We start from the raw sequence: 72,089 nt of genomic DNA on the forward strand, positions 1-72,089 counted from the left end.
TTGATTCAATTCCAATTAATTAAAATGATCAACAGTTGCAAAAGTTACAAAGTCATACCTGGCAATAGACACTCTGGCTACAGAGTACTTCCATCATGAATATAATATACCCAAAATGGTTTAGAAAGATTCTTGTTAAAGAATACTTCCATAATGTCTGAATACACACACCCAAAGTGTGGGGAAGATTCTTGCTAAAGAATACTTCCCAGAGTCTCTTGCCAAGCCACCTTATATACCCAGAACGAGACAAAGAATAGTAACATCTCAAATCAGGATTTGGGTGGTCGGTTCTCGTGACCTGAAGAGGAGCACCAAATGGGACTGTTAACCATTTGTAATCTAGATCTCCTCATGAGTTGACACCCATCACAGGAGTACAGATTATGTCTTAAGTTTTAAACTTTGATATACTTTCTCTTAACATTATAGAAATTAGACCTTTTTAACCATCGCACCATGACCTTTAAAACAACACCAAACATGAAGATGAAACCTTTGTAGCATCACAACATATGATATACCCAATGTTACATGTGTTTAGTATATTTCCAGTAACCAAACCCTTAAAGGAGAAGAGAGAGGGGGTGAAATACAGATCAGTTCCTGGGTATCTGTGACCTCTGTGGAGAGAGACAACAGTTCTCTCAAAAATAGACACAGAATGTGTTTTTTATTGTTTTATGGTCCAGCTCCAAAAACAAAACTTGTCCACCTGTCCTACATCCTCATATTAACGTTATCTGTTTTAAACTGAATTTCTAAACCATTAGAATACGTTACATTCTAACGTTTCTAAAATTATTTTAAAAAGCCATGTTTTAGACATATTTCATAAAACGTTTAATCCAACAAAATATTTAAATCATTTAAAAGCAAGCATAAACATAGTTCAGATTTACTGGGCATTACAGACTAGCCAACGGAAGCTAATAAAACTTCATCATTTTGCATACTTTTGCATTCAGAAATAGTTTAAATGATTAAAAACAATGATACAAGCCTTTTCCTTAAAATAAATCAAAGATAAGTCGACGAAAAACCGTTCATGAATCTTGAGGTAATAAACTCCCGCGTCAGGTAACGTTACAGTGAGAAGCAGTTCAGCTCAAGTACCCCAGAGTGCACCCTGAACGATGGGGGGGGTCAACACGCGACACGTGTCGCCCCGCCCAGCTCGACGGTTATTGGTTTATGATTAAGATGAGCTTATTGGTGTAGAGATGTGCGACGCTTTTACAGCTAATTGGTGTAGAGAATTATGACGCTTTGAGCAGGCTTGGAATGCGGAAGTAGCCATTCAGACGAATCATGAGACGAATACACTTTTAATATGTATTAAAAAGCGAATATAAATTGTGTTTTTGCGTTTATCGTTTCAATTCCACAACATTTCATGAAAACAGATATACAAAGAATTAAGGATTACGACGAACAGAATAGAAATAAATGGTTTAATTTACTCCCTCAACAGCTGACACCCTCAGACACTAAGGTTACCTCGACATTCCTTGCTGGTTTTTGTAAGTGACACGACAATATAATGCGAAGCATGGTTATGTAGATGTACCTTGATTAATATATTCAAACACACACATTATATGTATAAAATGTGTTTGTGTGACACATGGTAATCCATATGCCAACAAAGACTTTTACAACTATAAAACCTTACTTTTTAAAATGGTCAATCTTACCAATAAAAATTACTTTTCGCAAGAAAGTAACTAGGTCGTATTTGATTTCTGAACTGCATTACTGAAAACCTTATTAATCCTAAATGTAGTCTCCCATTTCTATGTAAAAAACTTAAAAAAAAAAATACATTTAATAATCCCCTTGAAACACATTATTTCTAAAATCATCATTGGTAATTGAAATATTACACAGAATTGTCACAGCTAAATTAAGAATGTATTAATTAGATGGACTTCATGCCTGCTTAATACATAGCAAATTATGTTTACATGGAATATGAGAAACCCTAAAGAACAATAGACTGATGTAAATGACTGAAACTTTGTTTTCATGCACGTGTTTGCCATAGCTTTTTTATTAGAACACTATACACTGCAAAGTTTAACTTTAAATTGTGAATGAATACATCAATTAATACATCAAAACCAGTTGATCTCAGTTCATTCTCGCTTAACACACCAATGAATTTCCTGCCGCAAAAAAAAAACAGTCCTGGAAGCAAAATCCTGTGCAAACATTTCGGTAAAAGCCCAGAAGTTCACCACGTCGGCCTCTTCCCCTAAACCCTGGTGGGTATGACTTGAAAAGGGGTCTGCACTGCAAGCATTCCCTGACGCTGTACACAATCTAAACTCTGTCCAGTAGACAGGACTGAAATTCTTCCAGATGGCCACACCTTAAAGTCTAAAGACAAAATACAGGAAAGATAAATAAAAAGTTTAACTGCCTCATACTACAAAATTCAATTCAAGAATGTTCATTGAACAGGGGGGTGAATCTTACCGTCTGGCCATGCAAAGTGTTGCACTGCTTTCTGAAAAACTTCTTGAGTGACCACATCCATAAACCATCTGCATCCCAGAGAAAGTGTCAAATACGCAGAGTCACCTGTTGAAACAAAAACAAACATATGTTTATTTAGACTATAAAAGTCATTAAACATTATATGAACACAGACTACAGACAACCTTAGTTTAGACAAACCTGAAAGATTGTTGTCACAACTTCATACTAAATAAAGATTAATATTATTTTATAATACTACAAATAAAATATGAATATATACATTACTGTGCAGAAGTCTTAGGCATGTTTTTTTACACAGAAATATAAATGTGTTAAGCCAGTTATTTTTATCTTTGCTGTAGTGTGTCAGTAGGAAATTTCAGTTTACATTTCCAAACATTCATTTTGCGTTTAATTGTAATAATCCAGCTTGGTATTTACAAGGAGTCTGATGACCGGCAGTATGATCCACATAGGGATCTTTTGTATTGAATATAAATATTTGTCTTATATGGTGAACAGAACCCACATTGGATAGCAAACAGAAATTGAGTTAAGCTGAAATGTTATTAAATGTGTTAACTGATATTATTACACGGCGCTCTGGAATGCTTGATTCTGATTGGTCAGTTGAGACATTTGCAGGTTCGTTCTTTTCAAATAATAACCGCTCCAAAATAATAACGCATAGCCGGCACTACTTGCACGAGTAAAATCGCTCCGCGCCAATAAAGATCAATAAAGATTACTGTCTGTTTGGCGCCATCTTGTGACAAACACTCGACAACCACGACAAGACACAGACAGCTTACTGAGACTGAACTTGACAAAATAGAGCATGACAGCTACGAAGCCATCACACAAAAAAAATACAGAATGGGCATTAAAACTTCTCAAAGACTGGCTAAAAGAGAAAAAATGGAGACAGACAAGTATGAAGCAGCGGATCTTAATAAGGTATTACGATCATTTTATGCATCTGTGCAAAGTTTCGCGAAAGGATAAAAATGTTAATTTAAAACGAATATGCCAATAAAATGTTTCAAATTCATATTCATGTCCAGTTTTTTTTCTTATGTGGCAAGTAGCCGTGTAATAAGCGGGATAATGTAGAGGCAGCCGGTAGTTATTGGGAAATAACCCCCTTCAGTGTGATACAAGACCCTCCGCTTCGCGTCGGGTCCTGATCACACTGTCGGGGCTTATTTCCCAATAACTACCGGCTGCCTCTACATTATCCCTTACATATTAAATGATCTGCAGTGCTGACCGATATAGTACTTGTACTTAATCCCTTCAATTTTATATCTGAACAACTATATAGTTGTAACAACTAAGAAAAAAATACCTCTGCATGCACACACATATGTTATTATTAGTTCTTAATGAATGTATGTGCACAAATAACCTGATTCACTGGACTCTGCCTGAAGACATTGCCTTTTGAATAGTGAAGACCTCAGTGGTTGAGTGCTAAAAGAACAAATGACAAGAGGTAGGTATATTGGTAGATATGGTACAAATAATGTTTAATGTAGGAACATTCTAATAGTTGCATACATTGTCCAGGAGAACAGAACACCACCACCTACTAATCAGAGGCATCATTCTGAAAAAACAACAACAACAACAACAACAATAATATTATTATATACATACACACACAATCATCATGTATGTCTGTTTAAATAACTTAAGAAATGTAATGACATGACCTCTGTAAAATCAAATTCCAGACCCAAAGCTATGTACAGAGTGTAAAATCCACAAAGAACGAGAAAATTAGCAGGTTATATAACTTACAATTTTTAACAATAACTCTTCAAATTTTACCTACCATTAGTATGATAATCCCAAAGTGGTTCCCACCCATCTCCTTTGGGATTCCCTGTGAGGTTTGGATGAAAACAAGCACATCGTTTTACCTATACAGATTACCATCACAACAATTATTGTAAATGTTATAATTTATGTAATGAAACAGACTTTTGTTAGCATGTATATAAAATGTTTCACTTCAAATGTATTGGCAGTTTTCTCTGTCCACTTTCTGCTGTCGATGAGTTTTGCAATGTTTCTGTAAAGAAAAATTACACCCAATATTTTAGGGATGTAGTCCTTAATGTCATTTAACACATTTATATTTCATTTTCAAGTGTCATATATGTGGTTTGTTGATACATAACTGGTCATGCACTGAAATTTTTCATACAGAACCACTGTAATCTCTGAACACATTCTGATAACATTTCTATAACCTGAATGTGTCAATATACGGTCCAAATCCTGCTTGTTGCATATGGGTTAAGAAAATACATTTCTCGTGTCTTTGGTTTGTCTGTATCTGTATAACGCACATGCTCTACACAAACATCTCTGTAATGGTTTATGTAATTAATAGCATTGTGCAACTTAACAAAATTCAACAGCACATTGTTTAGTATTGGATATTGCTAAACTGACATTAGGCTAAAATATGTAGAACCAAATCAGAGCCTAGGAAATATGTTGTTTATATTCAGTGATAGTACAATCATTCATAAGATACAACATTCCAGAACTTACCAAAAAAGACAACCCAGAAAAACAAGAATGTAGTGAAAGCCAGGTCACTATCACGTAGGAATTAGCAACATACAGTACACATTGACATCCTGTAACAAACAAACAAATATCAGATACATAGGCTAATCTATATCTCGTTATCAATAAAACAATTTAGACTGTTACTTTACCATGCAGAAAGCGATGTGCTTTATGATTCTTAGGCAACAGTTCAAATCTATCATTTTAAATAAAACAAATAAAATTCGTTCATTTGACTTTTTTCATCTTATTTTACTAATAAAAAATGTATTTTACCGTTGCTTCCACTTTTTCTGAACACTGTCTTCTACCAAAGAACTCTTTGCTTTCAGCTCAGGCAATCAACTTGGTTATTATTACTCTGCTGCCGCAGTCGCCACCGTTTCAACGCTAACTGCCCCCTGCGGGGTCGGAGGAAAATGCCAGAGGCGGGGGGAACAAATTTGGGCGGGACGACACGTGTCGCTCCGCCAAGAAGTGTCACCCCGCCCCATCGTCCAGGGTGCACCCTGGGGTTACTCGTTCAGCTGACCGTCTGTGTGGGGGAAGGGAGAATTTCTCTCTGGGGAAGAACAACACTGACACCCGGTGGCCGGTAACGGTGGCCGGTAACATTCCGACTTTGACTAATTCAACTTTAAAATTGGCGTTCACTTTACAAACCGACTGCAAATTTGAACATTATACATATATATTCTCGCCTGAACTTATGTTTAAAATACATTTTGTGGACTAGACAAAGTAATATTGAGAAACAGCTATATGTATCTATTAAGTTGGCTCTGCTTCAAAATTACCCAACATATAACCCAACAAGTTGGGTTACACAAAAACTACCCAACACTGATAAAACAACCCAACAAAATAACCCAACTGGCTCAACCCAGCAGTTGGGTTGAAAAAACAACCCAACATTTTTTAGAGTGTAGTTGCAAAGTTATTTATAGTAAGTAGAATGTCTAAAGTGGACTATCAAAATAAAGTGTAAGCAATTTCTTTCTGCCCCTGAGCTCATGTTTAAGTAAAACTCCTATCTGAACTGGTTTGGAAAAAAATCAAGCTACTCAAACATGTTCTGAGGGCAGAAAGAAATATGATTGGTTCACAAAATGCTCATTTCTGGTTTAAGCCCTCAGTGGAGCCTTCAAGGCACCTTCTGCAGTGAAGCATTTCGAGCTCACTGTTGGTCAGGTGAGTAGCGCAGATATGGTAAGATAGGAATGAGACTGTTTTTGAATTCAGCTCGAAGTGCTTTGAGCACTTTAGTGACATGTTTGCGTGTTTCCACGTGTCCATGGCACGACTTTCTTTTTCGTGCCAGGTTCACATATAGATTATTCCATTTTTTTTTCATTTTTCAAACCTTTGTTGCTTGGGAGTTAATATTGTGTGTCAAGCATGTTAACAGTGAAGTTTTCTGTTCATCGGCCTAAGAGGAAATTAAAAACCTAATTTTTTCTCTTTCCAATTCAAATGCATACTCATACACATAAGCATACACAGATCTAGTGCACTGACCCATTCTCCTGAAATGAAATGGTTTGATTTGTTTTGTCTTTGCTGTACTGCATACCAAACTGTAACAATGCAAATATATGCTTTTCAACAAACTTCAAAATAGGTTTATCCAAAGTATTTTATTTTTACTTTTTCTCTGCATGACAGACAGTGTGTTTCACTGTCAGCTGTTCAACATGTTTTAAGGTGGAAGACGTGAGATTTTGGTAGGGTTTGTATCATGATGTAAAGGCAGTTGCACATATGATAGTGTTTAGTAAGTACAAAAGTAATACTCAAACACTCACAATAATCCAAGACAATGTTAGGATTGGGCAACATGCAAAGCTTCAAAGACTTTAGATGTCACAGGAAGTGAACATGTTACAAAATAAAAGGCATAACAAAAAATCCAGAACACACAGATGCATGACAGCAACATAATCTTCAAATAATTTAATGATTAATCATCAAAATAAAACAAATACATTGTTACACATAAAAAGATAATAAAATTAACATGCAAGAGAAAATTATTTCAGAAATGTGTAACAATGGCTGAAACATTTATTTAATCTACCATTGTACATCAATGCCACCACAGAATTTTAAATGTCCTAAAACTGTGTTGTACCTCACACTAAATATTTAAGTAGGATAATAGAAACAATTTAAAAAGAAACATAAAAGTTCATGACAACACCTCCACCCAGAAAAAAATATTAATAAAACTACTGACAGCTGTAAAATATCACTTACATAACATTTTATTAAAAATAGAATATGTGATGTTTTATTGAAAGATGCCACCCAACATCGTTTTGATTAAAGGGGACATATTATGAAAATCAGATTTTTTCCATGTTTAAGTGCTATAATTGTGTCCCCAGTGCTTCTATCAACATGGAAAATGTGAAAAAGATCAACTCAGTAACTTAGTTTGGTAAATCATTCTCTGCAAGCATGTAAAAAAATAGGTCATTGTAATTTTTACAAATAACACCGCCCCCTTTATCTGCACAATCCAACCACAGCACAGCCATTTAGTGCAGAGAGAAAGAGAGAGAAAATAATTCACAGCACAATTGAGTTTCAACAAACCACAATCATTGTGATCAGTGTTTGCACTTCATCCGCTCATTTGCATTTTAAAGGACACACCCAAAAACAGCACACTTTTGCTCAGGCCTACAAAGTGGCAATTTTAACATGCTGTAATTAATTATCTGTGGAGTATTTTGAGCTAGAACTTCAATTACGCACTCTGGGGACACCAATGATTTAGTTTACATCTTAAAAAAATCTCATAATATGTCCCCTTTAAAATTATACAAAAATCAGTTATTGAGTAAGTATATAAACTTCAAGACAGTGTTTATATCAGTCTCACAACTTCAGTCTAATAAATGTTTTAATCAGAGATGATGATGGAAAGGCAAACGCTACATGTTGCAGCTTCAAATGTATAAAGTAATTTATTCAGTCTAGTTCCCAGTGTTTTTTGGGGGCACTTTTGATGGTTTTGGGTTTAAGTCAAGGGAGGAGAGCTCTCATCCACTTCACATACTGCTGTCTGACCTGAACAAGAGATAAGATGAGAAGAAGGAGATTACAAAACTGCACAAAAAGTTACAAATACAGGAAAGAATACAGGATTTTTTTTTCTGTCTCTGTCTGGTGTCATGCAGAAATCTAAAGTGTTGACTTCCCTGCTTCTCTCTAATGTGTTTAGGGTTACATGAGGGTGTGGTTTTATCTCAGGTAGCATTAAAATAATTGTGTATCTAATTTGTGATGGAGTAAATGATGATTCACCTCATCACTGAGAACACAGTAGACCAGAAAGATGAAGGTTCCTTGCTGTGAGTTCAGGATCAGGAAGAGTATCTCCATCATCTGATTGTTCTCAGTGAAGAAACCCAGAATCCAAGGACAACCAAGAATCACAAACTGAGCCAGAGTTTTAAAAACCATAATCCTGCACAGAGAGAAAGAAAATGATCCATGTGTTTCTTGACTGTCCATATGTGTTTCTCTCTCAAAAATGATATTTACTTGGTCTGTTTCATCTGTGAAACTTCAGCTTTGAGGTTTTTGAGAGTTGAGTTTAGTTTGATGATGATATTGATGAAGAGAATTGTGTTTATCTGCAAAAACAAACACTGTAAAGAAACAATCTCTTTTTTTTCCAGTGGTTAAAAGAGTTTTAAAAAATCATCTAAACTAAACGTACCGCAAGAATAAAACAAACAGGTCCTAGAAAACTCCAGATGAAGCCTTTCTCCTGTTTAATCCAGCATCTGTTTACAGGAAGTGCCATAAAACATTGAAAAATACTTTTCAGCAGTCCAGTGACAGACATAGTTTAATCTTGTCTGTAATTTGTAAACATGTCTCTGCTTATATAACAGATATATAATATAAATCTTTAAACTTACTGTTCACTGCCATAGCCTTCAGGAACCAGTCCAACAGACACGCCCACTATAACAAAAGCAATCACATATCCAATCACAATCAAGAATCCACTGTTAAGCACCGCCCTCTGTTTGGAGCTGATCTGTGATAGGTTCTTCACACAGATGAAGAGCAGCACAGCTTCAATGAACATCCACACAAAGCAGGAGAGAAAGAAGAAGTGAAGAGCTCCTGATATCACAGCACACCACTCCTGATGAGATTGAAATATTATTAAATAATAAATCATTCTTACACAGAGAGACTGCAGTCAGATACAGGTCACATTTACAGATGCTGTATGTCATGAATAATTCTGACCTTGTGAGGTTTTATGAGATTGATGAATTGTTGTGTGAGTAAGAACAGAAGATGAGCGAACAGCAGACTGATGCAGAGGTTGATTCGAGCTACATTGTTCACTCCAGGTTTCCATCGACAAAAACCAAAAGTCAACAGAGCCAAACTAGTAAACACCAGACCCACGATCACAAACACCACATTCATCGACTCCATAAGAGGAACATCATCCTGAGAAAATAACAAGAGACATACAAAATGAAATATATATATTTTTAATTGCATAGACTGCAGTTTTTTTGTCTCTTTTTCAAAGTGTGTGACTGCTTTATTTGCTTTTCTGGACAGACAGACTGACACACATCAGAGTTGAAAAGCAGCTTATGCAGGATCATAATATTAGTTAGACCTTAAATCAGGGGCCCGTTCTTTGTATGTCATTTACTACCCACGGGATTAAATGAGATATTCAAGATATTCACGTTTCACTAATTTGGTTCTTTGAACACTCATGCTGTTGATGATTAGTATGTCTGGATTAAATTATCTGAGATCATTGTGCGTTCGGGCACCGCATGAAAAGGCAATACATATCAAGAAACATCCCACTAAACACAGGACGTCGGATAGACGTGCAGATCATGTCTATATTGGGTCCGTCGGTCCATGACCAATTCTGGACATCTATTAGACGTCCAAACTAGGTCCACTATTTGGACGTCCCACCATGACCCTATTTGGACGTCATATTGACGGGCCACATTTGACGTTTAAACTGGGTAATTTTTTGGACGTCATTTGGACGTCATATTTACGGGCAACATTTGACGTTTAAACTGGGTAATTTTTGGACGTCATTTGGACGTCTATGACAGGCCTATGTCTATATTACATGATTAGGCCTATAAAAATGTGTTTATTTACAAATATCAGCATTATTGTACCAACATGATTAATACATACGAATAGTCTATATTATTATTACAGTACTGTTTTTTCTGCTTTCTTGAATTACATACAAAATTCATCTAAATGTACCATTAAAAATATGTAATTAAATGTGTAGTTCGTTATATTAAAAGTATATGACTATACTAACAATTTAACATGAAAATATTCTCATATACTTTGAGTTCATGATACGAATGCAATAAGAATGCCTTATATACAATCCAAAAGTATGGCCATATGGCCGAGTGGTTAGAGAGACTTGCTTGTGATCGGGAGTTCGAATCCCACAGCCGGCAGGAAATGTCTGAAAGGGTTCGGTGCGGTGGATGGGTGCAGAGGCAATCATGCCTTTTCGCTTTTTTCATGTCTCTTTTCCTTACACGGCGGTCCTACGGTTGTCAATATTTTTAGACGTGCAGAACACGTCAAAAAAAAGACGTCGCCTGGTGTTACAAAACAACCCCTTTTATGGACCGGATTCGGACGTCCAAAAAATACATGAAAAAGACGTCATTCCGACGTCACTTTGCGCAGTGGGATTGATCAGCAACGCTGTAATTGGCCTGTTGTTACAATTACAAAGTTGTTTTTTAACCTCTGCAGTGCGCGAGCTAGTGATGGAAAGTTATTGTAAACTTTTTACGTCACCATATATAAAATATTCAGAGAAAATATTATCTTGATATCTTTACTATTCATGTCAAAGATTTATGATTGTAATCAAACTGATGCTCCTAAAGTACTTACAAAAAAAAAAACAATACAACACTTTAATTTCTGATCAATGAACTTGAAATTAATTTTCTTTTTGTTTGTAGTTTATTATAAAATTGTGTTTTCCCCTCTTTGTGCAGTTGTATATAATATACCAACACTTTTAGCAGTTCCCAAGAATTTGATAAATGAAGTATGAATATCCTACATCAAAAACGGTTTCTGATAGCAATGCACAGGACAGTAAAGAAATCCTCTCGCCTCGGATGACATTTGGAGAGACTACCTGCAAGTTCCTGTGAGGGTTTGCTGGACAGATGAACCCAAATGCAGACGATGTCGGGGGAAAACAGAAAACACTTTATTGACAAAACAAAAGCCCACGAGGGGGTACAAAACATGAAACCCAAACTCTGACATATAACACTAAACTACAACTGGATAACTAGACTTCACTGGAACACGAACACGGGAAACAGAACACAATGAACCTGCACAGAACGAAAGAAACAATGACATTAAATAGAAGAAAGCAAACAAGATAACGAGCGGGAACAGGTGATGGGAGAAAACCAATGATTACTAATAAGCAGGGGAACGAGGGGGTGGGGTCACAGGACAAGACACCGGAGGCACATGCCACACACAAAAACCTGGCATGAACCTCCACACAAGGCCTGGGACTGCCAGAACTCTGCCACCATGACAAAATACAAATATAACAAGACTTCAAGGCAGAGTCCTGACAGTTCCTAAATAGGTTTACTTCTATTGAATTATTCTTAACTGATTTCTGACTACAACAATATTAGCAGGAGTCCACATTAAAGGCGGACTGCACAATTTCTGAAAAACACTTTGGAAAAGGGAGTCGGGCTGACTACCAAAACACACTTGTAGCCAATCAGCGTTAAGGGGCGTGTCTTCTAACTGATATCCTTGCCTTGGTTGCGTATGTGTGGGGCGGACCATATCAACACTGCCTTTCAAACATTGTGCACTCTGCCTTTAACTGAAAGTCCTGCATCTGCTGAGTCTGCACAGAAAAATGTAGTAAAGAAAATAAAGATGTGAAATTATGTGAAATAAGTTTATTTGGTTATTGCTATTTTTTGTCACACAGGCCTACTGTGAATTTATTGAAAAAAGGGGGACAGGGTAACATCTTTGTAGACAGAGTTTTAAATATAGAATAAATACAAATTATTATGCAAACCTTACATGCATGACACCATACTTCACCATCTAGAGACAAAACTAAAATTGGAGATAAGTTGATTCAAAGGGAACTTTTTTCAAGGTAATATTTTTACTGTACATACTTTACTGCTGGTTAAAGATGACCAATTGCTGTCTTTTACAGTATAGGAAGATTTAAATGAACTTAAAATACATGTGGTCAAAAGCATGTTTGTCTTGTCATAAGTGTAAAAAACAGGTTGCACAAGTACAGACAATTTTCATTTTTTGTATTACATTTTTTTTAAAGCACATCACTAAAAGATTAAATCTATCGTTTTTTATTAAGTGTTTAATTTGAAAAGCTTATTAGCAGCAAATCTTACACTAGTAAGACTGGAGAAGATATTGCTGCAAAAGACTTTCCATATCAACTCTGTTTAAAAACATGCAATCTAATTTTGTTTACATTAAATAAGCTCCCGACCAGGGGCCTATACCATGAAGCCGGTTTAAGTGGGTAGCCAGGTAAGTTTAAGATTAGTTTGCTCCAACCCTGGGTTTTAGGTACCATGAAAGTAGTGCGGCTTTAATCAGTGTTCGTCGTCATGGTATCTTACGCTGCACGCCTAACCTGCCCCGGGGCAGGTTATGTTCTGGATTCAAGATCTGAGACTGCAGTTTGACAAATCAGCTGCGAGCAAAGAAATATATAGCTGACATAATTACTACACAGTGTCTCCGTGCAAAATTTTATTTATTTGTATTTTTTTTATTTAACATATTCAAATACAAACATTAAGGCATATTTAACAATCACTATTTTCTGTGTTGATACCGCATTTAAATAAAAAAAGAGGAAAAAAACTAAGAAAAAAGAGGGTGAGGGTCTTAATCTTAAACATCCAAAGCAGAAAGAAGTAGGGGTCTCCGCGCAAATTGTTAGAAGAGCACTTTGTAGAGAGAGTTTTTAGTTTCCCTCGCCCAGTTATTTGTATGAAATATCTAGATTTTCCACAGAAGGAATCTCTTATCTTTGCAAACTTCTAGCCTCACATAAGAAATGTATCACGTTGAATCCGTGCCTTACTGTACGGTAAATGATGTGTATTGTGTTGCGCTTTTTTGCAAGTGGTACATACTTTTATGCGGTCGGTGAGGAAAACACGGTTTGTCGAACCATGCGCAAGGTGGTCCTCGCACTGTAGGGCTACATTAAAAGCTTCATAGTGTTCCCCGGACATTTCCCGACCATGTCTTTAAAAGAGGGCTTTTATAAAATTCCCTGTAAGATTATTAACAAATTTAACAGAGTACATTAACTTAATAAAAGCATATTTCACTTTGGGGAGCCTACCTAAATATATTATACAATGAAGTATGTTAATGTACATGTTTTATATATATATATATATATATATATATATATATATATATATATATATATATATATATATATATATATATATATATATTAAAAAGAGCAGAGGCGGGGAGATCACGTGATGCAGGTGGAGGGGAAAGACGTGCTCTAGTGAGCTCCTCTGACTAGCTATATTATTAATCAAGAATCCTACATTAATCCTACATTAATCTCCCTAGTTCCTATTTTTGGATGCACTAAGGAACTAGCCCGGTAATATTGTTCATGGCAGAACACAATTTGCGTCGAAAAGGACGAAAAGCACGACTAATTAGCAACACTCTCGAAGCTAACGATCCTGAACCACTCACGCTAATCTTACCCAGCATGGCCGAAGATGTGGAAGGTGAAATATCGTTACAGACTCTTTGGAAAGAGATTAAAACCAGCAAAGAGGAAATTAGCAAACAAATGGACAAGATGACCAATGATATTCAGGCAAAACTGACCCGTATTGAAACTTCTATGTCAACTCTATCAGAACAGTTGATCGAGGTTGAAACTAGAGTGAGTGCCACAGAGGACGACCTGAGAGATACTCGTTCGACAGTTACACGCTTGGAGAAGGACGTCTCCTATCTTAAAGATAAAGTGCAAGACTTGGAGAACAGAACCAGGAGGTCTAATATCCGGATTGTAAACCTGCCAGAAAAATCCGAGGGTAGCAATGTGGTCTCATTTCTGGAATGTGTCATCCCGGAGATCCTCGGCGTTAAGAACTTCACATCTCCTCTGATAATTGAGAGGGCTTACAGAATGGGAAAAATTGTGTCGGATAGGACGGCCCCAAGGATAATCTTGGCGAAACTCCTGAATTTCAGAGATAAGCAGAAAATCCTCCAACTTGCGCGAGAGAGAAAAGAGGTTTTCCTCGACAAACGCCGCATTCACTTTTTTCCTGATTTCAGCGCAGAGCTCCAGAACGCTCGCAATGCCTATACCGAGGTGAAACGAATGTTGAGAGATCGGGAAATTGAATACTCTTTTGTATACCCTTCTAAGCTTCGGATCATGTACATGGGCAAAACAAAGTTTTTTTCAACTCCACTTGAGGTTAAGAACTTTATTGACTCTTATAGCAAAGATGCAGAGGCTGCTACTACGGAATGAGATCTGATATGAGATGCTAGGACTCTAGTGGCTTTCATACAAAGGATATTCTGTGAGTTAAAGTTATTACTTTTTTTTTTTTTAAATTCTTTATATATCCTTGACCAAAGGTAACAACAAATATTATTTTTTTATTGTAGTCAGATCACAAGTGAATTTAGCAATTGCCTGCTTATACTATGAAGTGCATTATTAGTTTGCAATATAGTTAAATACTTGAATTATTAACTTCACCTTTAGTTCAATGATTGCACTTAATTATTGTATTAATAGAAGCTATGAATATTTGGTCAATTACAATTTAATTTTGTCTTTACTTACTTAGTTCTGAATATAGAGTTTTACCATGATATGTGGGATATTAGTTATTTAAATATGGCTAAGTCAGCGTCAGCTACAGTTTAGTAGCAAAGATGTCACTAAGGCTAAACTTGCCTTTTTTTTCTTTCTTTTATTTTTTCTTTTTTCTCAATTTTGAAAGTTAAAAGTTTGGGTGCTTTTTGTTTTTCTTTTTTCTTTTTTTCTCGCAACGAGACATATGTTATGCAATGGTGTTATGCAGGGCCGGAGTGGGGCCACTTTTCAGCTCGGGAGTTTCAGGCCCAAGACCGGCCCACTTTTTCCATAGTGTTATTCCAAATTAGCACTTTTTTCAAATTGGATAAATAAAGCATCAGTTCAGCTCTTACTATAGTTTTTATTAATATCATGGTTTAACAAATAAGGTAAAAGTTAAATAATATTTCACTTAAGATATTCACAAAAATATTCCTCTACACTCTAAAAAAGGCTGGGTTGTTTTTTACCCATGATGGGTGGATGTTGGACGGAACAAATGCTGGGTTGAAAAAAAAACAATGTTGGGTTGTTGTTATGCAACCATGGATTATAATAACCCAACAGTTGGGTTAAAGCAACCCAGCATTGGGTCAGTTTTGGCCCAGCAGCTTGTTCTGTCCAATGTTTACCCATTGTGGGTCAAAAATAACCCAGCCCTGTTTAGAATCTATTCCACAAGGAAAGGTTGATAAATTATTAGCATTGCTAATGCTATAACCCAGCTAACAGAAAAAAGTTCTAAGAACGTTCCCTGAAAGTTTTTAGCGTTCCCAAAAACGTTCTGCCAACGTTGGGGGTGTCCAGTTTTCTTGGCGTTCTGGGAACGTTTTTGTGTTGTCTCAGCGTTGGAGGAATGTTGCATTTGACCATTTTTGGACGTTGTGACAATGTCATATTTTAATGTTCACACAATGTTTAAAAAACAACTGTGTTTATTATATTGACTTCTTTGATTGTTATGTAAATGATAGAGAAACATTGCATTTTATTATATTTATTTTTTATATTTATATTAGGGCTGTCAATAGATTAAAAAAATTAATCTAGATTAATCGCATGATTTCATGAGTTAACTGTGATTAATCGCAAATTAATCGCACATTTTTATCCATTCTAAATTTACCCTAATTTAACACTTTTCAGGTTTTTAATATTCTAATCATATATACATATATAGATGCTTTATGCAAATGTATGTTAACAACAGCCTGTTTACATTTTAACAGAATCACCAGCCATTGTTTTGTATATGAATTTTCCTTTCAGAAGATTTTTCTTTCTCCATTTTTGTTTGCTGCTGCATCATTTGTGACCTGTGCTGGCAAGTTGAGTGGGAATTAGCAAATTTTTAAAAAATAGTTGTTCATATTTTGACATTCTCTATTAAAACATAGAACAATGCATGATTTGTTGAAATATAACAAAATATGACAGAACTACACGTGTTTGAAGTTGAAAGAGTCAAATTACCCCAAACATTTCCACATCCATACATTATATTACCACATCAATACCTTAAAATCACTGGTAAAACTAATAGATTTAGCACACACAAAGCAAAAACATCATCAATGTATGTTCAACTTTTTTTCCTTTTATTTGATTGACATTGAGACAGACTGCTTAAAATCTAAGTGATCTAATAGAATGTTACAGATCAGATAGTTTTACCCAACTGTTAACCAAACATTTACTTAAAACATAACAGATTATAGAGCCTACCTGCGTGTATTCTTATCAAAACAGATATTTGTAAAACTGTAATTTTGTGTAGATGTCTATATATCCGGGTCGCGCACTCGCGCGTCTGTGTGCACGCGCTTCAGATATCAGTCAGTCAGCGTGAGGGGATCGCTTTTGAGTCTTGTCGCTCTTAATAACTCTTTAACATTAATCAGGTACCGAACTTTATCTCTCTTAATGACTCTTTTAACATCAAGCAAGTCCTGCAGTCTATTTTCTAAGTCATGCATAAAAGCGAAACCAAAATGAATTGAGACGCATCTTTGCAATAGATTAAGCATTAGGAGGACGGTAACGTTACACCTCTCAGACGTATAAATAAAGATCATATCAGATGTCCAACGAGCATTTAGAGCATTGGATTTGGTAGACAATTTGCTTAATGTTCTTATTTCTATGAAAACCTTTTACTCATTTAGAGAGAGTCACATTTGTCTGCGTCTCTGTTCATTCAACTATGGGCTGGACCAAGGGTCAAACAGAAATTGCGCGTTGCGTTAATCTCCGTTAATAAGATTAGTGGCGTTAAAATGAATTTGCGTTAACGCGTTATTAACACGTTAATTTTGACAGCCCTAATTTATATTATTTTATTATATTTATTATATATTATATATTTATTATTTATTTATTTATTATTTATTAAGTTTAGATGTTGATGTTTCGTTTCATTTTAAGTCACCATTATTGTGATTAGTGTTCGTTTTAGTTGGGCTCTTGAGCCTTGTCTTTTGCTTGTTAGTTTTTTCCCTGGTTGTGTTAACTTTTTGTTAATACACCACATTTGTTATGAACATGTTAAGTTAGTAGTGTAATTCTGTGGTGTGGTGGTTGGTACATAATGGTAAAAAATCATTCCTAATTAATTTACTAATCAAAAGTGTATTTTCTGTAAATAATGTAAATGAGATCCAGCACTTTCAGAGCAGTTTGTCATTAAGGAGTTTAAGAAACTTTGGACAAAAAAATCTGCTGTATAATTGGGATGCACAAACATCAAGAATCAGACTATGAATCTCAACCATGGTGACAAAGAAAATTGGAAAAAAATTCTTTATTTATCCATGCTGCAGTGCATGCTGGGAGTCCTGAATGAGATTTGTAATTTGTTAATACCCAGCATGCATTGCAGCATGAAGTTTTTCATTTAATTGTCACCATGGTTGAGATTCATAGTCTCATTCTTGATGTTTGGGCATCCCAATTATACAGCGGATATTTTTTGTCCAAAGTTTCTAAAACTCTTTAATGACAAACTGCTGTGAAAGTGCTGGATCTCATTTACATTATTGACAGAAAATACACTTTTGATTAGTAAATTAATTAGGAATGATTTTTTACCATTATGTACCAACCACCACACCACATAATTACACTACTAACTTAACATGTTCATAACAAATGTGGTGTATTAACAAAAAGTTAACCCAACCAGGGAAAAACTAGCAAGCAAAGGACAAGGCTCAAGAGCCCAACTAAAATGAACACTAATCACAATAATGGTGACTTAAAATGAAACAAAACATCAACATCTAAACTTACATATAATAGATATATAATAAAAATATAATATATAATAAATATAATAAAATAATATAAATATAAAAAATAAATATAATAAAATGCAATGTTTCTCTATAATTTACATAACAATCAAAGAAGTCAATATAATAAACAGTTGTTGTTTTAAACATTGTGTGACTGTGAACATTGAGACATGACATTGTCATGGCGTTTGGGGATGGTGAAGTGTGGCATTCCTCTGGCGTTGAGACAGCACGGGGACGTTCTTGGAGCGTCGAGAAAACTGGACACTTTTGGCGTTGGCAGAACGTTTTTGGGAACGTTAAAAACTTTCAGGGAACGTTCTTCGAACTTTTTTCTGTTAGCTGGGTAAGGCCTATGATTAATCAGATGCAAATAGAAATATAAAACCCAGTCCTAATTAAAAAAGAAAACAGTTTGACAAAAAATATAAAATCCAATATTGGGTAAATATATAGCATAAAAAGTGACATAAGCTTTTTTTAGGCTGCTCATTTTTGACTGGGAACACAAAAGGTGTTATAGGGTTCTGAACACAACCTGAGGGTTAATTAACTTTAATTCATATTGTTTACTCATTGCCTCCTCGTTTTCAGCGGGGAACTGGCTAATCTACTGCTCAGAAGCTGCTTGCATAATATTTGCAAAGTCTATGAATCGCATGTATACACAAAAGGCTAATATTTTAACAAAAAAAAATGTTGGCTTGTAAATAGCTCGAAAACGGTATTAGCCGAATAATTACGTTGCTAATGCTAACCATTACTAGGCTTATTTCTCTTTAAGTTACCTGTTGTCACTTTTGTTTGTCCTCTTGAAAATAAATCTGTAAGTTTGTCACATTTGGCAGCATCATCCTAATGGATTTTTTCTTCAACCTGTTTTTTACGCTCTCCTCCTCTCAGACGCGTATTGTTACGGTAAAAGTTTTCTGGGACGTGCTATGGACCGAACCAACTCTATGGGAGGGGAGGGGAAAACTCCTTCACATGGTACAACCCATGCAGAGGCTGCGCGCTGCAGTGTCAATGGGAAACGTGTGAAGTGTCATTTAAGAGAAGATAGACTCACTAACGTGACAAATGTAAAAAAAAAAAAAACTCGACCGGCCCAAAAGTGAAGCGGCCCACCGGGAATTCTCCCGGTTCTCCCGATTACCCACTCCAGGCCTGGTGTTATGTAAAAATATTATTATTTGTGTATTGGAGATTGTTCTGTTATTTTTAAGACAATGATAAATGGATAAGTTCATTTGTGTATCATGGAATGTTAGGGGACTAAACAATCCGGTAAAACGAAAGAAAGTATTGTCATATCTGAAAAGATTTAATACGGATATAGCTTTTATTCAGGAGACCCATCTAACGGATCAGGAACATAGAAAACTCAAGAGGGAATGGATTGGTCAGGTCCAGGGGCGGACTGGCCATCGGGAGTTCCGGGAGCAATCCCGAACGGCCGGTCCATTTCAGGCCGAACCGGCCGGAGGTCAAAAAGTTGTTTTTTTTTTATGCCTGACCAGGCGCTCAGCTGCAGCGGAACGCTGTGTCTGTTTCAGACCGGGCCAAACCAATTCTTCAAATCTTGAGGGGAGATAAGAGCGGCCCCTCCCAACTTGGACTGATCCTCGGTTTTCCTCACATCCGATTGGCTCAAAGGCGCCGATCAAAAGAGTTTACTTTTGGTCAGGTTTGGATTCGTGTGAATGCAACATAGACAAGACGGTAAAAATTGCGAAAAGAAGAGAAAGAAATGGGTGGGGCCTAAAACATAAAAATGTTGGCACAAGAGGCAGCTAAATGCGCCAAATTAACAGACCTTTTTCGCACTCAAAAGGACGCTGTGGCAGGAGGTGCAGATGAGGAAGGACCAGCAGCATGGACAGGACAGGTGCACAATTAGTGATGCATCTATTATACACTGAAATCATTTATATTTGCATTTAAATATAGGCATATATAAGGGATAATGTAGAGCGAGGCGGTTGTTATAGCGAATACAACCCCGACAGGCTTATCAGGACCCCACGCAAAGCGGAGCTTGGTTGTATTCGCTATAAGAACCGCCTCGCTCTACATTATCCCGCTTATGAAATTGATGAAATAGCCTGCGTGCGTATTTTGGCAACAGAAGTGGTGTTGTTCCCCAGTGGTTTTAACGTGTTAGCAACTCAGTAAGTTTATCAAAACAGTTTCCCAGCATCAAAATGTCTGGTAATTGCGTTTGGTTGCACTAATAATATACTAATACGTATATATGGTCACTTTATATTTGGCCATCTGCTAACGTCTTCTATTCACTCCACTATAGTACACGGATCTGGTAGCTGTGTTGAAAAACTTGATAAAGTCAACTTTTAAATATATATTTCTCTGTCTGTGTTGCTTCACTACTGATTCTTGTCTGTATATTAGCTGTTAAGGTCACTGATGGAGAGAGACAGGTTGATGATGACTCTTGCAGTCATATTGATGAGGAGGAGGAAGGAAAGCAGAACAAGAGGAGGAGGAGAATGGAACCAGTACAAAAACAGTGATGGGTCAGTGTGCAGGGCTGGGTAGGCAATCATATTACCCTGCTGGAAAAACCAGCATACCAGCAAGACCAGCATATGTTGTGTTTTGGTGCTGGTATGCTGGTGACCACCAGCTAAACCAGCATCAAACCAGCATAGACCAGCATAATTCCCATGGTTTGATGCTGTTTTTTTTCAGCAGGGTAGGCATATCAATCAATCAAGGCTTTATTAAGGACACACAAATAGAAAAATACAGCACAATATTACATATTTACATATAGGATAAAATGCAATAGTTCCACTTACTAGATTATATAACCTGACTAAAGCACAGATTGAATTAAAAAAAGGAATTATTCTTAGTCATATTTATTACTGATGTTCTTCTCATGCATATGTAGCTGTACAATCAGTAAGCAGAGGCAGGGTCCAGCACAGGGGGAGTGGAGCCAGGGAGAGTTGAAAGTGAGTACGTACACACACAATCTCTATTTTATGGGACTGTATTGTAGTTTTTGATTATCTGAGTGGGTATGTGTGAGTAATTGTAACAATTTTATCACTCCAACTGACTGTACACATGACATGCTGGTAGTTAGCAGTATACTGTGACTTATGTGTTCGAGATTAGGTTTTGCTGACCTGGTTGTGTTTAGTGCAGTGGTGACTTGCTTATACAACCTGAGGAGGCAGGTGTATCCTAAAGTTTCTTTTAGGTCTTCAGCATAATCTGATTCTTTTCAAGTTAATACCATAAAAACACTACTAGAATTAAAATAACTGCAAAAAATCCTGCTCGTGCACCAAGGGCACTCGCGTAAAAGGCCTCTCCATCTTAAAGTCCCGGGCTGAATTTCAGTCTCAGTACGTCCCTGGTCAGGTCTATTATTCATCATTCTCTTCCAGCAGTCGAGGGGTAGCAATATTAATTCATAAAAAATTACAATTTAACTTGAATAGTATATACTCTGATACCGCTGGTAGATATGTAATTGCTGAATGTGAATTGAATGGGGAACATATTACTTTGGTAAATGTCTATGGCCCAAACCATGATGATCCTATCTTTTTTAGCAAACTTATATTACGATTAGCTACTGTTAAAGGCAGTTGTATTGTAGGTGGTGACTTTAACCTAGTGTTAGACCCTCTTAAGGATAGATCATCAAAAAAAAAAAAAAAATATTAAATTAAAAGCAGCAACCATTCTGAGCCAAGGGATGATTGATTTGGGGCTGTATGATGTATGGCGCAATCTACATCCAGACCAAACCGACTATTCATGTTACTCAAATGTACATAATGTCTACTCAAGAATAGATTTTTTCCTAGCATCGCAATCATTGGCTTATCAAGTAAAAGACTGTATATACCTTCCTGCATCAATTTCTGATCATAACCCTGTTAAGTTAATATGGGCACCAATATCGACTATATCTTATTCTAAAAAATGGAGATTTAAAACCTATATGCTGAAAGATCTAGACTTTATCCAATTTATGAATGGCCATATTCAGATATTTCTTGAATCCAATGCAAATTCAGCCTCACATTCAATTATATGGGAGGCACTTAAAGCTTTTATGAGAGGACATATTCTTTCATATGGGGCTTACAAACAAAAAGAAAAGAGAGCTGTCATAATAGATTTAGAAAAAGAAATACGATCTTTGGAAATAGAGCATTCTTTGACCAACAATGATAGATGTTTAGCACAACTTAAGCAAAAACGGGTCCTGTATAATAATTTGTGCACCCAGAAGGTGGAATCTACTATGGCAAGAACTAAATATCATTATTATGAATTTGGAGATAAGACTAGTAGATTATTAGCTTGGCAAATAAAAAAAGAAGAATCAGAGCGTTATATTCATTCAATATTATTAGATGATGGCAGATCTATAAAAGATCCTATAGAAATTAATATTTTATTTAAGGATTATTATGAAACATTATATAAAACTGATCATAGTCAAGGAAATGCTGATGCTAAATTTTTTTTTAGATAAAATACAGCTACCAAAAATTGACGATGAAGATAACGAAGTATTGAATTCTGACATAACTGAGAATGAAGTACTAAAAGCTATTAATGCTTTAGGAAACAACAAGGCCCCTGGACCAGACGGCTTTCCAATTGAATATTATAAATCTTTTTCAAATATGTTATTAACTCCTCTAACAAACATGATTAAAGAATCACTTGAGAGAGGCTCACTCCCACACTCATTGGAATTGGCCACAATAACCTTATTTCCTAAGCCAGGGAAAGATAGGCAAAAATATGGGTCATATAGGCCACTAAGCCTACTTGATGCGGACAATAAAGTTATAACTAAGTTGCTTGCCTTAAGGCTAGAAACTGTTATACCCAAATTAATACATCCTGATCAGACAGGTTTCGTTAAGAATAGGCAAGGCTCTGATAACATTAGAAGATTATTACATATTATCAATATTGCACAAAAACAAAAAATATCAATGTTTATTTTGTCTATGGATGCCGAAAAGGCTTTCGATAGAATTGAGCTTACTTTTCTTTTTGCTACGCTAGAAGCTATGAGTTTTGGGTCTAGATTTATTGGTCATGTAAAAACTATATTTAACTCTCCTAAAGCACAGATTAGTACCAATGGTATTATATCAAACATCTTTAATTTGTCTAGAGGCTGTAGACAAGGATGCCCTATATCACCATTATTATTTGCCCTGGCTGTTGAACCTCTCGCTACTGCCATAAGATCTAATACTGAAATAAAGGGAATTAAAATTGGGACTATTGAACACAAACTATCTCTATATGCTGATGATTTGTTAGTATATCTTACTAAACCACAATTTTCTATTCCCCCTTTACTACACATACTTAAAGGGGTCATATGATGAAAATGTTAGCATTGCCACTTTTGAGCAAAAATGTGTCGTTTTGGGTGTGTTTTTTAAAATGCAAATGAGCGGATGAAGTGCAAACACTGATCACAATGATGGTGGTTTGTTGTAATTCAAACTCAATTGTGCTGTCAAGTCCTTCTTTTCTCTCTCTTTCTCTCTGCAGTAAACGGCAGTGCTGTGGTTGGATAGTGCAGATTAAGGGGGCGGTATTATTCTAATAAGATATCCTTATGACATCATAATGAAAGCCAAATTTCAATGACCTATTTTTGCTCACACCCACAAAGTGGCAATGCCAACATCTTCATCACACGACCCCCTTAAGGAATATAGTGATACATCTGGCTATAAATTAAACTATGATAAGAGTGAAGCTCTCCCTATTAATATATCAGAAGAGTTAAAATATATAGTAAAACCACTGACACTGTGTGCTAATGGGTTTAAATATTTAGGTATTCATATTAACTTAACTCATGATAATATGTTTAAAAAAAAATATTTAACACTAATGGAGAGAGTAAAAAATGACTTGCATAAATGGAAGGGATTACCCTTATCATTAATCGGTAGAGTCAATGTTGTAAAAATGAACATTTTGCCTAAATATCTATATAAATTTCAATGCCTTCCTCTGAAGATTCCAAAATCTTACTTTAATGAACTAAATAAAGTGATTTATATTTTTCTGTGGAAAGGCAAAATTCCTAGACTAAAATTTATGAAACTTCAGGCACCGTATAAGAAAGGTGGGCTGAATTTGCCCAATTTTAGACATTATTATTTAACTTCACAATTTCGAACTATATGGATTTGATTACATCCTGATAAAGTTGATACTAGCTGGATGGCAATAGAACAGTGGGAGATGAATTCTATCCCCTTAAAGATTATTCCTTTTTTGGTGTCTAGAAGTGATTTAGTTATATTTACTAAAAATGCATTAATACTACATACTTTTTCTGCATGGTTAGAATCTCATAAGTTATGCTGTCCTAGCATTGTTCCTATTAGATACTTACCACTTTGGGAAAACCCTATTATACCTCATGGCATTGTTGATAATTCCTTAAAAGCATGGGTAAATAATGGTATAAAGATATTAAAAGACCTGTATCACAATGATTTTTTTTATGAGCTTTGAATTACTATCTAAGACATATAAATTATCAAAACATAGTTTTTTCAAATATCTGCAAGTTAGACACTGGGTAAAAGAGATCACTTCCCAGACTTTTCCTAAGACTCCTATATCATCACCATTGGAAAATATTATGATTAATAAAAATGTCTCCACTCCAAGAGGCATCGTTTCTACAGGATATAGCACAATAACAACTAATTTTATGCCATTCGATAATGCAGGTTTGAAGCAGAGATGGGAAACAGACCTTAATTGTAAATATGACCTGGAAGAATGGGAGAATGTCATGGAAAATATGCAGACTTTTTTAATATGTTCTAAACATAGACAAATACAATTCAATATTTTGCATCGAACATATTTTACTCCTCATAAACTTAATTTGTTAAACAATAGTAAATCTTCTAAATGTCAAAGGTGTAAAACATCTGAAGGCACCTTGCTTCACATGCTTTGGAACTGTCCTGTACTGAATGATTTTTGGGATTACATAATTGGTAATACTTCAAAGATTATAGGTATCCAAATTAGTAAAGATCCTAGAATTTGGATATTAGGAGATATTGATTTAATAGGTTGTTCTCATCATAAAAAGTACTTTTCACTCTTAGCAGGAACTGCCGGAAAAAAATGTATATTAGTGAACTGGAAGTCGATTCAACCCCCATCTAGACAGCAATGGACGAATTAACTTCTTTCATATTGCACCCCCGGAAAATTCTTTTTAATGTTAGGAAATCTCCAAAGACCTTTGAATAAATCTGGAACTCGTTTCTGGAACATTTACCTTCACTTAAAGCAAATGAAAATTAATGTTATTAATGTTTTTTTTTTTTGTATAAGAAAAAAAAAATGAAGATTATGATGTTATGTCTGTATGTTCTTTTCATGCAATCTAAAAGAAAATAAAGCCATAAAAAAAAGAGCAGAGGCAGTATTATTTCGCTCTTGAATTTTTTTTTATCTTCATATTTTTGTATAATTAACTCAAGCTCCTCCGCTAAAAAAAATACACTGCTCGTCGTGCTCTCTCTCTTTTCTATTCCAATTGGTTGTTCGTGCCGACGTCACTCTTTAATGTGCACGCGCGGATGGAGTAATCATAGCCTAAAGATCAAAGCCTGAGTTGACAGAGAAAGTTGATAAGCCGCTTCATGGGACCAATAAAGCTTGATCACATCGGTTTGGTTTTGTCAACTCAAAACCAATCCTGTAACCTCGAGTTTGTTCAGCTACCTTCATGGTATAGGCCCCTGGTAAGTTAAATCTTTTACACTAAATAAGTAAACATTAACAATCAGCTACATTCGCTGGGATCGCCCACGATCTTTGTCCTATAACTGGTTTTAAAGGGACCATGGCATGAAAATTAGACTTTTCCATGTTTTAGTGCTATAATTGGGTCCCCAGTGCTTCTATTGGCCTAGAAAATGTAAAAAACATCAACCCATTAACTTAGTTTTGGTATATCTTTTTCTACAAGCACAAACAAAAATAGGTTGTTAAAATTTGGCTCTCTTTATGATGTCATAAGGAGCTCTTATTATAATAATACCACCCCCTTAATCTGCACTATCCAATCACAGCACTGCCATTTAGTGCAGAGAAAAAGAGGGAGAAAAAATACTTGACAGCACAATTGAGTTTCAATTGCAACAAACCACCATCATTGTGATCAGTGTTTGAACTTCATCAGCTCATTTGCATTTTAAATGACACACCCAAAACGGCACATTTTTGCACACACCAACAAAGTGTCAATTTTAACATGTTATAATAAATTATCGATATGGTATTTTAAGCTAAAACTTCACGTATGTGCTCTGGGGACACCAAAGATTTATTTGACATCTTAAAAAAATCTTGTGCCGTGGCTCCTTTAACCACAGCACTGCCATTTAGTGCAGAGAGAAAGAGAGACAATAATTGACAGCACAATTGAGTTTCAATTGCAACAAACCACCATCATTGTGATCAGTGTATGTATTTCCTCAGCTCATTTGCATTTTTAAGGACACACCCAAAATGGCAAATTTATCATGCTATAATAAATTATCTGTGAGGTAATTTGAACTAAAACTTCACATACTGTATGCATTCTGGGGACACCAAAGACTTATTTTACATCTTTTAAAAAATATCATAATATGACCCCTTTAAAACCATATGTCACAGTCACACAACTTCAGTGCCAGCTAAAGTCGGACAACATTTCTAACCGGCGTGCACTGCTTCAAGTCAGCTACTGACCGGTTTGCACAGCGCTTGCATGAAGTCAATCACACCTAAAATCTACAGGATGGTAGCTCATGAGGAGCACGGTTTAGACCCCTGCCTTAAATATAAATCTCACCTGTGTTAAGTTGTCCTCCGGTGGGCTTCTGCTGGTTTGCATGATGAGAGCAAATGTTGACAGATGAAAACATGAACACACGGTGTGGCTGCTGTTGGTCTTTACAACAGAGCACCCATCTACAATCCACTCAGTGATGTTCCAGTACACACAGGAAAGATTTCCTCCAGATACAAACTCCTTCACATGAAGAAAGAATATTCAATCATCATTTGAAAGAAATGTATCACTGTTCTTAAAGTTATTAATCAGTGCTTATATTGAAAAAAAAAACTTTAGAAATTAAGATGACAGAGTCAATGGCCCTCATTTATCATTCTTGCATAGAAACGGCTGTATATGTTGGCGTAAGATTATGCTTACACTCCTCTCACCGCCTGATTTATGAAGCCGTGCGTACCTTTGAAATTCAGGTGTACGCAACACCTGCCCTTCATAAATGCCGCGGCTGAAAACGATCGTTATTAGAATAACGCGCCCATATAAATTCAAGTCTCCGCCTCCCCCACGTCCTCATTTTACGCCATGAACACACGGAAGATGGCAAAGAAGAGAAGCCAGGGAAGTGGAAATAAACAAAATTGGTTTATTTGGGAGTTTAAAGAGTGGGATTAAAGACACATTAATAATTGCATTACAATTTGTAATATTATTATTATTATTATTATTATTATTATTATTATTATTATTAATGACGCTTATTGATATTTAGAAGAATAATTATTTATTATTATTATTATTATTATTATCATTATTTACTGTTGCCTACATTTAAATTCTATGTCTGCTTAATGGTTCGGTTAAGTTTTTTTTAAATAATATTTTAAAATGGTGTGGTAAACTTCTGTAGTGTGTTGTTCTGTATTAACATACAGTTGTTTGTTAGCTTTATCTTAAGCCCGGGATACACTGCACGATAATTGGCTGTCCCAGACGAAAGATTGCCATCGTGAAACTATCGTCGCGATTTCTGTGATCGTGGCTCTCCATCGGTGGTCCTATGTCGTACAGTGAGAGAGGTTCAAAGACGGCCGTTTTCCCGGTCTTGCGTCCAAAGATAGCCTACGATAGTTTTCTGGCAGTGTCAGAAATTCGGCATGATCACCGCACAGTGTGTTTGCTGCTACGACCTGCGCGCCGGTATTTGTTTACCACGAGCGCATGCTGGTGACGTTGCGCAACGTGTGACGCAGCCGCCGAAGCTTCCGTGTCATCATCGTACAGTCTACATGCCTCTCGTACACGAGTTTAAACGATACATGTCGCACAGTGTGATAAGGTAATAATCTTATAAGAGGACAAAAATCGTGCAGTGTATTCCGGGCTTTAGATCCAGTTTGATACGGAGCTCTGGATATAATCAAAATTAACAATTTGCTTCCACGACATCCACATGTTTTACTAGGCTAATTCATAATTTGAAATAATAATAATTGTAATAGTATTTACGAAATATTATAATTATTCATTCCAAGGAACAAACTGTTGAACATTGGGAACAAATTCTAAATTTATGGCCATACTTTAGACTAAATAAGAAAACGAATTGTTAAAGTTTCCATAATGTAGCATAAAAGACCATTCATGGCCAAGATTTTTTTCTGCATGACATATCATATCTTTTAGTTTGTCAGTGCGTTTTGTGGTGTTAGGAATAGTTTTTCTCCGCATTTCCAAAACGTGTGTACACCACCTCCTGAGTTGGCGTAGGATTTGAGCGTGCCGTATGCCAACGTCCATATTGATAAATCTCAAAGTCACCGTGGTTTTGGGTGTACGCCAGAAATTTGGTGTACGCACTTTTGATAAATGAGGGCCATTGAGAGTAACTCACTCTGGTGTGTTTGAGGGTGAAGTTAACTGGTTTGGTGAGGGTTGTGTTGGTGGTTTTAGGAAGAGTAGCTGAGATGACAGTGGACATCATGGTGTTAACTGTGTCATTTGATGTGTTGAAGAAGTCTGGTTTCAGTAGGTCCTCCATTGTGTTGTAGCTTATGAAAGCCACAGCAGCTGATCCTGCAACAGATACAGAGAAGGACAATCCTATTTATTTGACAAATTTAATGCAACGTGAGTCTAAACATTGCAGGTGTATTGTACACATACAGGATAGACAGACACCCCCTCCCCACTACATACATGAAAGTATCCACACATATACAGGAGGTGCTGAATAATGTTTCTGCTGATGGTTGCTTATCACCAGGGGTGTTGGACTGGGGGTAAAACCATAACTGATTACCAGGGCCTCAAGGGAAAAGTCTGGAATATATTTTATTTTACTTGGATATTTTCATTTCCTAATTAAATTTCATAATGAATGTCAGATGAAATGTAAAGTTAGCATATTAGCTGAATAACTGTTGGACTGACTACATTTTGTATAAGTAAAAACTATCTAAAGTCTCATGCTCCCACCCCTTGGTAATGTGCCAAATGGTTTAGTCCATCTGCAAGTGCATTTTTTTTTACGTTTTTGAGCATCTGATGGAGCCCAAATTTCTGCGTTGCGGTTGAATTGTCTGTCTCAAAGAAAGCTAAATCAGGAAAGACAGGAGAAGGAAACGAGGGAAAATGACTTGTGACTGACTTCTTTTCAAAAAAAGGTGAGCACAAACTAGAACACGAAATCTATAGTACTAAACTGATTGAATATCCCTGCGATTAATAATGCTAAAAATGAACTGAGACAACCTATTGAAAAAGCAGAACATACACTTTCACATGATAATTTGGTTATAGACCACATGCAATCTGAGTAAAAATGCTAAATAAATAAACTGTATAGGCTACTAACAATGCTGTTTGCATACAAAACTCTGTTATAATAGCCTAATTTGAAACATGTTTTTATAATATCTAAAATTACCAATAATAGGCAGTGCTTTAAGTGGGCCGGAACGCCCCGGTACTCAGTACCGCCACTTCTAAAAATAGCTCTTGAGCGTACCACCACCTCTCCGTGCGCCCAGAACGTGCTTTTAGCGTACCGGAACGCTCATTTGCACATCTGTTTAAAATCAGAGGTTTAATTTAATCCTTTGGCTGCGCTGCTGCTTTTCAGAGCGCCCTTAATGTACGCTTCCTAATTCGTCCCACCGAGAGCAGAGACTACATTACCCATACACCCTTGCCTTTACAAGTTAAAAGCGCATGCGTCCTTCAGTCAGTGTCAACGTGCTCTGGAGAGGTGTGTGTTTGTGTGTGAAACGCGCAACCATAGCTGCTCGGTTAAAATGAAAATACAATGAACACGTAATATGCCCTCCTTGTTTTAGACTCTGAGTAGTAAAAGAACACCTTCAGAATCAGAGGACTCGCTGACATTACACCAAGCCAGAATGATAGCTGCAGGTCAGACGCAAGCCTTGTAGGTACGTGATAATCTTCGCTGTCGCGGCTTTCAGTTTGGTTCCCCTCGACGCAACTTCGGATTTCCTCAGGCGATGTGCAGAAAACATTCTTGAAATTTTAATATACATTTAGTTTAATTGCTAAACTACAAGTAAACGAAATTTCAATGAATTTGAACGACGTGCACAGTAGTTTTACCATCCGCAAAATGTAAAACAATGGGACAAAATAAATTACTTTCGAGTTTCAAATGGCCAGTATTTTGTTATTATTGACCCCATAGACATGGTTTTGGTGTCATTTTAAAGTTTTTTTCAAGCTCTTTCTATCTGAACAACTAGTTTTAGCATTTAACCATGCTGAAAATTTTACTCACATATCTACCTTTTGCACATTTTATTTATGTTCAAAAGCTCTTTCTACAGTAGCTCTTTCTAATGGTATTTTTTAAAAATCCTTTTGCACATTTTATTTATGTTCAGTAGCTATTTCTAGCTCAAGCAAATACACAAAATTAAAAAAGGATTTATTATTTTTTACATGGTCGTCTGTTGACTGCTGAATATAAAACCCCTTCAATATAGGAGTCGAGTCAGCAAAAAAACAAAAAAAAATAGAGTACCGGCACCTCTTTTGGGCCACTTAAAGCACTGATAATAGGGTAATCTTTATAATAGCCTACATATCATGTCAACTTTATATTATAAACGCCAGTGGGCATTTACTGGGGAATAAACTTCGGTATAAGCTATACTTTTGAGGAAGCTATAGCATGTAATAGCATTTGTTTTGAATTGCTTTTTTTCTCTAGATAAAGATGACTTGTGACAGTGAAGTTTTGTCTGTCTTTTATTATAAATCAAGCTTTTTGTTAATGTACAAAACTAAAATGGCATATTTAAAATTTAATTTATGCCTTAAAGTAATAAAGCATAATAAAAATAAATGTTTTAAGCAGAGGTGGGTAATCCATGTGCCATGAGTAAAAGTCCTCTCCAGTATTTTGTTCCAATCATCTGGATTTGCTAATTAGCACAGTTTTTCAGCAGGAGGTGAGCTCCTGGCTCGTTGGTGTTTTAAGCCCTCAACGAAGCCTTCAAGGCAGCGCTGCCTGGAAGGCAATCCCCATGCCCCGAGCATTTCAGTCAATCATGAAGAGGTTTGTTTTAATCCGAATATGTGTATCAAATACTTCACCATTATGTTTTTATGTTTTTCTACAGTGTACCATTGTGTGTGTAGAAAAATTACCAGCATGCATTGCAGTTTGTTCTAAAAGTACATGTTGAAGGTCTACATGTTGAGGGTAGGGACAAAAGACCTACAGATCCAGGAATGAGACCACCATGTGTTTCTATATGATATAAACCATATGTTTCTTCCAGTGGCGGCTGGTGACTTCTTTTTCTGAGGGCGCACGATGCGAAGTTCGTCACAACATGTATGTAGCCCGTCATGTGTGTGGTACGTAATTTCAAAATATGTGTTCTGCGCTTTGAGAGATCGTGTGTGCATCACGTGTCATGCCAAAATAAGACGCGTCAAAGGGTTTATGATAAATGAGACGATCATGTTTGCCAGATACTCGCATAATCTCATGCCTAATCAGAGTTTAATGTTAAGGGAGTGCCTTTTGGAACATGAGTGTCTCTTTTATCATAAACGGTTTTGACGGTAGTGCAGCAGGCACTTATTTTGACAAAACACGTGATGAACACATGATCTCTCCACACCCATGACACATATTTTGGAAAAGGGAACCACACACATGATACTCCGAACACTTATTTTGAATTCGCGCCCCTCGGATGAGAAGTCACGAGCCGCCACTGGTTTCTTCATGTTACAAACCCTTGGGAATAGAAGCATATGCTAAGATCAATGTAAAGGTCATGGGTTGCGTGCGAAGACAGGCTTAAATACTGTGGTACAGGGGAAAGTTTTTCAGTGAGTCTTGGAGTTTTTGCAGGACTGCTCAGCTTTTATTTGTCTGGTTAATAAAAGTCTATCTTTTGAAAATGAAACCTACGGCTTGAGTATTTTATTCTTAAAGAACCAAAAAAGGAAAACCACAACAATTGGCGCCCAACGTGGGGCTGGAAAAAAGCACAACAATTGGCAACCCAGATGGGACATGAAAAAGAGCACAGAACCAGAGACCACAGCTGGCTTCTCGATGGGCAATACAATCAGGTGGCCACCTAAAAAAAGAGGTAAGCACTTTTGCTTATTCAAAGATTGTATTGTTCACCTGAGATGGCTCGTGGTGGTAAGATTAATCACAACTGCTCTTCCAAATTTAAGAATAAATAGAACAAATGAAAGGCTATTAGACTAAATTATAAGAATAAAGGGTTTCATTTTCAAAGGAAATATGTGCATGCACTCATCTGTTTTGTTACTAACAGTACTTGGTAGATGGTATTAGAACAGATGATTATTTTTAAGTTTAAGTGAAAGGGAACACGTAAGAGTTTGTATGCAGGGTTGCATATGTCTATGTCTGTTGGGGAAGTGAATGACATAGAGGTCTATTGTCTGTTGGGGAAGTGAATGACTTAGACGTCAATATCATATCGATATTGAAGGTATATTAATTTAATTCAGATCCATGTTGAGGAAGTGCAATGGTTCTGTTGTTTTAGTCGTATAACCACGTTGAGGAAGTGTAGTGGTTATTTTGTTTAAATTAGCAAGGTACTTTAGGTAAAGTACAGTTTTGTGTTATTAATTGTATTTGTTTCTGTGTTAGAGTGTATGTGTCTGTACTAGCATGAGTATGTGAGTGCACATCTGAGATGAGGAAAAATGGGGGCTGAGTGAGTAGTGGGTGTGTCTTTCTTCTGTGGCTCTGCAGAGGGCACAGAGACGTGTTGTGTTACACTAGTGGAGTGAATGAATGTTTAAAACTGTGGAAAGGGAATACAGTTTGAAAGTATGTGAATATGAGTGAGAATATAAGTATGAATATGAATACGATAAGAATAAGAGACAGTTGTAAATGCTGGGTATTAAAGATGATATTTGAAGGTATTGTGGAGTTATTGTAGCTAAAACTATTAATTATTATAGTGAAGTACACAGCTATTTCTAGAATCTGAATATTTAATTTAAAGGATTGATTAAAATAAATAAGTGTGCTCAATTAGAAAAGTTTAGCTTGTTCAAAAAGGGACATAACCCAGCCAGCAGTGCTTGGTGGGGCCAATGTAGGCCCCATATGGGCTTGCAATATGGGCCCCAAGTTGGTCTTGCACCCGGGTTCCAAGCTGGTTACTTTTTTAACACTCTGTAGTGTGGATCTATATAAACACTGAGCAGTGTTAATGTTAATTTAACACTGGGGATTTTGTTGTCTACATTGGCTCCACCAAGAAATGTTTATTTATGTTTTGTAGTTGTTGTGGTTCCTCTGGTCTCTTGTCTTTATTCTCTTCTTGTTCATCTTTCTTTCAGCAGGTGTTTATCGTTAATGGTCAATCATCACTTTATTCATCTCTTCATTATCTAATTAATTTCATCACTTCTTCAACCCAACCACACCCACGCTTGGCTTTGGTTTAGTCCACATTGGCTTTAGATTCTACAGAAGGTTCATGTGGGCTAAGTCAGATGGGGCCAGCATGGAACCCAGGTGCAAGACCAACTTGGGGTCCCATATTGCAAGCCCATATGGGGCTTCATTGGCCCCACCAATCACTGCTGGCTAGGGCCCCTTTATGTGTTATTTTTTGCATTTGTGACTGATTTTATTTGCCAAATTTGTGTGTGTTTGTGTGAGCATGTGTTTTTTGCATTGCATTTGCATTTTTTGCATTGCATTTTTTGCTTAGCTGTCAATCAATCCTTCTTGCATATGCCCCCTCTAACAAAAAAGTGTCTTACAATTTCTAAATCAATAAATTGTTTTATGTGAATGAGTATGCAGAATGATTTTCACATAGTTTTAAAGAAAAAACTCTAGACTACTAGATTCTGTTTAGTCTTGTAAAAACATGTTTAGTATTGGTTTTGTGGACTTATATCAGTAACTTAAAAATTTAGCTTTTTTAAAAACCCTGCACAAATATTTTTCTCTCAAAAATACAAACATGTACATTCATGTAGCTCCAGGGCTGGACTGGTAATCTGCACAGCAAAATCCCCGATGTTAAATTAACACCGGCTCGGTGTTTATATGGGTACCACCAGCAGGGTGTTAAAAGTAACACCGAAGCAGTGTTAGAGTTAATAAGATACTTAAGAAATCATTTGAGTGATTATTTGATTATTAAAGAGACCTGGTGATAATGAGCAGAACTACAACTACAAATTTTACAATTTTTAAACGTTATGACAATGTCATGTTTTAATGTTCACACAATGTTTAAAACAACAACAGTTTGTTATATTGACTTGTTTGATTGTTATGTAAATGATATAGAAACATTGCATTTTATTATTTTATAAAACATTTCTGAATGTTCAGTTCATATATTTCTGTAAAAAACACAATTCACTTATTGAGCTCTATTTTAACGATCTAAGCGCATTTTCTAAAGCGCACGGCGCACGGTCTAAATGGGTATGTCTGATGCCACTTTTGCTACTTTAACGACGAGAAAAATGGTTTGTGCGCCGAGCGCACAATCGAAAAGCGTTGTACCTATTCCCCTAATGAGTAATGGGTGTGTTTTGGGCTTAACGTGCAATAAACCAATGAGAGTCTTATCTCTCATCCCCTTTAAAAGCCAGTTGCGCTGGCGCTATGTCTAATCCCTATTTAAATGATGGACTTTGTAAACTGAAAAACTAAGCGGAGGAAGAAGACCCCCAGTTTAAGAATAATGTTAAAAAATTTGTTGTTTTCATTTTCATTGAAATTTACATTTTTTGGATTAAAACCTTTAGAATAAGTTTATTTCAGTCATCTTTTAATTGCTGTAAATGTATTGATATCCTACATAATCATTGTAATCTCATAAAATAATTTCAAATATGCAAGCAAAGGTTTGTACTCTAAAAAATACAAACAAGAGAAGTTTCAGTATTAGAACAGCGCCATGGGATTTTTACAAAGCATTATTTAAAATGTTTCTCATCTCACCATATCCACAGGTACAGTGTTATCATGTACAATAAATCTGTAAGGTAGCATTTAAAAACATTAAAAAATGGATGCATTTTGTTTAAAGCAAAGCATTTATTTACTTACCAGGCTAGAGGTGAAGCAGCTCTTTGCGCCTTCTAACGTCTCATAATCGGTCCTCATTTATGTCCAAGAGACTCAATAATAATCTTTTACATTCAATCCTTTAATCTTTCATATTTAAAAGCATTTTTTGTGCTGCTGCGCATTCACGTGTGTAATAGCCAAACCCCGTTGTCGTCCCGTTCATAGGCGCATATTACTACTGCACTCTTTAAATAACAAAAAACATATTGGGCCATTGACTTTAGACTTTAGACCAGGTTTTTGTTGGTCAGTGGGGTAGTCTATTATAGTTCCCTCAAAATAGCAACGCGCCAACAATGCGCCTGAACACACCTCGCTTTCAGACCAGAACGCTCATGGACGTAAATGCATTTGCTATTTTAACAAGTGGCGCTAAACGTGAAAATTATATTTGCGCAGGCTTGAGACTAGCAAAAGACACTTGCGTCGCGCATTGCGCCGGGTGTATAATAGAGCCCATTATGTTTAGATATTGATGTTTTGTTTCATTTTAAGTCACCATTATTGTGATTAGTGTTTGTTTTAGTTGGATTCTTGAACCTTGACTTTTGCTTGCTAGTTTCCCCCTGGTTGTATTAAATTTATGTTAATACACCCCATTTGTTATGAACATGTGTTTTACAAGTTAATAGTGTAATTCTGTTGTTCTTGGTACATAATGGTACAGATCATAATCTAACTAATTGTGTAATCAAGAGTTTATTTTCTGTCAATAATGAGATCCGGCACTTTCACAGCAGTTTGTCATTAAGGAGTTTTAGAAACTTTGGGAAAAAAATTTCGCTGTATAATTGGGACGCACAAACATCAAGAATCAGAGTATGAATCTCAACCATGGTTACAAATAAAATTGTATTATTCATGCTGCAGCTCCTCATGCTGGGAGTCCTGAATGAGATTTGTAATTTATTTATTTATTTATTTAGTCGGGACAGTGCACATTAATGAACAGTCTAACGTTACTGTAAAGACTGTAAATGACCCAGGTTATAGCATAAATGCTGATTTTCTCCTGTAGTCCCGAGGTAAGAAAACAACAACATACAAAATAGTGCATCACGACAGAATATAACAATATACAATCAAACAAGAATCACATTAACACACAATTTGTTGATAACCAGCATGCATTGCAACATGAAGTTTTTCATTTAATTGTCACCATGATTGAGATTCATACTCTGATTCTTGATGTTTGTGCGTCCCAATTATAAAGCGGATATTTTTTGTCCAAAGTTTCTAAAACTCCTTAATGACAAACTGCTGTGAAAGTGCTGGATCTCATTTACATTTTTGACAGAAAATAAACTTTTAATTAGTAAATTAATTAGGTGATGAGTCCATCCAAGTGCCAAACTATCTCTCTATCATATCTGTCTGTATAACCAATCAATTTTAAGAAAGAGTAATGGAAACTGTCTACCATGAATATCCTGAATGACATGTTAATACATTTGATGAGAAGATGCCCAAAAGGATGTGAGGATGTAGCCAAAATATCTTCAGGGAAATTTCTTTAACAATTTTTATGAATATAATTAACTCATTTTATTTTTACAGATGAAATGAAACCATATACACCTGCTTTCGGACAATGTCTTGGAACAATAGTTATTAGCTGTGTTGAGTTTTTTTTTTTTTGCATACCTGTTCCATTGTTGTTCTTGGCGATCCCAATGAGATCAATGTCTATAGAAGCATTTGTTGTGTAGAGCTCAGGGATTTTATTTAAGGTGGCCTGCGGTCCAACCATGAAGACTTGTGCCTCTGATTTTTAAAGAAACACAAATTTCTATGTCATCCAAAACATCAAAGGTTATTTCATGATAACATGAGCCTTCAGTTACATGAACATGAAAAAATGTTTTAAGGGGTAACAGTTTTTTTGTAAATCATTCTCTGCAAGCATGTGGGAATTTTTTATTATATTATTACTGCCCCCTTAATCTGCACTATCCAACCACAGCACTGTCATTTAGTGCACAGAGAGAGAGAGAGAGAGAGAGAGAGAGAGTGAGAGAGAGAGAGAGAGAGAGAGAGAGAGAGAGAGAGAGAGAGAGCAATAATTCACAGCACACTTGAGTTTTAATTGCAACAAACCACCATCATTGCGATCAGTGTTTGAATTTCATTTTCAATGTCATTGTCAATTTTAAGATGCTATAATAAATTATCTATATGGTATTTTGAGCTAAAACTTCACATGTGTACTCTGGAGACACCAAAGATTTATTTAAAGGGGTCATATTATGAGATATTTTTAAGATGTAAAATAAATCTTTGCTGTCCCCAGAGTGTGTATGTGAAGTTTTAGCTCAAAATACTCCACAGCTAATTTATTATAGCATGTAAAAATTGATCATTTGTAGGTCTGAGCAAAAGTGAGCCGTTTTTGGGTGTGTCGTTTAAAATGCAAATGAGCGGATGAAGTGCAAACACTGATCACAATGATGGTGGTTTGTTGTAATTGAAACTCAATTGTGCTGTCAAGTACTTTTTACTTTCTCTCTTTCTCTCTGCACTATGGCAGTGCTGTGGTTGGATATTGCAGATAAAGGGGGCGGTATTATTGTAATTCGCCTTACTACCTACCTCACAAAACAGGCAAAATCTGAACGACCTAATTTTTCACACGCTTGCAGAAAATGGCTTACCCAAACAAAGTTACTGGGTTAATCTTGATTACATTTTCTAGGTTGATAGAAGCACTGGGGACCCAATTATAGCACTTAAAAATTGAAAAAGTCTGATTTTCACGCTATGACCCCTTTAACATCTTAAAAATGTCTTGTGACATGGCTCCTTTAAAAGATACAACTGGAAAGTGTTACCAACATATTTATATATAATTATTACAGGAACGCATTTTGGCATCGGATTTGACCTCAGAGTCAGAGAACATAATGATTTAGCGCCCCCTTCAGGGCTGAATCTATATATAAACATTAAAGGGGTCATATTTTTTAAATTAACAATAAGTCTTTGGTGTCCTCAGAGTGCTTATGTTAAGTTTTAGCTCAAAATACCACACATATAATTTATTATAGCATGTTAAAAATCCCACTTCATAGGCCTGAGCAAAAGTGTGCTGTTTTAGTTGTGTCTCTCTTACCTACAGACTCAAGAGTGAAACTGACATTGGCATAGGTGTCTGTTGGCGTCACCAACTTGGAGACAAGCTTTTCACTGACTTTTACCACATCTGACGCTAGTTTCTTTGTGTCACTGGATGATGAGTTTGAATTTATAAAGACCATGTCCAAAAGTTTGCTCACATCCTAATTCAGTAATTAAAAGCAAATGGCTAAGCTTCAAAAAGATATCATTAACAAACATTGTTGCACTGATTTGTAAAAAGCAAAATCCCCAGAGTTAAATCAACTCTGCTGGGTGTACATATTGTCCCAATCTTATGCTGGGTACACACCAAAAGATTTTTTAAATTTTATAAGATTTTCAAATTGTGATAGACCACAAACATGAGGATAAAAAATCCTAGATTTAACCGTTTTGCTCCTATTGTGTGTGGTGTGCCATGATGTGTCAAGACTGCACACCATACACAAACAGATTTTCAACCAGAGTGTCAATATCTGATCCGTGCTGCCTGCACAATCTGTTCTGTGCATAACTGCGTCATAGAAAACGTCACAATTTCACTGTGCGATTGGTACCACACATGCATTAAAACACTTTAGGGCCAAGCATCACAACTGGCAGCATATTTTTGTAGGCTACACTTTTGTGTAGGTCACAAATACTCTTTTATAAACATATTTAAATTAAGACTTGTTGTCAATGATCCAAAACCATGTAGCAGGTTTTTTTTTTTTAGTTTACGACAGGCTATGAATTACCGTTGTGGCCAATACCCCCAAAAAAGGTGCTTGTGGCGTAATTCGTAAAAACATCCCAGTGAATCCACCCCCTTCTCCCCATCATTGGAGGAAAGTCACGTTCACCGTGCAGGCAGCACGCTCGCGAGAGAGAACTCTGCGAAAGTGTAACTTAAACTAACGTTAGCCTGTTATGATAGACAAGAGGAGACCGCTGAGAATATGATGGACAGTGTAATGGATGGATTTCTTTTGTAATGTAAATATGTAATTTTTACAATGTTTTTGGATGTTTGAATGCATATGTAATGTATAAAACAAGTAGTCTAATACCAATACTAAAAGTAGATACATATGGAACATAATCTTAATATGTTACAACACCTATTAATGTTCTTGTCTTTTCCTCCTTGTTTTCCCCTCATTTTCCATCTCTCCATTCCTATCACAGCCTCACAGGCAGAGGCGGACAATCCATGTGCCATGAGTAAAAGTCCTCTCCAGTATTTTGTTCCAATCACCTGGATTTGCTAATTAGCACAGTTTTTCAGCAGGAGGTGCGCTGGGTAGATAGGAGTTTTCCTTACTCAAACATGTTCTGAGGGCAGAAAGAATGTGATTGGTTCACAAAACGACCAATCAAAATGCTCGTTACTGGTTTAAGCCCTCAGCGGAGCCTCCAAGGCAGCTTCTGCAGTGAAGCAGTTCGAGCTCACCGTTGATCAGATGAGTAGCGCAGATATGGTAAGATAGGAATGAGACTGTTTTTGAATTCAGCTCGAAACGTTTCGAGTATTTAAGTGATGCGTTTTCACGTGTCCGTGGCACGACTTTCTTTTTCGTGCCAGTTTCACGGATTGGTTACTCAATTTTTTTTCCTTTTTTCAAACCATTGTCGATTGGGATTGGGGTTAGATTTGTGGTTTTTGTCACATTTTTAAACTATTCTCGTGCGAGGATAAAGTTGGGTTTGGGTTAAAATGACATTGTGTATACATTTATTTGTCAGAAAATTAAATTGTTCTTGCTTGGAGTTGGGGTTAGAGTTGGGTTAGGGTGAGGATGTCATTTTATGTAACAGAAAGTTGTTCTAACCCCAATCCCAAGCGACAATGGTAAGAAAATAGGAAAAACAATTGAGTAACCAATACGTGAAACTGGCACGAAAAAGAAAGTCGTGCCACGGACACGTGAAAACGCCCCCGAGCGCTTCAGCCAATCACAGCACCGGCGCTAGACATCGAGCCCTCCGCCAGCCTCCGGCAGCCCGAGCCCACCGTTGGTCAGGCGAGCAGCGCAGATATGGTAAGATAGGAATATGACTGTATTTCAATTCAGCTCAAAATGTTTAGAACAGGGCTATTCAAATCTTACTCTGGAGGGCCAGAGCACTGCATAGTTTAGCTCCAACCCTGAGGTCTTCATGATTACTACACAATCACAGGTGGGTAAGTTTGATTAGGGTTGGAGCTAAACTATGCAGTGCTCCTGCCCTCCAGGGTAAGATTTGAATAGCCCTGGTGTAGAATGTTTGTGTTATAAAGTGATTTAACGTAGTGTTCCCTTAAGAGTTCATGTGAGTTAATGTGAACACTTCCCCTTTAAGAGGAAAAGCCTGTACTGTGTGTGACGTCAGTGCATTGCGAAGTACAAGTAGTTGTGTGTTGTTTACGCTGCTAAGTTTGAGTTTATTACATATTTGGCGATGAGGATGCAAAGTAAAACCCTCACTGTATTGTTTCAACTGCCGAATTGAAGCGGTCTGCATCTGTGATAGTATATTGCTGGAAGATGGCGACGTTTGGAACAGTCGGAGAGTTTGTGGAGGAAAATGGTGACTGGCTGGAATATACGGAGCGCTTGGAGCATTTCTTCGACGCAAATGAGATTGCGGACGCAGATAAGAAGCGCTCTATCTTGTTAAGTGTTTGTGGAGCAAAGACTTACAAACTTATGAGGAATTTGGCGACGCCGCGGAAGCCGGGTGAGCTGCCATACAAAGATTTAATTACACTCGTCCAGAATCACCACAACCCCAAACCTTCAGTGATAGTGCAACGTTTTAAGTTCCACAGTCATTTTCGTAAGCCTGGTGATTCCATTTCTAAGTTTGTGGCTGAACTCCGCCAGCTGTCGGAGCATTGTGAGTTCGGGTTGACACTCGAGGATATGCTACGTGATCGCTTGGTGTGTGGAGTTAATAATGACGTAATTCAACGTAGATTGCTCAGCGAAGCAACGCTTTCGTTTGGGAAAGCTCTGGAAATTGCGCAAGGAATGGAGTCTGCAGCAAACAATGCAAAAGACATTCAGAAAGCGAATGGCAGTGCAGGTGCTGGTGCAAGTGATGTGTTACATGTCAGTAAGCCTGTAAAGGAAAAGACAGTAGAATGTTACAGGTGCGGAGGAGCACATTATGCAAATGTGTGCAAATTTAAAGAGACAGTCTGCCATAATTGTGGCAAGAAAGGGCACTTAGCAAAGAAGTGTAGAGGGAATAAAGTTAAAACAAATCCATCAAAGGCTGCGAGAAAATTTAAGCCAACTGCACATCACCTGATAGACACGGAACAGGAGGAGTCCTGTACTTATTCAATGTTTAATCTGCAAGACGCCCGTACAGAACCCCTTTTTGCTACTATTCAAATAAACGGAGCAAGTCTTAGAATGGAAATAGACACTGGGGCTTCAGCATCACTTATCAGTGAGGAGACCTATGAAAAGCTTTGGCCTACAGCTCAGTCCCCGGCATTATTCAAATCTTCCATAAAACTGAGAACATACACTGGTGAGATTATTCCAGTAGTGGGGGCTATGGCAGTAAATATTGCATATGGCAGTCAAGAGGCTGGGGCTCGGTTGCTTGTAGTAAAGGGGGCGGGTCCGAGTTTACTTGGGCGGGATTGGCTGAGTAAACTTCAGTTAAATTGGGGTGAAATCAAGCTAATACGTCAGAGAAGTGCCAATGAGGTGATTGCAAAGTACTCAGACGTTTTTAAGGACGAACTGGGAACCTTGAAGGGCACCACAGTAAAACTTTCTGTGGATCCAAATGCTACTCCTCGGTTTTTCAAACCCCGAACTGTCCCATACGCAATGAGGCATAAAGTGGAGAAAGAACTAGAGAGACTACAACAACTTGGAGTCATTGAACCAATTCAGTTTTCTGATTGGGCGGCCCCAATCGTGCCTGTATTGAAGGAGGATGGCACAGTACGCATCTGTGGGGACTATAAATTAACATTTAACCAGGCATCAAAAGTGGAGGCCTACCCTATTCCACGGGTAGATGACCTGTTTTCAAAAATGGCTGGAGGAAAAACTTTTACGAAGCTTGACATGAGCCACGCTTACCAGCAGTTGTTGCTGGAGGAGGAGTCTAAACAGTACGTCACTATTAATACCCACAAAGGCTTGTTTAAATACAACAGGCTGGTTTTCGGAGTGTCATCCAGCCCGGCCATATTCCAAAGAACTATGGATAACTTGTTGCAGGGAATTCCTCACGTGGTTGTGTACCTGGATGACATTTTGGTCACAGGGAAAACAGAAGATGAGCATCTCAGTAATTTGGAACAGGTGTTAAAGAGGATGTCGGAAGCAGGCCTTCGTCTGAAACAGAGTAAATGCACATTTCAGGCAGAAAGTGTAACCTACTTGGGACATCAAATATCAGCCCAAGGCCTTTGTCCAGTGCCAGAGAAAGTCAGGGCAATCAGAGATGCCCCCAAGCCAACAAATGTATCCGAGCTCAAATCATTCCTGGGCATGGTTACTTACTATGGCAAGTTTTTGCCTGTTCTTTCTACTGTTCTGGCTCCTTTGTACCAGTTGCTACATCATGACTGCAGGTGGAAGTGGGGAGCTGAGCAGACGGCAGCATTTAATAAAGTTAAAGACCTGCTGCAGTCAGCCAGAGTTTTAGTACACTTTGATCCAGAGAAAGAGCTTGCTGTGTGCTGTGATGCCTCGCCGTATGGCATAGGAGCGGTGCTATCACACATTATGGAGGATGGTTCAGAGAAGCCCATTGCATTTGCATCGAGGACGCTGACAAAGGCAGAAAAGGGTTACTCCCAACTGGACAAGGAGGGTCTGGCCATAGTATTTGCAGTGAAACGATTTCATCAGTACCTTTATGGTCGTCGGTTCTCCATTTATACAGACCATAAGCCATTGATGAGTTTGTTCAGTGAGAATAAGAGCATTCCTTCCATGGCATCTGCTCGCATCCAGAGGTGGGCGTTGACTTTATCTGCTTACCAGTACCACATTATATACAGGGCAGGAAAAGAAAATGCCAATGCTGACGCACTGAGTTGTTTGCCTCTCCCAGACACTCCGTCGTCCACCCCTCTGCCTCCTGAGACAGTTTTTTTGTTTAAAACGCTAGCTGATTCACCAGTAAGCTCAAGACAGTTAAAAGCTTGGACCGAGCAAGACAAAACCTTGTCTAAAGTTAAAAGATTTGTAATGCAGGGCTGGTCAGCCGCAACTCAAGATGGGGACATGGCACCCTATGAGAAAAGAAAAGAGGAACTGTCTGTACAGGATGGTTGCATTCTGTGGGGTTCGAGAGTGGTAGTACCGCCTCAGGGCCGGGCTAGAGTACTAGAAGAGGTCCACTTAGCCCATCCAGGTATTTCACGCATGAAAAGCTTGGCTATGTCATTCGTCTGGTGGCCGAATATGGATCAGGATCTTGAGGAAAAGTAAAGAACTGTATTGAATGCCAAAGTAATCAGAAAAGGCCCTCACCAGTCTTGCTTCAACCATGGGAATGGCCTGACAAATTATGGTCCAGGGTCCATGTGGATTTTGCAGGTCCCTTCATGGGACGGATGTTTCTTGTTTTGGTGGACGCCCACTCAAAGTGGATTGAAGCACATGTGCTTAAGAACATTACAGCAGTAGTGACGATTGACGTTTTGCGTCAGGTGTTTTCAGTGCACGGACTGCCAGATATGCTGGTCACGGATAATGGGCCAACATTTACTGGAGAGCTGTTTCAAACATTTATGAAGCGGAATGGCATTCGCCACGTACGCACAGCGCCTTTCCATCCTGCTTCGAATGGATTGGCAGAGAGAGCTGTACAAACACTGAAACAGGGCCTAAAAAGAATGTCAGGTGACAGTGTCGAAACTAACCTTTGTCGTTTTCTTTTTCAGTATCGGATTACGCCACAAACGACAACGGGGCAGACACCGGCCGAAATGCTGTTGGGTCGAAAACCAAAATCTCTCTTGGACTTGCTGCACCCTGATGTTCGGGGAAGAGTAAGAGCTCAGCAGGAAAAGCAGGAATTTCGGCATGACCAGCATGCAAAAGACCGGAGTTTTCAGGAAGGTGAAGCTGTCTTCATCAAGAACTTTGGTCATGGTCAGAAATGGCTATCAGGAGTCGTTTTGGAGAACAGTGGGCCGCAGTCTGTGATCGTGAAAGTGTCCGATGGTCGTCGTATGCGTCGACATAAGGACCATGTAAGGTTACTTCAAACTACTGAGACGGGGCCACAAGCACCATATCAAGTGACAAGTTCAGAGGAAAGCTCTGTGCTGGGGGAAGTTGAGTTTCCTCAACAGCAGACAAGCACGCAGAATGCTGAGGGTGCAAGTGTTTCCGCACAATCAGAAGCTGCTCTGCCTCAGGACAGTGTACCAGAGTGTTCAGGACAAACATTAGAGACATTTAGGAGATCTGAACGCCAAAGAAAAGCACCTAGTACAGTGTTTCCCAACCCTGGTCCTCGGGCACCCCCTCCCAGAAAGTTTTAGATGTCTCCTTGTTAAGCACACCTGATTTAACTCATCAGCTTGTTAGGGACACGTCTTTACCATTTTGGAAGGAGGTTGATGAGTCAAATCAGGTGTTTTAAATAAGGAGACATCTAAAACTTTCTGGAAGGGGGTGCCCGAGGACCAGGGTTGGGAAACACTGACCTAGTAGACTAAATTTATAGGTCTTATGCAAAGAACATTCAGGTTCCTGGTGTTTAAAAAAAAAAAATGATGGAAATTGAGTAACATGTTAATGTGAGTTTGGAATTTAAGAGGGAAGAGATGTTATAAAGTGATTTAATGTAGTGTTCCTTTAAGAGTTCCTGTGAGTTAATGTGAACACTTCCCCTTTAAGAGGAAAAGCCTGTACTGTGTGTGACGTCAGTGCATTGCAAAGTACAAGTAAAGTTGTTTGTGTTTACGCTGCTAAGTTTGAGTTTATTACAGTTTGAGTGATGTGTTTCCACATTTTCAGGTTTCCGTGGCACGACTGTGTTGGTTACTCAATTGTTTTTCCTTTTTTCAAACACTTGTTGCTTGGGATTGGGGTTAGATTTGTGGTTTTCGTCTGATTTTTAAACTGTTTTCACATGAGGATAAAGTTGGGTTTGGCATAAATGCAGATGTAATTTTAAGCATTAGTTTATATTTTTATTTGTCAGAATTTTAAACTGTTTTCGCTTGGGGTTAGAGTTGGGTCAGGATGTCATTTTATGTAACAGAAAGTTGTTTTAAGCCCAAATAATTGGGAAAATAACTGAGTAACCAATACGTGAAACTAGCATGAAAAAGAAAGTTGTGCCACAGAAACATGGAAACACCTCTCTTAAACACTCGAAACATTCAAGCTGAATGTAAATACAGTCACATTCCTATCTTAACATATCTGCGCTACACACCTGACCAATGGTGAGCTCAAACTGCCAGAAGCTGGCGGAAGGCTCGATATCTAGCACCAGTGCTGTGATTGGCTGAAATGCTCGGGGGCGTGGAGTGCCTTCCAGGCAGCTCTACCTTGAAGGCTTCGTTGAGGGCTTAAAACACCAACGAGCCAAGAGCTCACCTCCTGCTGAAAAACTGTGCTAATTAGCAAATACAGGTGATTGGAACAAAATACTGGAGAGGACTTTTACTCATGGCACATGGATTAGAGCTGATGATCTTTGCCCGAACCCGGCCGGACCCGTCGGGACCCGACGGGTTCGGGTGGGTTCGGGCTTCATTTCTAACATTTTACACAGGCTCGGGCCGGGCTTGGGCTTGCGCTCCGGCTTTGCGCAGTAAATCAGCGGTCAAGTTCAATGCTGCTGGATGCGCAGGACCGCACTGAAGCCATTTACAGTGGATTTAATAATTTTCCTCAACAAAAACATGTAGCCTAATCTTGGTGAGTAAAGGTTTTTCAATGTATAACTAAATATTAATTGAGTCTTAAATACATAATTTAGACAGAGGATAATAATGTTGGCATTAATGGAGAGAAGTGCCGATGCAAATCCCGCGGAGCTTCATCTGGCGCTGTTCTGTGGCGACAAGCAGCTTAGCTCGTGTCCATGTCATCCGTGTTTTAATGTTTTAAATGTCCCTGGTGTGCGTTGTTTTAAAGTTGTTTGTTTTATGAACATTTGCTGAGTATTTAAGAGATGGAAGTCACGTTTTACGCCTTATTTTTGGTGACCGTTTTAAACTTTGTTTGGAGCGACCAGCAGCCTACACTTCGATATACCCGTGAATTCCTACTGGGATTACAATGGAGTCATCCTGCTGCAACAGACCCCAACATATCTTCACTGACTGAGAATCTGCCTCAGGAATTACTTATTAGTAAAAATATTAACTTTACTAAACAAGGACAAACCAGGAAGAGGGGGAAAAGAGGTGGTGTGAAACAGCGAACCAGGAAGCTATTGAGCAGGAATCGCATCCCCTTGCCTTCAATCATACTGGCTAACGTGCGGTCCCTCAGGAATAAGACGGAGGAACTACGGACAAATGTTTTGCATCTGCGGGACTACAGGGACGCGTGTCTTATGGCTTTTACAGAGACTTGGCTCACCGAGTTGGATACGGACCCGGCACTAGAGATCAGCGGTTTTGGAGCTCCTCTGCGCCTGGACCGGGACAGTGAGGTAACACACAAAACGCTGGGAGGAGGGGTCTGCTTGTACATAAATCGCAGGTGGTGTAGCAATATTACTGTGCGAGAGCGGATATGTCATCCTGACATCGAGCTGATGTCTGTGTCACTACGGCCGTACTATCTCCCCAGGGAGTTCCCCCAGATTTTTGTGACTGTGGTTTACATCCACCCTAAAGCTGACGCCAAGTCCGCTGCGGGTTTTGTTTTCAAAAGTGTAAACAAACTTCAGTCCATCTCCCCTGCCGCTCCTAATTTTATTCTCGGCGATTTTAACCACTGCAACTTAAAGAAAACTTTGAACAACTTTTACCAGTATGTAACCTGCCCCACACGTCGTAATAAAACTCTTGATTTGTGCTATGGCTCCATTAAAGGCGCATATACATCCAAGGTGGGGCCAGCGCTCGGAGACTCTGACCATAACTCTGTCCACCTCATACCCGCCTACACCTCGGTGTTGAGGAGGGAGAAGCCTGTTAGCAAACAGGTGAAGGTTTGGTCTGAGGACAGCTCTTTAGCGTTACAAGCCTGTTTTGAGTGCACAGACTGGACAGTGTTTCAGGACGCTTGTACTGATATTGATGAACTTACTGACGTAGTCAACAGTTACATCTCTTTTTGTAAAGACTCTGTTCTCCCGAATAGGGAAGTTAAGGTTTACCCAAATAACAAGCAGTGGATCTCTAAGGACATCAAAGAACTGTTAATTAAACGAAAAACTGTTTTTAATGAAGGTGACAAGATTGCAGAGAGGGCTGTGAGAAAAGAGATTAGGGTGGAAATTAAAAAAGCTAAACTGAGATATAAGGATAAAATCGAGGCTGAGTTGAGGAGTAACAATTTGAAGGAAACCTGGAAAGGTATGAAAACATTGATTGGGTCTACTGAGAAAGCCAACAGAGTTGCCCTGGATGGTTTTTCAAATGATAAACATTTAGCTGATGAATTTAATGTATTTTTATCTCGATTTGACAATTTTGATTTTAGCGATGAAATGATTGACATAAGGGGTAGCACACTGGCAGCTCCATCCATTACTATTGAGAGTAGTACTGTGGCTAATATTTTCAGGCACACTAGATCAAAAAGTCCTGGGCCAGATGGCATTTGCGGGCAATTATTAAGAACATGTGCTGATCAACTCTGTTACATTTTTCAGTTCATTTTTAATTTGTCCTTGTCACAACAAAGAGTAACGAAAAGTTGGAAACACTCCATTATTGTGCCTATAGCCAAGTGCAGCTCCCCTAAATCTTTGAATGATTTTAGACCTGTAGCCTTGACCTCATTGGTTATGAAAAGTTTTGAGAAAATTATTAAAAAGGCTGTCCTATCACAGGTGGGAGATTCGTTAGATCCACTTCAGTTTGCATACAGGTCTGGTAGGGGCGTGGAGGATGCTGTGATCACATTACTGCACTTTATTTTTAGCCACCTGGATAGAGCAAAGACTCATGTTAGACTTCTATTTGTTGATTTTACTTCTGCTTTTAACACCATTCAGCCCTTCCTGCTCGCTGAAAGACTGATTATGGATTTTAACCTTGATTTAAATTTGGTGGGCTGGATATTGGATTTTTTAACTGATAGATCCCAGAGTGTGAGAGCTAATGGCACTCTATCTGAAGTCATTTTTACATCAACTGGTTCTCCCCAAGGCTGCTGTCTGTCTCCTCTCCTGTACATCCTGTACACAAACCAGTGTCGCAGTTTGTATCAGGACAGATACATTCTTAAGTTCGTTGATGATTCTGTCATTGTCAGCCTGCTAACAGGGGATGAGCGGGACCATGGGCCAGTCCTCAATGACTTTGTTGAATGGTGTGATAGTTCCTTTTTACAGCTGAATGTATCCAAAACCAAGGACATGATCATTGACTTTCGCAGGTCACCGCCTTCACCTACAGTTTCGGTCATTAAAGGCATAGATATTGATCTCGTGGAGACATACAAATATCTTGGAGTCATTTTAGATAACAAACTGTGTTTTGAACCCTTGGTTGACGCTGTATCAAAGAAAATCCAACAAAGATTGTATTTCCTTCGGAAAATGAATTCTTTTAATGTTTCTTCAGAATTGATGACTCTGTTTTATCGTGCTTTTATTGAATCAGTTTTATCTTTTTGTGTTGCTGCTTGGTTTGGAAGCCTCTCTCTGACAAACAAAAATAGACTCGGAAGTTTGGTTAAAGTGTCGAGCAAGATCTCCAGGAGAGGTCAGGCCCAACCTGGGGAGTTATACATAAAACAGGTCCAGAGGAAAGCTAGAGTTATAGCTCAAACACAGGACCATCCCCTTAGAATAGAGTTTGAGCTTTTGCCCTCTGAGCGACGCTATCGGGTTCCTAGATGTAGAACAAAGAGGATGCAAATATCTTTTATTCCATCAGCTGTGAGGCTCCTTAATGGCACTTAGCACTTTAGAACAAATTGCATAGTTTGCACAGATTGCATTTTTGCACTTGATTATGTAACATATTTATGTGTGAAGTTGTTATTTGCACAGTATGTAATTTGGGGCGTTAATGTGAATTTTATCTCTGTTGGTCAGTTTGTGTTGTTGTATGTTTATGTATTATGTGGAGCATTGCTGCAAATCCAATTTCCCCTTGTGGGACAATAAAGGTACTTTGACTTTGAGCCTTTATCTTAATTTCATTATTGCCAAATACCCATCTTAATTCAGAATGTATTATCTTTATTTAATTTGTTAAGAAATAATCATTTTTATTGGCATGTTGGCCTATTTATAGTGTATGGCATAGGCCTATTTAGAGTGAGATGTTACGATGTTACAGATTATTATTTTATTTCTTTGTTTTAACTTCCAAGTTGCGTAGCCTAGTTAGTCATAAATAAATAATGTTAAAACCTGTGTAAATTACTCATTCTTGACAAAAGCTGCGTACGTGCGCACATTTAAATAATGTCGGGCTGTAAACGGGTTCGGGCTTTTAAAAAGCTGTCAATCAAAATGTACTTTCGGGTTCGGGCCGAATTCTGTAGGGCTTCGGTCATTTCGGGCCTAAGTTTTAAGGCCCGATTACAGCTCTAACAGGATTACCCACCTCTGCATTTAACTCTGTAAGATTGGGGCAGTATGTACACCCAGCAGAGGTGTTTTATCTCTGGGAATTTTGCTGTGTATCAATACAAATATTTTCTCATTTGTCTCTGATAGACTTACCGTTAAATTGAGAACTGGAACATTCTCTAAATGGTCAAGGAGAATCTGTACACATGAAGTTCCCTGTGGACAAGAACATACTGTTAGTACATATTAAAGATTTTGGTTGAATAGTGAAGAAGGTGGTTGTGGCAGTGACAGTGGGACAGAGGTGGGTAATCCATGTGCCATGAGTAAAAGTCCTCTCCAGTATTTTGTTCCAATCACCTGGATTTGCTTATTAGCACAGTTTTTCAGCAGGAGGTGACCTCCTGACTCGTTGGTGTTTTAAGCCCTCAACATACGCCCTGTCCCAAATGGCACACTCCAGACTTGTGGTCCTCCTCAGAGTCCACACTTTGATGACATCATGTAGTGCAGACTTTAGGGACCCTTGATGCAAGTCCTCGTGGGTGCACCAGAGTCATATTTTGGGACAGACTCGAGCATCACACCGGAAATAGGTAGAAAAGTTGCCGTCAGTGTGAACTCCTCCCTTCCGTCGTCTGATTGGTCTGATTGCCCTTTCGCAAGGACTTCTGGGTTGGCAAAGTGCGCGAAGCCTGCTGCAGTGCGGGCTTCGCTGAAGACCGCATCAAGGTGGCAAAAGGAGGCGCTGATGAGCACACTTCAAAGCATAAAAATGACAGGTGGGACACCCTACGGACTCGTAGACTAAGCGAGAACCCGCAATTTAAGGCCACGAGACCGAAAGTCCACATGAAGTGCGCCATTTGGGACAGGGCCAAAGCCTTCAAGGCAGCGCTGCCTGGAAGGCACTCCACGCCCCCGAGCGTTTCAGCCAATCACAGCACTGGTGCTAGATATCGAGCCTTCCGCCAGCTTCTGGAAGTTCGAGCTCACCGTTGGTCAGGTGAGTAGTGCAGATATGGTAAGATAGGAATGTGACTGTATTTGAACTCAGCTCGAATGTTTTGAGTGTTTAAGAGATGTGTTTCCACGTTTTTGTGGCGTGATTCTTCTTTGTGCCAGTTTCACGTATTAGTAACTCAATTGTTTTTCCAATTTTCTTACCATTGTAGCTTGGGTTTGGGGTTAGAACAACTTTCTGTTACTTAAAATGACATCCTGACCCAACTCTAACCCCAAAAGAAAAAAGTTTAAAATTCTGGCAAATAAAAATATAAACCAATGCTTAAATGACATCCACATTAATGCCAAACTCAACTTTATCCTCGCGTGAAAACAGTTTAAAAATCAGAAAAAAAACACAAATCTAACCCCAATCCCAAGCAACAAGTGTTTGAAAACAGGAAAAACAACCAATACGTGAAACTGGCACAAAAAAGAAAGTCGTGCCACGGAAACATGAAAATGTGGAAACACGTCACTTAAACGCTCAAAACATTTCGAGCTGAATTCGAATACAGTCAAATTCCTATCTTACCATAATCTGCGCTACTCACCTGACCAATGGTGAGCTCAAACTGCCAGAAGCTTGCGGAAGGCTCGATATCTAGCACCAGTGCTGTGATTGGCTGAAACGCTCGGGGGCGTGGAGTGCCTTCCAGCTCACCTCCTGCTGAAAAACTGTGCTAATTAGCAAATCCAGGTGATTGGAACAAAATACTGGAGAGGACTTTTACTCATGGCACATGGATTACCCACCTCTGCAGTGGGAGCAGTATTTGTTGAGTAGTCCTAGGGATTTGTTGTATAATGTTTCTCAATATTAGGTATAAGAATAATAAAATAAGTTTATTGTTTTAGCTTTTATACAGAGTAAGAAAATCAATAAACCTAAATGAACAGAACACATTATACTAGAGGTTTTTCATCCCACTCCCACAAGGTTTTTCTGCACCCAACTAGTGTTCCCCCACTTACTGCTCAGAACTATTTTCTTCCTGACTCAAAGGATCCCGCAAAATTGTGTCAATTATCTTTATTCATCTTGTCAATAAAAATACTTTGATATTGTACTGTCAGCAGAAATAAGGAAAAAATGTAAGATAAAGTAATAAATGAAATACGATATCTGTCACTCAAATTATTAACAAAATATGAATACAGGAAAAACGTTGGCTTGTAACTAGTGTGAAGTAAAATACATTTGTAACCGAACTATTTCACGAAAGAATGTTCAGACGAGCAATTAGCGCCTCATCTTCACGATTGCTGAATTATTATACTGTATTTGTGCTGCTCTTTAACTTGACAGAATCTATTTGTTAGCTAAAAAATCTGTCAACTTACCATGCAATTTGTAAGCTGTATTATATTAAAATCTGAAACAAGTCATAAACACAATAAAAATTACAGCCATGTAACAAATAAATATGATCCAAGAACATGAAATAATTTAGAAGATAACCAAGATGTCGGTTCTGTATTTTATAAATAAATAGTCATTGTGTAACATGCATTGAAGTTTGCATGGTGGAAATATAAGATTATTATCATTACCAGGTGTGATAGGTGGCGTGACGCTTATGAGTTTTCAGAATAATGTGATTTTAGAGTCCACCGTTAAAGACTACGTCCCAAATCACACCCTACACTCTCATTCACTATTCCTTACATTCGTTTCCTAATGATCCACCTGAAATCAAGTCAATGAGTTTAGATACTGAAGCATTAATGATGGACACCTGCTGCTAATAAACAGCATCACTGAAGAAAAGATAAACAAAAAAGACATGAGCAGAAACACTTACAGACACAAAGACTGAAAATAACAGAACACATTAATCTCTCCATATATCACCAGAGGAGAATTAAACATTTTCACAAACACCATTACTGAGAACAAACAGGGCTTTACTAGACTTTACAAGCATTTTCTTTAAAGTCACCATAATGGTGATCACTGTTTTCATTAGTTGGGGTATTGACTTGGTTTACAGTCTGGTTGCTGTAACTGTGTCTTTACGATGTATGTTTGTTATGGCAAAGAATGTTAAGAGATGATACTCTTGTGAAGTTGGATGTCTGATAATTGATAAGTTGCTTGTCTGAACAGATTTATGAAGCTGAATTATAACAATAAGTGTTATTTAGAGGTGTTCATGATTAAATATTTGCAGAGTTATTACAACAATTATTAGTGTTACAGTAATCTGATATCTTTTTGCAAACTTGAAACTAGGTCTCAGCTGATACACACAGACATCAAGAATCAGCATATGATTCTCAACTATGGTGACAAAAAAAAAAGGGAAAACCGTTCATCTGCATAATTTATTCATGCTGCAATGCATGCTGGTAGTCATGGATGTGGTTTATGCTGATACCCAGCATGCATTGCAGCATGAAGCTTTTCATTTGAAGTCAACATTGTTGAGATTCATAAACTGATTCTTGATGTCTGCGTGTTGGTTGCTTATTGTTTTTTTTTTGCTTTCATTTTTTTCACAATGTTTTTAAGATTCCTCTTGCTACCTCAACACTCAGAATCTATCTACTTATACTATTTTTGCCACATCAAATGTTTTTCAAATAACATTGAACATTGATGTAATGCCAAAGGGCCAAGCCAAGGAACAAGACTCCTACTAAAGCAAACGCTGGTCACGAGAATGGTAACTATTATTTAGGGATTATTAGACTATTAGACTTTAGACTAGAGCTGTCCAAACAACTTGCACTAACATATCTTAAAATACATCAATGACCTTTGTTTTGCCTGAAAATGCGCATAAGTAATGTTTTTAGTTAGGCATGTTTGTAAAAACTATTTCCTAATTAAACTATTCCTGGTTTAATCCCTGTCCAGGAAACCACCCCTTATGATTTACTTCTCAGTAAGAGCTAATGTACATGTAATAAAAAATCTAACTGGTTTGTAATAAGTGAAGATGGTAATGCTGTTTGTTGAGTTGTTTGATTATCTTCTTGTGAGATCTTACGAAAATCTGAGTAAGGGCCGATTCACACCGGCTGCATGGCATGAGCGTCTCAGCTGCGTGGCGTGTCCGTTTTTATTTAGGCTCCCATGTTAGCAGGTTTGACCGTGCACACCGCCTGCATGACACGCACGTCTCAGGCACGCCTCGAGCCACGCCGAAAACGCGTGCATGCTAGGAATAGGACCGACGCCGATTTTTCACGCCAAACGCAAGCGTCTTGGAAGCGTTTCCAGCCAAAATATATGTCACCTATAGCAACAGCAGCGCGTCAGCGCTGAGTCAGGCATGCTTCTGGTATGTACAGACACAGAAAACGCGACGCAGCCGCAACTGACACGCAACAGATACGCCACGCAGACGGTGTGAATCGGCCGTAAGTCTGAGTCTCATCTAAGTCTGTAAGTTGAGTTTCTGCTTGTTTTCTCTTTAATTCAGTTCGTGTTCATCTTTCATTCAGTGAATGTGTTTGTTAATAGCAGCTGTTCATCATTAACTCAATCATCACTTCATTATCTCATTAACTTTAACATTGGGTCTGTTTCTTTTACTCTTTGTAGTGTGGACACATTAACAGAATGTGCTGTTAAAAAACAGAAAACCTAACAGTCAAATTTGCGTACAGAAATATTTTACAGTTTTTCTGAATTGCTAAAACACTAAACCCCAATCTCTGAACCAAATTCATAGTGGCCTAAACCCATTTGTCAAATAATGCACTCTTTTTGCAAAATTCTAAACACAAACTTCTCACTAAAACACACATTTCCCACTGAAATGCAGTTGTTTTATAAATGCTAAACACAGGCAGGCAAAAGTTGAACACAACTAAAACACTGTTATCATCGAGTAAATGTCACACCCAGGGGCTGGCTATGCTTTAAACTAGCCACGCCCCTTCTCAACTTCCACCTCGAGGAGGTCCCCAAAGCCAACCCAATGACCAGACAACAACGAGGACAGGTAAGTATTAAAACAATCTTTATTTAAATATTTTAAATGTACTGGGGAAATGGGGAAAGGGGAATTAAAACTAGTCTCTGGCTCTGCCCTCCAGGTAGGCCACGGCCAAGAGAGTGACAAGGAGGAAGGGGGCAATGGGGGGGGTCCAAGGCCCTGTGGGCTAGGGTGTGAGACTCAGGCTCCTGCCTGGTCTCTGCTGTCCGTGGCGCCCTCCTTCTTCTTCCTGGAGGCAAAAATCAAAGCAGTGTGAGTGTTAGAAGTACGTCCTGTTTGAGCACCTAGCTTAATTCGTGGAGCCTTCTCCCTTGTTTTCGCACAGTTCTGGACGTGCCGCTCACTTTTCCTTTCTATTTCTCCACAGGGGCGACTGGGACACAAAGGTGCAACTAATCCACTTCGTATGACTCTCACCTCTCTGCTGGACACAGCGTACCGTAAGTACAGGTTTCACTCGTCTCCTTCTCGTGTTGTTCACTCTCTCTCTTTCCTTCTCCACAGGTGATGACTAGGACACAAAGGTGCAGTTGTCTCGATTCATATGGCTCTCACCTCTCTGCTGGACACAGCGTACCGTAAGTACAAGTTTCACTCGTTTCCTTCTTGTGTTGTTCACTCTCTCTTTCCTTCTCCACAGGTGATGACTAGGACACAAAGGTGCAGTTAATTCGATTCGTATGGCTCTCACCTCTCTGCTGGACACAGCGTACCGTAAGTACAAGTTTCACTCGTTTCCTTCTTGTGTTGTTCACTCTCTCTCTTTCCTTCTCCACAGGTGATGACTAGGACACAAAGGTGCAGTTCATTCGATTAGTATGGCTCTCACCTCTCTGCTGGACACAGCGTACCGTAAGTACAAGTTTCACTCGTTTCCTTCTTGTGTTGTTCACTCTCTCTCTTTCCTTCTCCACAGGTGATGACTAGGACACAAAGGTGCAGTTAATTCGATTCGTATGGCTCTCACCTCTCTGCTGGACACAGCGTACCGTAAGTACAAGTTTCACTCGTTTCCTTCTTGTGTTGTTCACTCTCTCTCTTTCCTTCTCCACAGGTGATGACTAGGACACAAAGGTGCAGTAAATTCGATTCGTACGGCTCTCACCTCTCTGCTGGGCACAACGTACCGTAGGTACAAGTTTCTTTCTCGTGGCGCTCACTCCGTGCCGATCGGAGACAGTGTGTTCTCCGTATCTGTCGATGAACGGGCTCAAAGAGGTTAGTATATATGACTTCTAGCAAATGTGGCAGGCTTACGTCAAATGTTTGCGATGTGTCTGATGGGACAAGCAGTTCCTACGTGGCGTCGGGGGCGAACCCTCTCGACTGGCTCGATGGTTACAGAGGGGTGGACGTCACACCGTCTCACCGGGCCGAGCGCTGCCCTCTCCTCGCTACCGTTAGGCGATCGAACACTGGACGGGGCGCCCCTTTGTAGAGGCCTCGGGACGGTGAAATTCCTACACCTCTCACTCTGCAACAGCAATTCCTATACAGTTGAACACATCCAAAATGACAGCCCCTGATCGTACTCACACGTCTGCTAATCCTTCTGTTCTCCACCGCCACTCTCTCCAATTTCACCCAATGTCTAGACGGGGAAAGATCGTTCCGAGGCACCGTACTGTTACCTTAGACCTGGAGCACACTCACAACATGTGCTATACTGAAGTATATAAGGGCCAACAGCCTCTTCGTCCTCCCTCAACGACGTGTGTGAAGGCGGGGGTTTATCTGACAGGACACACAATAATGCACAGCAATCCACAGCAATATACAGCACCACGTCAAAATAAAGGTTTCCACAGCACAAGGACTCACCCACCACACTCTAGTGAACACAAAGGACACCCGTCTTCCTCCACTTCGCTTAGGTTGGATCTGGCGATGAAATATACGGCCTAGTTGGTAGTATCGTCGTTGTGACTGCTTCAGTATGGATCCCTTCGGCTCACCCACCGCGCTATTTTAGGGGTAGGGCCGCCCTCCTTCTCCTGGAGGTATCTATCACAAAGGCAGATAAATAGCAATGCGTTTCCAATATAATCTGAGTACTCACATCGAGGCCCGTCTCAGTTCCGTTTCACTTTGTCTCCGTTTACAATATATTCCTTTCCCGTTTCCCTTTTAGGTCCACGAATATTTTCGCCACCATACGACTCCAGCCTGTGAGAGAGAGAGTTCAGACAACCACCAGCAACACGCCAAACGAGCTCAACACAGCGCTTCAACACACACCAAAAAGCCTCTAGACTGTGAATAAACTTGGCCTTAAGTACTGCCTTGTTTAGCGTATCCTCCAATCACCAACCGCTGTTCCTAACTAGGCACAGGTGCATCCAATTCGCCGATTTTCCCGCTCGCGGCGCTTACCGGAAGTCCGGTGTTCGTCTTTTCCGGTCCGGGCGGAAACACTTCTGGTACAGGCTCCGTGGGAGTTACTTCCACGGCCTCAGGGTAGTTAGGGCATGGGCGGATCATGTTCCTGTGCACCACACGGTCAGGGCCGGACTTCCCTTCGGGCCGGATGGTGTATACCGGCTGTCCCGGCCTCTGTTGCCTACAGACTACATATGGGACGGTCTCCCAGTGGTCGCTCAGTTTCCCTTTTCCTTGCCGCCGATTGTCCCTCACCAAGACCCTCTCACCTGGCAGTAGGGGGGCATCTCTGGCGGTCCGATCGTACAGCCGCTTGTTTCTCTCTCCTGCTGTTTGTATCCTCTTAGACACCTGCTCGTAGGCGAAGTGTAGCCGCTGATGGTGGCGTCCCACCCACTCCGTCACACTTACTTCCTCCTGGTCTGCTGCCACTCCCAGAACCAGGTCGGTGGGCATACGCACGTGTCTGCCAAACATCAGGTAAGTAGGGGCATACCCCGTTGTACTATGCACGCTGTTGTTATATGCTTGGAGGAGATTTGGTAAGGCACTCACCCAATCGTCCTGTCGTCGTTGGTCCAGAGTTCCCAACAACCCCAGTAGAGTCTGATTAAACCTCTCACAACTGCCATTTCCTTGGGGATGATATGAAGTCGTATGGGTTTTCGTACAGCCGTACAACTGACACAACTCCCGGATTACCCTGGATTCAAAGTTAGCCCCTTGGTCAGAGTGCAGGAACTCTGGACATCCAAACGTCTGAAAGACGGCCCGCCATAGAGCTGTGGCGGTAGTGGTTGCGGTCTGGTCGAGGGTGGGGACAGCCCAAGCGTATTTGGTGAACAGGTCTGTGATCACCAAGATGTTCTGATAGCGGTCTTTTGGTCGGCCCAGCGTCAGAAAGTCCATCGCCATGATGTGAAGGGGGGCTTTTGCATGGATAGGCACCATGGGTGCTCGGGCCTCCCGCTTGGACTTGAACAGCGCGCACCTGGGGCAGGCTTGGATCAGGGCGTGCACCGATGTCTCCAGCCCAGGCCAATAGAAATACCTGCGTAACAGGGACACGGTCCTCTCTTGTCCCTGGTGTCCCAATTGATCATGGTAGGCTGAAACCAGGGCTGTCACCTGATCCGTGGGTACCAAAATCTGGCACACTTCCTCACCCAACTTTGGGTCTCTGATCTTCCTGCACAGTACTCCTTCCTTAAGTTCCAGCTTGTCCCATTGTCCCAGCAGCCTTCTTCCAGTCTCTGTCTGGGCTAGTCTCTCCGCTGGTGTCGGTCGCCGGCCCTGTTCCAACCACTCCTTCACTTGGCCCACATCCTGGTCCTGGGCCTGTCTCTCCGTCCACCGGCGGGGGTCCCACCCCCAGTTCTCGGGCACGGCCTCCTGTCGGCTCCCCGGTGCATCCACGACTCCCACCATGTAGCCTTCCTCACGGCTGGCCACCTCAGGATCGGCCCGGCCCCTGGGGCCTTCTGTCTCTGGCAGCCTTGAGAGCACGTCCGCATTCGTGTGTTCCCGCCCAGGGCGATACTGTAGTTGGTAGTCGTAGTTGGCTAGTTGGGCCACCCACCGCTGCTCCACAGCTCCCAGTTTCGCCGTCTGCAAATGTACCAGCGGGTTATTATCCGTGATTACCGTCACCTTGGCACCCCAGAGGTAATCTTTGAATTTTTCGCTTAGCGCCCACTTCAGTGCCAGCAGCTCTAGTTTAAAGGAGTTGTAGTTTGCATCGTTTCTCTCAGCGGGGTGGAGGCTCCGGCTAGCATAGGCGATGACCCTCTCAGCTCCTTCCTGACGTTGGGCCAACACCGCCCCCAGCCCGAGGTTGCTGGCATCTGTATACAAGACAAACGGTTTAGTGAAGTCAGCGTACGTTAAGATGGGGGCCTGTAGCAATTCCTGTTTCAGCTTCTGGAAAGCTGTCTCACAGTTGGCATCCCAGTCTATGGTGGGTGACCCACGACCCCGATTCCGACCTGTGCCGACCAGCAACTGGTTGAGGGGCTTAGCAATTTTCGAAAAGTCCTTTATGAACCGTCTATAGTACCCCACAAACCCTAAGAAGGATCGCACTTGCCTCACCGTCTTCGGGGCGTTCCAGTCTTTCACTGCAGATACCTTCCCAGGGTCTACAGATATTCCTGCTGCACTGACCACGTGGCCCAGGAAGTGGACTTCTCGTCGCAGCAGATGGCATTTGTCTGGCTGCAGCTTCAGCCCATACCTTTCCATGGCCTGAAAGACTTCTTCAAGGTGCCGCAGGTGAGAGTCGAAATCTGGGGAATAGACAATCACATCATCAAGGTAAACCAACACTGACTCTATTAACTGCCCTCCCAAACACCGCTGCATCAGACGTTGGAAGGTGGCCGGAGCGTTACAAAGCCCGAAGGGCATCCGGTCCCATTCAAATAGTCTGAATGGGGTCGTGAAAGCGGTCTTCTCTCGGTCTGCTTCGGACACTTGTACCTGCCAGTAACCACTGGCCAGGTCTAATGTGGAGTACCACGCCGACCGCGTGAGGCTGGCAAGGGAGTCTTCGATCCGTGGTAAGGGGAAAGCATCCTTCTTGGTCACAAGGTTCAGCTTACGGTAGTCCACGCAGAATCTCCAAGCTCCCGTCTTCTTCTGTACAAGTACAATTGGAGCCGCCCACGGGCTGCTACTTTCCCGGACGACACCTCGCCTTACCATGCCCTGCAGGAGCGTACGCACCTCAGTATACAAGGTGGGCGGGATTGGCCGATACCTCTCCCGGCTTGGCCCGGCGTCCCCGGTAGGTATGTGGTGCTCCACCACCTGGGTGCACCCGTAGTCTTCATCATGGGTTGCAAATACATGTTGCCATCTCCGAAGGAGCGCCTGTAATTTCTGTGTCTGTGTTCGTTCTAGGTCTTCCCCCTGTAGCGACTCACCCACCAGGTGGTTCGGTACACCTCTCTCCATGCCGCCCGATGGGGCATCTACTTGTGTCAGGACCACCTCGATGACAGTGGGGCACACCTGACGGAAACTGACATCCCTCTCTTCTCTTACTTGGTGGGGTGCGATCGTTGTCAACCGGGCCAGCCGTTGGTGTCGATGCAGATGTACTGCGTATGGATGTTCATTCCAGATCCTCACAGGGACCCTCCCCCGCCGGACCGCTGCTAGGCCTCGTGCTACTTCCACTTGTGGACAATCCACATGGGGCTCAACTAGCACCCACTCTTCTGGGCCAGCTCCTCGAGGCGGTACTCTTGCCCATACAACGGCCTCACTCCTTGCAGGGACAGACAAGGCAAAACGACACATTACTCTTCCTACCTCTTCCCGGTCTCTGCGGACTTGGGTCATTTGCACCCTTCGGCAGTCGGCTGCCACACGCTCCCACTGGGGCCTCTCGGCAGGCGGTATCTTTGGTCCAGGCTTAGCCCGAAACAGTTCCTCCCAGCACTCAGAGAGGACATTCATGCCCAGCAGGGCTCGATGTGCACCCAGGCAGTGGTCCTGTACGATGATCACCCCCTTTTGGGGGACCACCACTCCATGAAATTCTAGGTCCGTCAATCGATAGCCAATATAGGGAATGTTGAGGCCATTTGCGCCCTTCAACGTGAGCCAGGGGGCCTCCGCTCCTTGGGCCCCTTGCTTCCCAAACACTTCTTTAGAGAGACTCTTAGCAAACAGCGTCACTTGGGAGCCTGTGTCCACCAGGCATTGAATCTCCTTACCACACACTCTCACCTTCGCCACTGGGCTATGCCCAATCATCTGGCTCCTAGAGCCACTTCCTCTTCCAGGGTCTTCTCGAGGGGTCCCGGCCACATGACCCACTGTGGCCGGTCGACCTAAAAAATCCCCTTCCGACGCCCTACGGGGCCCACACTGGCGGTTATAATGGCCTGGCTCTCCACAACGGTTTCAGGTGGGTCGCCTTTGCTCGTCCCATTCAAAACGGGGCCGGTTGAAACGGTTCGGCCGCCTGGGCGGCTCTCGGCCACCCTCAGAGTATACTCGGTCTCGGGGCGCCGGCCGTGGCTCCTCCCGCGCCCGTCCTTGGCGCAGTTCTTCCACAAGGGTTTTGGACAGTTCGGACATCTGATCTCGGACATTTTTCAAAAGTTCAGCCTTCAGTGCTTGCTTCCAGTCAGGGCCTTCGGGTTTTTTTTTTTTTTTTTTTTATCCAGGTAAACTGTTTGAGAACCACTTCTCATTTACAAGCATGACCTGGCCAAGAGGCTACAAGAATAAATAGGAATAAACTGTACAACTATACATTGTAAAACACATGTCACACAGAACAAACAATTAAACTAAAAAAAAGGTAGACAACAAAGAAAAGAAAAAAAGAATAAAGTGCTTAAATATATGTGTTCAAAAATGGTTCATGATTGTCAACACGAACAAGAGTCAACTATGTAATTTTGGAGGTTTTGCTTAAAAGTAGAGATTGGGATCAGAGATGTAAGTTTCAGGGTATTTTGTAGTGTGTTCCAGTCATGTACTGCTGCAAAGCGGAAGGCATTACGTCCAAAGGTAGTAGAAGTAGGGGGGGTACTACATTTAATTAAATTACTTGATCTTGTGTGATAGGTGTTATGAACAGCATGAAGAAGAGATGACAAATAGAGAGGTGTCTTGCCCAGGATTGTCTTGTATATGAAGAGAAACCAATGATGGAGCCGCCGGGTATAAAGGGAGGGCCAGCCCACCAGATTATAAAGATCACAGTGATGAGTGTGAAAGGGTGCATTAGTGGCAAAACGGATGGCTGAATGATAGATTGTGTCAAGTTTTTTTAGGGCTGTGTTTGGTGCCATTCTGTAGATAATATCGCCATAGTCCAGAATTGGCAGTACTGTCATCTTAACAAGGGTGCATTTGGAAGCGTGAGTAAAGGAAGCTTTATTGCGGAAAAGAAAGGCTAATCTAGCTTTGACTTTTGTTTGAAGGTTATTAATGTGTGTAATGAATGACAAGGATGAATCCAACCAGATACCTAGATATTTATATTTTTTGACATACTCCAGAGCCATGCCATTCATGCAGGTGATTGTAGGTGGAGTCTCAGTAACCGGTTTCGGCTAAAAAGGATACATTTTGTCTTACTGGTGTTAATACGGAGTTGGAGATTGTCAAAGAACTGCTCTATAGAGGTGAAACTAAGTTTAAGACTGGAAGCCGCAGAATTGGGAGTGGAACCAACTGAGTACAAAATGGTGTCATCTGCATAAAGATGAATCCGGGAGGTGCCAGCAGCTCTGGCTATATCATTGATGTAGATAGAAAAAAGGATTGGGCCCAGGATGGAACCTTGAGGCACACCTTTAGAGATAATTAGTGGGTCTGACATAGTATTTTCAACCTTCAATTGCTGGACACGGTTGGTAAGATAATTGGCAAACCAAACACAGCTAGAGGATGACAGACCAATACTGGAAAGCTTATGTAAGAGGATCCTATGGTCGACAGAGTCAAAGGCCTTGGCGAGGTCTATAAAGGTGGCAACACAGACCTGTTTGCTATCTAATGCTGTAATTATATCATCAAGGACTTTTGTGGTGGCTGTTATGCACCCATGCCCCTTCCGAAAACCAGATTGCATATCAGATAATATATGATTTTTGTCCAGGAAATCATTTAACTGTTTTTGGACGAGTTTCTCCAAAACTTTGGCAAGGCATGGTAGGATGGAAATTGGGCGATAACAATTCGGGTCAGATTCAGAACCCCCTTTGAAGAGTGGAAAAATTATGGCTGATTTCCAATCAGAAGGGAACTCAGAGAGCTGTAGAGACAAGTTTAATAGTCTAGTGACGGGAGCGGCAATAATACGGGATGCTGATTTTAAGAACATGGGATCAAGACCATCAAGGCCAGCAGATTTGTTTGTATTCAGCTTGATGAGCTCATCCTGGACTTCAGAGATGGAAAGAGGCATAAAGGAGAAGCCACTGTTGCTTGATGGAGAAAGTTGGGCATCTGCTGAGATTGTAACTGAAGTGTCCATTGAGACTGGATTAGAGTTTGACATTGAAACTGTATGGGTTGCATTAATAAAGTGATGGTTTAGAAGTGAGGCCATCCGAGACTTCTCAGTAATAATAATGTCATTAAATAACATGGAAACTGGTAAATGAGGGGGAGTAACTTTATTTTCCATTACCTTGACTGTTTTCCAGAAGGCCCGACCATCAGTGCCACATGTGGTGAGTTTCTCTTTAAAATGTGAGATTTTGGCATTTCTGATAGCCTGTGTTGCTTTATTTCTGCATTGACGGAAGGCCAACCAGTCAACTGGAGATTGAGTAGAGCGGGCCTTTCTCCAGAGGGCATTTTTATGATGAACAATCTTAGCCAGGTCATTGGAAAACCAGGGACTATATTGATTTTTTGATTTTTTGCGCCGGTGTTACTTCACTGACGGCCGCACACACTGGGGGACCACTCACCTCAGTTTCATCACCTTCCAGGGCCAGTGCCTCTTTCTTCAGATCTTCGAACGTAAGACCCGGGTCCCTTCGAAACTGGACGCGCAGGCTCTGTCTCACCGGGCCCTCCTTCAGCCCCAGAAGAAACTGGTCCCGCAGCAGGGTCTCTCCATCTCCCAACTGGTGATCACGACGGGTCTGTAGTCGGGTGAATTGTTCTCGCAACCTCAGGGCAAAGGCTCTAACTGGTTGGCGGGGGCCCAGTTTGCAGTTGAAGAACTGGGAGCGACGGACAGCTACGGGGGTGTGGTCACCATACTGTTCGGTAAGGAACTGGAATACAGTTTGGGCGGTGGCTCTAACGGCTTCGGGGGCAGCTTGTACCTCTCGTCGTGCTTCTCCATCCAGGGAGTTCAAGACAAACTGGAGCCGCTGGGCGGCGCTAAGGCCTGGCAGATCGGCTAGGTACTCTAACTGGGCCTTCCACTCGGCCAAACGTACCTCTGATTCCGTCCCTCCATACTTCTGAATCCAGGGACTACCCATAAAGACGGGCATGGCACGGGGTGTGGCTGCGGGCCCCGCGTTGTCGGTCATTGGGCGACCTTGGCTACTCAACTCGAGGTGGAACCCTGCCGACTACGCCAAAATCTGTCACACCCAGGGGCTGGCTATGCTTTAAACTAGAGCCACGCCCCTTCTCAACTTCCACCTCGAGGAGGTCCCCAAAGCCAACCCAATGACCAGACAACAACGAGGACAGGTAAGTATTAAAACAATCTTTATTTAAATATTTAAAATGTACTGGGGAAATGGGGAAAGGGGAATTAAAACTAGTCTCTGGCTCTGCCCTCCAGGTAGGCCATGGCCAAGAGAGTGACAAGGAGGAAGGGGGCAATGGGGGGGGTCCAAGGCCCTGTGGGCTAGGGTGTGAGACTCAGGCTCCTGCCTGGTCTCTGCTGTCCGTGGCGCCCTCCTTCTTCTTCCTGGAGGCAAAAATCAAAGCAGTGTGAGTGTTAGAAGTACGTCCTGTTTGAGCACCTAGCTTAATTCGTGGAGCCTTCTCCCTTGTTTTCGCACAGTTCTGGACGTGCCGCTCACTTTTCCTTTCTATTTCTCCACAGGGGCGACTGGGACACAAAGGTGCAACTAATCCACTTCGTATGACTCTCACCTCTCTGCTGGACACAGCGTACCGTAAGTACAGGTTTCACTCGTCTCCTTCTCGTGTTGTTCACTCTCTCTCTTTCCTTCTCCACAGGTGATGACTAGGACACAAAGGTGCAGTTGTCTCGATTCATATGGCTCTCACCTCTCTGCTGGACACAGCGTACCGTAAGTACAAGTTTCACTCGTTTCCTTCTTGTGTTGTTCACTCTCTCTCTTTCCTTCTCCACAGTTGATGACTAGGACACAAAGGTGCAGTTAATTCGATTCGTATGGCTCTCACCTCTCTGCTGGACACAGCGTACCGTAAGTACAAGTTTCACTCATTTCCTTCTTGTGTTGTTCACTCTCTCTCTTTCCTTCTCCACAGGTGATGACTAGGACACAAAGGTGCAGTTCATACGATTAGTATGGCTCTCACCTCTCTGCTGGACACAGCGTACCGTAAGTACAAGTTTCACTCGTTTCCTTCTTGTGTTGTTCACTCTCTCTCTTTCCTTCTCCACAGGTGATGACTAGGACACAAAGGTGCAGTTAATTCGATTCGTATGGCTCTCACCTCTCTGCTGGACACAGCGTACCGTAAGTACAAGTTTCACTCGTTTCCTTCTTGTGTTGTTCACTCTCTCTCTTTCCTTCTCCACAGGTGATGACTAGGACACAAAGGTGCAGTAAATTCGATTCGTACGGCTCTCACCTCTCTGCTGGGCACAACGTACCGTAGGTACAAGTTTCTTTCTCGTGGCGCTCACTCCGTGCCGATCGGAGACAGTGTGTTCTCCGTATCTGTCGATGAACGGGCTCAAAGAGGTTAGTATATATGACTTCTAGCAAATGTGGCAGGCTTACGTCAAATGTTTGCGATGTGTCTGATGGGACAAGCAGTTCCTACGTGGCGTCGGGGGCGAACCCTCTCGACTGGCTCGATGGTTACAGAGGGGTGGACGTCACACCGTCTCACCGGGCCGAGCGCTGCCCTCTCCTCGCTACCGTTAGGCGATCGAACACTGGACGGGGCGCCCCTTTGTAGAGGCCTCGGGACGGTGAAGTTCCTACACCTCTCACTCTGCAACAGCAATTCCTATACAGTTGAACACATCCAAAATGACAGCCCCTGATCGTACTCACACGTCTGCTAATCCTTCTGTTCTCCACCGCCACTCTCTCCAATTTCACCCAATGTCTAGACGGGGAAAGATCATTCCGAGGCACCGTACTGTTACCTTAGACCTGGAGCACACTCACAACATATGCTATACTGAAGTATATAAGGGCCGACAGCCTCTTCGTCCTCCCTCGACGACGTGTGTGAAGGCGGGGGTTTATCTGACAGGACACACAATAATGCACAGCAATCCACAGCAATATACAGCACCACGTCAAAATAAAGGTTTCCACAGCACAAGGACTCACCCACCACACTCTAGTGAACACAAAGGACACCCGTCTTCCTCCACTTCGCTTAGGTTGGATCTGGCGATGAAATATACGGCCTAGTTGGTAGTATCGTCGTTGTGACTGCTTTAGTATGGATACCTTCGGCTCACCCACCGCGCTATTTTAGGGGTAGGGCCGCCCTCCTTCTCCTGGAGGTATCTATCACAAAGGCAGATAAATAGCAATGCGTTTCCAATATAATCTGAGTACTCACATCGAGGCCCGTCTCAGTTCCGTTTCACTTTGTCTCCGTTTACAATATATTCCTTTCCCGTTTCCCTTTTAGGTCCACGAATATCTTCGCCACCATACGACTCCAGCCTGTGAGAGAGAGAGTTCAGACAACCACCAGCAACACGCCAACCGAGCACAACACAGCGCTTCAACACACACCAAAAAGCCTCTAGACTGTGAATAAACTTGGCCTTAAGTACTGCCTTGTTTAGCGTATCCTCCAATCACCAACCGCTGTTCCCAACTAGGCACAGGTGCATCGAATTCGCCGATTTTCCCGCTCGCGGCGCTTACCGGAAGTCCGGTGTTCGTCTTTTCCGGTCCGGGCGGAACCAAACTTCCATAATTTTGGTTCCGCCCCAAAGAAAAAAAAAGATCGTCATCTTGTGACATAAACACAACAACTCAAAATTCTACACACTTTTATCTAATGGTATTTTTTACAATTGTGTGAATTGGAAACAGTCTGAGAGGTAGATGAAGAGTATGAGGAAGAAAAGGACGCCAGAGACGATGCAATTGGCAAAATTTGCAGTTGGATTGCTGACTTTTTACAAAATACAAGTGCTGCTTACAGTAATATTGAAAACTTACTATTACTTGCAGTACTTACAGTAAAGTATTCACTATATTCACTGAACTAAACTTGTGATTACAGAAATAGAGATTTTTAACAGTATTTGTCAAGTGTGTTGTTATGTACAATAAACATGTGTTTTTTCTGTAAGCAGATCTCCTGGATGTTGTGTTTTCCATTTTTTAAGGTAGTGTCTAATGGATGCTTGTAGTGTTTTATATTATAGACTTATGTGTGTATGATTTGAAAGCTTAGTTTGATTTTGAGTACAAGTGAAATGGTTTTGAAACAATTGTTTGATTTTGCTAGAAGAGTCAGGGGTTCTGTGAATTTAGTTTAAAATTGGGATTTGTGTTTAAGGTTTTGAGAAAATGAGTGATGGTTTCAAAAAACGTGTTTTAGCGATTCAGAAAAACTGTAATTTTTACACAGACAATAGAGAAAAGTCCTTGTATTTTTTTTTAATCCTGTGAACTTAAAGATATTGCGGAGGATTTTCTTTTTCCGGGTGGATCATCAAGACTATTGGTCCTCTTAGTTGTCAATCAGGAGTGTTGCACAATTGCATTTTTTTAAATAGTGGAGAAGGCGTTTTTTTCTAAAATTCGAGAAAATCCTCCACTACACTTTTAAAAACTGATCAAAGGTAACTGTGTGGCAATGCTAACATATTCATGCCATGGGCCCTTTAAATGTTTGCAGTTCAATTTTAGAAGTAATATTTGTTTTCAGTGGACTCAAATGAATTAAGTTCACAATACTAACCCCACCATATAAATATATATATATTTATAAACTTGAATGGATCAGGCAATTGGTTTCCTAAATGAAAAGAGTTGTTTCCAGGGCATTATAACATTAACATACTGTTAAAATAGGGGAGCTGTAAATTAACGAAAGTAGAATTGTAAATTAACATTATCTTGCTGGCAACCAAGCTGCCAGTTGATTACTGTTATTTAAGAGCACATTTTTTTACAGTGTAGGTTTTGTTCATGCTGAAATTATTGAATTGATTAAATTGAATTACAGTTTTTTTCAGACACTAGGACACATTTCTCAATACTTAGGTCACTTTTGCAAAACTCTTCACACAGTTCTCCTAACAAACTTTCAGCTTTGCAAAGCAGTTCATTTCACATTCAAAATGCACTACAAGTACCAAAACACTTTATTCAAGTTTCAAATCAACTCATTCTTTCAGAACACTAGCAAAGGTTGACAGCCGACAAACACACTTTGTCACCCACAAAACAATGACCTAAAAAACACTAACAACATGTAGCATTATACAATTTTTTCTCTGTTTATAATTCACTGCAATATATGTTACTGGAATGAATCAGACATGATGCAGAATTCTTCAATATTTTATGTAGCTTATTTTTACAGTTTTTCTCAGTCATTTTACTACATTTCTCAGATCAGAATTAAAATTCTCAAAACTACTTGTTCATTTCTCACATCATTGTGTCACTTGTGCACATTAAAAAAGCAGTTTCTCATTTCTTTAAACAAGTTGCAAATGCTTTGGTACATCCATGCAAATGATTATGTACAATTCTCTGCTTTTCCTACATCATCAGTTGCTTATGTGTTGATCAAGATGTATTATAATAGGTCTTTGTTGAAAAGTCTCACCCCCCACAACATTTAGGCATCAGTTCATAGTATAAGTCTTTACACTTAAAATGGTTAAACAAATTGTCATAATATGTCAAGCATATACATTTACATTAGACTTTTCTGAATTGGTAAATTTCTCCCAGGTAAATCTTTCTGTAACGAATGTGCATCTCATGAACTGGCAAGTATATATATATATATATATATATATATATATATATATATATATATATATATATATATATATATATATATATATATATATATATATATATATATATATATATATATATATATATATATATATACTAGGAAGACTGAACTGTAATTCCTACAGCACTGCGTGTTCAGTTTTCCTTAAGGAGATTGTCCTACACTGTAAAAAAATCCAACTTTAAAATGTTCATTCAACAAAGAAAATTAATTTACTTGAACAAAGATTTCTTTGTTGAAGGGCGTCAGTTCATTATTTTGTGTTCACTGAATGAAAAAAGCATAATCATTCAGCTAACAAATATTATTTTGTTTACTGGACTTAGATATATAAGTTTTTGTCCAATTCGTTCACCCAACGTGCCACACTGAGTAATCTGAACAAGCAATAAAAAAAAACAATGGTCGGAATTGCGTTCACTTCTTTGGTTAATATTTACTAAAATAGATTACTGTTTTAATGTTTGCTGGCTTTATTTATGTTGTTAATGTTAGTTATATGTTGTATTTAGAGTAATTTTTAAAGAATGATGTTTGTTCATTGTTACCATGATTGAGAAGTGTGTGTTCAGTGTAGAGGACGGCACAATGAGTTAGTGCGCATCCTTGTTGCCTCACAGCAAAAAGGTCTCTGGTTTAAGCAAGGGCTAAGTCAGACAAAGACTTTGTTTATGAGACACTAGTTGAGTAAACATAGAAATTTGCTTATTACTTAATCAGTGTAAGTTGGTTCAACTTGTTGTTTTAAGTTGACATTAGTCAGTAAATTGAGTTAGGTGAACTACATCATCCAAGAGTTGAGTAAACTCAAAAAAGTTGTGCAGCAAGTTGCCTTGAAAATTTAAAGGGGCCATGGCATGAAAATGAGACTTTTTCCATGTTTAAGTGCTATAATTGGGTCCCCAGTGCTTCTATCAACCTACGAAATGTGAAAAAGATCAACCCAGTAACTTAGTTTTGGTAAACCATTCTCTCCAAGCACATACAAAAATAGGTCGTTGAAATTTGGCACTCTTTATGATGTCATAAGGAGCTCTCATTAGAATAATACTGCCCCCTTAATCTGCACTATCCAACCACAGCACTGCCATTTAGTGTAGAGAAAAAGAGAGAGAAAAAATTATTGACAACACAATTGAGTTTCAATTGCAACAAACCACCATCATTGTGATGAGTGTTTGCACTTCATCAGCTCATTTGCATTTTAAAGGACACACTTAAAACAGCACATTTTTGCACACACCAACAAAGTGTCAATTTTAACATGTTATAATAAATTATCTATTTGGTATTTTGAGCTAAAACTTCACGTATGTGCTCTGGGGACACCAAAGATTTATTTGACATCTTAAAGGGCCCATGGCAAACAGAGGTTAGCATTGCTACTTTGTAGGTGTGAGCAAAAAATAGGTCATTGAAATTTGGCCCTCTGATGTCATAAGGAGCTCTTATTATAATAATACCGCCCTCTTATTGTGCACTATCCAACCACAGCACTGCCATTTAGTGCAGCGAGAAAGAGAGAGTAAAGAAGGACTTGACAGCACAATTGAGTTTCAATTACAACAAACCACCATCATGGTGATCAGTGTTTGTACTTCATCAGCTCATTTGCATTTTAAGGGACACACCCAAAACGACACATTTTTGCTCACACCTACAAAGTGGAAATGCTAACATGTTCATGTCATGGCCCCTTTAAAAAAGTATTGTGCCATGGCCCCTTTAAGTTGAGTCAACTTTTTATTTTTTACAATGTATGTTCGCTTTTCTACTTTTTTCTTTGTGCTATGCAGTGCTGTCTTTTCCTTTCGGTATGGCAATGACATGGTCTGTCAACAAATTGCAGTACAAACAGTAAAAGCGTAAATGTGAATCTTGTCCAGTCTCTTGCAACAAACTCCCAAATACATGTACACTAAGGTGTAACCTACAATTTACAATAATTGTCATGAAAACTTTAGCCATAGTTTACATCAGAACATCTCTCCAGAGTAAACTGTTATATTGACAACATGACTAAACAATTTGACTGTCGTATCCGTACACAATGATACAAGGACTTGTCATTCTGATGCCACTGACATGTTCATTGACACAGATATTTACTTTTGAGAGATGAACTAAGGATTTTGAGCAAGAGCAAGAGGTTATCCATGGTGTTTTGCTATTTGTACGAATTGTTTTGAGAAATGCATTTACTTTTTTGCAAATTGTGAGTTTGATTCGAGAAATGTATCAAAGCCACTGAGAAAAACTGTAATTTTTTGCACTGAGTAATTCCAAAATACAAGAATTTGTATACACATCATCCACTGATACAGATATAATAGTAATGTTAATCGTTTTGTATTATGTTATTGTTTTGAACATAAGTTTAACAGTTTTGAAAACAACATGTAAGCATGTGCAAATTGTCCTGTTCGTATAAAGAGTTTTGGCAGTTGTTGTGTCTGAGTGAGAAAATAATTCATGAAATTTGAGA

The 72,089-nt window shown here is 39.7% G+C and overlaps 1 protein-coding gene and 1 long non-coding RNA gene across 4 annotated transcripts; both read right to left on the bottom strand.

Annotated features, from left to right (window-relative positions):
• Positions 1-1,920: 1,920 nt before the first annotated feature.
• Positions 1,921-5,131, bottom strand: LOC129430856 (uncharacterized). Of its 3 annotated transcripts, none has more exons than XR_012363102.1 (7): positions 5,050-5,131; positions 4,471-4,561; positions 4,322-4,372; positions 4,045-4,093; positions 3,893-3,957; positions 2,482-2,586; positions 2,086-2,382 (listed from the first exon to the last, which is right to left on the bottom strand). It is a non-coding gene; the product is annotated as an uncharacterized lncRNA (long non-coding RNA). The 3 variants fall into 3 exon arrangements; XR_012363108.1 differs by having other exon boundaries at positions 4,501-4,561; positions 5,050-5,122; XR_012363096.1 differs by having other exon boundaries at positions 1,921-2,382; positions 4,322-4,561.
• A 1,998-nt stretch (positions 5,132-7,129) lies between these two features.
• LOC141356602 (adhesion G protein-coupled receptor E3-like) lies at positions 7,130-37,571 on the bottom strand. Its single transcript, XM_073860137.1, has 9 exons — positions 37,452-37,571; positions 29,070-29,245; positions 27,236-27,415; positions 9,346-9,534; positions 9,006-9,238; positions 8,801-8,867; positions 8,623-8,714; positions 8,383-8,545; positions 7,130-8,145 (listed from the first exon to the last, which is right to left on the bottom strand). Exons 1-9 carry the CDS (start codon positions 37,555-37,557, stop codon positions 8,101-8,103), a joined length of 1,251 nt encoding a protein of 416 aa, XP_073716238.1. The 5' UTR covers positions 37,558-37,571; the 3' UTR covers positions 7,130-8,100.
• Between the last annotated feature and the right edge of the window lie 34,518 nt (positions 37,572-72,089).

This window comes from Misgurnus anguillicaudatus, chromosome 3, assembly GCF_027580225.2.
Source record: "Misgurnus anguillicaudatus chromosome 3, ASM2758022v2, whole genome shotgun sequence".
Lineage (NCBI taxonomy): Eukaryota > Metazoa > Chordata > Actinopteri > Cypriniformes > Cobitidae > Misgurnus > Misgurnus anguillicaudatus.

Excerpts from the sequence above, each read along its gene's own strand:
- LOC141356602 (XM_073860137.1), bottom strand. The coding sequence starts at position 37,557 with ATGGTTGGACCGCAGGCCACCTTAAATAAAATCCCTGAGCTCTACACA. Across the intron at positions 29,246-37,451 it reads CAAGAACAACAATGGAACAG|CTGCTGTGGCTTTCATAAGC; the intron begins GTATGCAAAAAA and ends TTGCAGGATCAG. Across the intron at positions 8,715-8,800 it reads CTGTTTGTTTTATTCTTGCG|ATAAACACAATTCTCTTCAT; the intron begins GTACGTTTAGTT and ends TTGTTTTTGCAG.